The following is a 62,564-nucleotide window of genomic DNA, read 5'->3' on the forward strand; positions in this document are numbered from 1 at the left end:
TGCTTGGAGATTTGGAAAATCCTTACATATTATAAACATATGTAAACAAAAACTCTCACACATTATAAAAATGCAAATTCTCCCCAAATATTAGGCTAGTGCAAAAGTAACTGTGGTTTTTGCCATTAACAAATTTACATTTTTATAATATGTAAGTTTTTCTTTACATATTTTTATGATAGGCAAGGGTTTTCCAAATCTCCAAGCATGCTATAACCTTCCATTTATGTAAGCCTTCTTTAATTTTTCCCAAAAAAACTGCTTTATAGTTCTCTGTGTAGAGTCTTACACAGAGCTTGTTGAATTTATTTCCAGATATTTGATTTTTATGCTATTGTAAATGTCACACCATTTGAAACATTTTCTTTTCTAAGTTTTTATTACTGATGTGAATAAATACAATTGACTATTAAAGAGTAATCATACAGCCAGGATTCTTACTAAATGTAGTTTTTATTTTAATAATGTTTTCTGGCTTTATCTAGATTTTTATATATATATATACAATCATAGCACCTTATCATATAAATGAGTAGAGTTTTATTTCTTCCTAACTCACATGCATTTTATGTGTTTCTCTTGACTAACTGCATTTTCTAGGACCTCAATTTCAATGTAAAACAGGTGGTGATAGCGGGCTTTTATTTTATCATCCTTATCTCAAAGATAAATCTTTGAAGGTTGTAGGACTTGTGTGATATTTGTTCTGGGTATTTGCAGACATCCTCTATTAACTTAAGGAACTTCCCTATCATTTATAATATGCTAATATTGACATTTTTGCTATAATGCCATAAATAGGAAAGACTTTTTATTCTGCAAAAGAAAGCATGGACTAAAAACTAACAAAGCTGATGGAAAAATAGATTTGGGCAGCAGTTTTATTCCAAAACTGTGTAATTTTGGTACTGGAGTAAATGACAAGCATTAGCAAAGTTCAGTCCCCATCATGACATCGCCCCGGCACCTGTCAACTGCCCCCTCTCAGCCTTAAATCCTGGCTCAGGATTCTCATTCCAACAAAGAGGCCCTGAGAGGCACTCGCTTCAGATTTTGCCAAATTTAAACATGTGCTTCAGATTGCAGGCATTTTCATGATTTTTTTTTTCACCATGGGTGAAACGTATTTTTTTTTTTTTTTTTTTTTTTGAGACAGAGTCTCACTCTGTCACCCAGGCTGGAGTCAATGGCACGATCTCTGCAACCTCCACCTCCCAGGTTCAAGCAATTCTCCTGCCTCAACCTCCTGCATAGCTAGGATTACAAGTGCCCCCCACCACGCACGGTTAATTTTCGTATTTTTAGTAGAGATGGGGTTTCGCCATGTGGGCCAGGCTGGTCTTGAACTCCTGACTTCAGGTGATCCGCCCACCTCAGCCTCCCAAAGTGCTGGGACTACAGGTGTGAGCCACTGTGCCTGGCACTTCTCAGCTTTTTCAAGTGTGCCTCCAGCTTTTTCAGATGGCTCATCAGGGCAGGTGCCGCAGCAGTCCCTGCCGACACCAAGCCAGCCATGGCCCGCATTGAAAGAAGAGCCTGTCTTAACTGTGAAAATGCTTACCTCAGTCCTTTTACATCATTAATATGCTGGGGGAAAAGGTGTCTAAAAGAGAATAATTCTAGTGTCATACTGATATTGCTTTATTTGCCAATTGCTTTTGAGCTAGTTTGCATCTTACGCAATGCATTCTGGCAGAAACGGCCCCATTTTATTAAATTCCTATGAAATGTTACGGAACAACGTTTCTACATCATTTATGCTATTTTCTTCCTTGTATTCAGGAAGTTAATGCAGCAAATGACATTCTTGGACATTTTGTCTAATGTTAAAACAGGCTGCATGCCTGGACTGGGCCTAAAACGTTCATTGTGTATTTGTGCTTTGAAACGCTGCTATTTCTGTCGTGCCTTTTTGTTCCAGAAGCAAGTGTGTGCCGGACTCGCAGGCTTCCTTTTGCACCCTGCCCCCCTGGGGCTTGGGAGCCAATATTTGGCTGCTTGGCCTCGAGTTGCTTGATGGGGTTTTTGCCTCTGCATTTTATATTTGGTGCAGCAGCTGGTGAGGGCACGTGACCCTGGAGCTTTCTTTGTAGGAAGGTTTTCATTTAGTTTGAATTCCTTTAATAGTTATTGCTTTATTTGCTATCCTATTTATGTCCTTCTCTCTCCAATATCTTGCACTGAATGCTTAATGCATTCATTTTTTTTTAAATTACTCTGTTGTCCAGGCTGGAGTGCAGTGGCCATAATCTCAGCTCACTGTAACCTCCACCTCCCGAGCTCAAGGGATTCTTGTGCCTCAACCTCCTGAGTACCTGGGAAAAAAATACTTTTTTTGTTGTTTTACTCAATGTAGCAGTTTTTAGTCAGAGAATATTATATTCCACCGTCTGAATTATGCACCATATTCCAACGACCCTCAGTTGTTTTGATTGGTGCACAAACAGCAAACAAGAGGGCCAAAGAGGCAGCACTTTCTACAGCTCTTTTATCTAGTATGTACCTGTGTAAAAATGCTATGACAATGAGCTTCCATTTTCCCCTTCAGATGTTTTTATGTTTTCTAATTTTATTTTTAAGTGCAATTTGAGTGCAAGATAACTGTGGCAAGTTGGTGACAAATTGGTTGGTTGACAAACTGGTAAAGAAAATGCAGAATAAAAGAAGGGGTAGGCCGGGTTCAGTGGCTCACGTCTGAATCTCAACACTTTGGGAGGCAAAGGTGGGTGGATCACCTGATATCAGGAGTTCAAGACCAGCCTCACCAACAAAGTGAAACCCTATCTCTATTAAAAATACAAAATCAGCCAGGCGTGGTGGCGGGCGCCTATAATCCCAGCTACTCAGGAGACTGAGGCAGGAGAATCGCTTGAATCCTGGAGGCGGAGGTTGCAGTGAGCAAAGATGGCGCCATTGCACTCTAGCCTGGGAGACAAGAGTGAAACTCCATCTCAAAAAAGAACCCCAAAAAACAAAAATAACAAGAAGGGGTAAGATGAACCTTTGTTAAAACATTTTAATTAATCTATTTTTTAATTTTAATTTTTTTTTTTTTTTTTTTTTTTGAGACAGAGTCTCGCTCTGTCGCCCAGGCTGGAGTGCAGTGGCCGGATCTCAGCTCACTGCAAGCTCCGCCTCCCGGGTTTACACCATTCTCCTGCCTCAGCCTCCCGAGTAGCTGGGACTACAGGCGCCCGCCACCTCGCCCGGCTAGTTTTTTGTATTTTTTTAGTAGAGACGGGGTTTCACCGTATTAGCCAGGATGGTCTTGATCTCCTGACCTCGTGATCCGCCCGTCTCGGCCTCCCAGAGTGCTGGGATTACAGGCTTGAGCCACCGCGCCCGGCCAATTTTAATTTTTTTAGAGGCAGAGTCTCACTCTGTCATCCAGGCTGGAGTTCAGAGGTGTGATCGTGACTCACTGAAGCCTTGACTTCCTGGGCCGAAGCCATCCTCCCACCTCAGCCTCTGGAGTAGCTGGGACTATAGGTGTATACCACTACACCAGGTCAATTTTTATATATGTATATATGTGTGTGTGTGTATTTGTAGAGATGGAATCTTTCTATTTTGCCCAGGGTGGTCTCCTGGTCTCAAGTGGCATGAACGTGATCTCCGCTTACTGCAACCTCCGCCTCCTGGGTTCAAGCGATTCTCCTCCCTCAGCCTCCCGAGCAGCTGGTACTACAGGCTCCCGCCACCATGTCTGGCTAATTTTTGTATTTTTAGTAGAGACGGGGTTTCACCATGTTGGCCAGGCTGGTCTCGAACTCCTGACCTGAGGTGATCTGCCCGCCTTGGCCAACCAAAGTGCTGGGATTACAGGCGTGAGCCATAGTGCCCGGCCCAGAATGTTCTATTTAAATTGTATTCATGGAGTTGTAGCATAAATGCAGAGAATACTCACCATATGATTTCAATCTTTTAAAATGTTTCAATACTTACTTTATGGTCAATCTTTTGTGAATGTGTCACATGTCCTTGAGAAAAAATAGGTACTTTTCTGTGTTGGTGCTGGGTTCCTTAGAGGACTTGTAGGCCATGTATTCATGGTGACGTTCCGCTCTTCTGCATACAAATCGAGTTTGCCGTGGGGGAGAGTGGCTGTCCCAGGCCCCAGCAGTCGCAGTCTGCAATCCAGAACCGTATTTACCCCCAAGTCATGGGCCGCTTCCAGAGACTGGGGTGCTATGCAGGATGCTCCTGGGAGAACTGACGCTCCTCTGATGAAAGATGTTGGTGCAGGGATCCCCGGAGGCCTCGTCCAGTGTTTTTCTGATAGCATGGTGGTCTCCCACGCTGCTTCCCCTCGCCCTTCATTCACGGTCACGCTTGCAGCAGGGTCATGGCTCCCCAAGCCCTTAGGGCTGCTCCCCATTTCCTCCACGTAGACGTTTCCCTGCTGAAATCCCCTGCATTCGGTCCCGTCCTTTAGAAGGCCCCTGACGAATGCAGGTAGTGCTGAGAGTGGCCTGAGAAGGCGGGTGCTGGGATGAGCACTTGGGATGGGCCCACCTACTGCTCAGAGGCACAGGAGCCACCCCTCTGGTTGTTGGGTGGGGCATGGACGGCCCTTGACACGAGGTGGAGACTCCCTTGTTAAAATCTTGCTGGTGATGATTTGCAGGAAAGATCTAGGTGGAGGAGAGCCCTGTGGCAGTACGATGACGTAGGCATTTGGAAAACACAAGGGGACAGTGCCAAGAAGATCCACAGGGTTGGGTGGCACCGCCGAGTGGCACGGAGGCCCAGTCCAAGGATAATGAAACATGGCGGCTGCCAGTGAAGAGTCCAGGGCTAAGCATGGAGCTGGGGGCTTGGCGCTAGCTCACGAAGAAGCCCCTGCTTCCTCCGTGGAAGGCAGACCCAGCTGAGTGGCAGACTCAGGACCTGATTGTGATGGTCCCAGAGTCACTGAGAGGTTGGACTGCTCAGCCAAGGAAGGCCTGGGGCATGAAGTCAGAGCCCTGGAAACAGAGACAGAAACATGTGGATGTGTGCCTGCAAAGATGTTGACTCTGCAGCCCGCCTGGACTCTCAGAACTCAGCAGGTGGTCGACCCCGCCCAGGCAGAGCTAACACTACTGTCACGTTTGAGCAAGCTGCTGAAATCGTTCTCACACAGGGCAACAGGTGCCCCTTGAAAGCTGCCCCTCGTCTTTTCACCTGACTTCCAGGTGACTGAGGTTAAATACCAGCCTAACTGGGTCAGCAACAGATGGGACCTGGTGAGATGTGAGACATGACACAGTAAGTCTCCCAAGAGCCAGCTGGCAGGGACCAGGAGGGACCAGGGACATGTTTGGGATGGGACTTATTTCCCTTATTAAACAACAGTCCAGGCACGGTGGCTCAAGTCTGTAATCACAGCACTTTGGGAGGCCAAGGCGGGCCGATCATTTGAGGTCAGGAGTTCGAGACCAGCCTGGCCCAAGATGGTGAAACCCCGTCTCTACTAAAAACACAAAAAAAAATTAGCTGGGCGTGGTGGCAGGCACCTGTAAACCTGGCTACTAGGGAGACTGAGGCAGGAGAACTGCTTGAACCCAAGCAAGGTGGAGGTTGGAGTGAGCCGAGATTGCGCCACTGTGCTCCAGCCTGGGCGACAGAGCAAGACTCCATCTCAAAATGATGATAAGGTAACATTCACAGCTCTATGGGTTTTTAACAACCATGTAGTCGTGTCACCTCCACTCAAATCCCCGGTGCCATTTTGTGGTCAGACGTTCTTTCCCCACTCCCAGGCCCTGGCAACCAGTGATCTTTTTCTTGTTTCTGTAATATTCTGTAATATAGCTTTTTCCAGAATGCCAAACGTTCTGGGATCATACAACACGGAACCTTCCAAGCCTGAATTATTTCACGTAGGCTGATGCCCTGAGATATGTTCGTGTTGTGCCTCTATGGTTTGCCCCTTGCTTTGCCAGGTAGGACTCCCAATTACGGAGGTACCACAGTTTATCCACTGTCGAGGGGCAGTTTGGGCTTTCTCTGGCTTTCGGCAATTACAAACAAACATTCCTATGCAGGTTTTTGTGTGAACATAGATTTTAATTTCATTTGGATAAATGTCTTTGAGTAGGATTGCTGAGTCACGTGTTTAATTTTATAAGAAACTACCATGCCGATTTCCCCAGGGGCCATACCATTGTCACTCCCACAGTGGTGTACACAGTTCCATTTACTGCCACCTCTGCCAGCACTGGACATGGCCCGTTTTTTAAACCTGTTGCCGTTCTAAGGAGTATATAGTATTATTTCACGGCGGTTTTAACTTACATTTTCCTAATTACTAATTATGGAGAGCATATTTTCATGCACTTATTTGTCATATATATATATACACACACACACATATATATACACACACACATACATACACACACATATACACACACATATACACACATATATACACACACATATATACATACACATATATACACACACACATATATACACACATATACACACGTATATACACACACACTATATACACACACATATATACATACACATATATACACACACACATATATACACACATATATACACACACATATACACATGTATATACACACACTATATATACACACATATACACATATGTATACGCACATATACACACATATATACACATATATGTACACACATGTACACACATATATACACACATATACACACACATACACACACATATATATACACACACATATACACACACATATATACACACATATACAGACACATATGTACACACATACACACACGTATACACACACATATACACACATGCACACATATGTACACATGCACATATATACACACTATATATACACACATATGTACACATATATGTACACCCATATATGCACACATGTATAACACATATGTACACATGTATGTACACACATATACACACATGTATAACACACACATATATGCACACATATACACACACATATATACACACTTCACAAATGCTCAACTCAAGGAATACACTGAGCTTCGCCGGGGTCTCCTCCCTGCACCATGACCTGGAAACACTCTCAGGGCTGAAACCTGGGGCCACTGAAGGGCTCACGTCCCAGTCCTTTCTTGTCTACCTCTCGAGAATAATGTTTTTGTCTTGGTTTTGTTGTTGTTGTTTTACATTTACAAGTGTCTATTTATTCTCTGTGGCTCTATCTTGACCCAAAGCAGAAGTATCCTAATTCTTTTTCTATATATTAATCTTTTTATTTTGAGATTATCGTAGGTTTGCATGCAGTTGTAAGAAGCAATAGAATATCATGAACCCTTTATCCAGTTCCCTCAATGGTAACACCTCGCAAAACTATAGTACAATATCACAATCAGAATATTGGCATTGATATTTTCAAAACACAGAACAAACACATTAATCACTATAGGAACCCTGGGTGATAAACCCTAGGAGATACTAATTGGTTATCTATTTCTATAAAGTTTTCATTTCAAGGATGTTATATAACTGAAATAAAACAGCATGTAACCTTTTGAATTGGTTTTTTGTTTTTCATTCAGCATGATTCTCTGGAGATTATCAGATTGTTGTCTGTATCAATAGTTCATTCCTTTTTGTTGCTAAACGTATTCCATAGGGTGAATGAGTCCCAATTTATTTAACTGTTCACCCATTGAAGGATGCCTGGATTTTCAGTGTTGGGCTATCACGAATAGCCCAAAGCAATTGTGTGAAAGCTGTGAGATGAAAGCTGCAATGAATATTTGTGCACAGGTTTTTGTGTGAAAACAAATCTTCATTTCTCTGGTGAATTTTTCATTTCAGTTATTGGAATTTTCAACTCCAGAATTTCCATTTGGTTCCTTTTCACAATCTTTATTTCTCTACTGATGTTCTCTACTGATGTGTCATTGTCATCCTATCTTCCATTACTTCTTTAATTACAGTTTCCTTTAGTCCTTTAAACATATTTATAATGGCTACCTTCTGACTGGAGCCAATGGCTTGTACCTGTACTCTCAGCACTTTGGAAGGCCGAGGCAGGTGATCGCTTGAGTCCGAGAGTTCAACACCAGCCCGGACAACATGGTGAAACTCCGCCTCTATGAAAAATATGAAGAGACTTTGGCTACGTTCTATTCTGTGTTAAATCTAACATCTGGTCACTCTCACAGGCAGTTTCTGTTGCCTGCTGTTTTTTCTGGGGTGTACAAGTTGCACTTTCCTATTTACTTGCATGTCTTGTAATTTTTGTTGAAAACTGGACATTTTAGACATTAGACTGCAGCAACTGTAGATGCCAGGCCCACCCCCCTGCCAAGCTTATTATTATTATCAGTGTGTTTGCTTGTTTAGTGATTGACTGGAATATGACAGTAAAGTCTGTTTCCTCTGAGAAGTAGTGGGCAGGTCCACGTTGATATGATGGAGGTGTGGGAAGGCTCTCTTCATCTCTTCCCCTGACCAAACCCAGTTGCTAAACTCGTCATCGCAAGTTGTTGCTCGATTGTTTTTGACATCACCCTAGGGAATAAATCGCTTCACAGACTAATCCAATCAAATTCTGACTCCTTTGAAAGGAAAGGCCAGTGCTCGAGATTTCTTACTAACCCAGAAAGTCTCTTCCCAACTCTCTCTTTCTCCGTTTCTCTCCAGAAAACTAGCCATCTTAGAGTTATGCTCTGTCTCTCATGAATCTATCAGTCTTCTCCCAGTTGCCCTTCACCGCAACCTCCACTGACTCTGAGAGCACCCTTGGGTTTGAACTTCATACTCTGTTGCAAATGAAGTCAGTTCCTTTTGGGAGAGACTAGGAGAACCTCTGTTCTACATCCTGCCACTCTCCCTGGACAAAATCTCTCAGCCACAGCTCTGGAACTGATGGCAGCAACCTGTCTCACTGGTGTCATGCCTACTTTAGAAGCTGGACCCTTGAGTGATGGGCAGCAGCTCCAGGTGTCCTCAGCTGACCCTTGAGTGATGGGCAGCAGCTCCAGGTGTCCTCAGCTTGCCTCTCTCAGGATGACCCTCTCCCATAAGCTGGAGCAAAGGTGACCAGAGACCCAGGATTCTCAGCATGATGAACCCAGGGCAGCCTTTGCTGCATGAATGAGACCTGAGGCTGAGTAGAGGCAGGGACTCTCACCTCTCAGACATGCTCACTCAGAATTCAGCCTGAGACACAGGTAGCTGGGGGCAGGATGCTGGCACACTGACCCTCACAGGAAGACAGCCCCACCAACTGGAAGTGAAACTACCTTTTGACAGCGAGAGAGGTCTAGCGTGGCTGACTCCATCTTGCGTCTAGCTTCACAGGCTGGTTGTCCTTGCTGATTCCTGGGCACAGGCCAAGCTAACTGATGCAGGAATTTTTTTCTCAGCCTCTTTGCTGGACTTACAGCATAGGCTCCTTGTCTACTTGGCCTGGCATGCTCAGCCCCTTACGGGAAGGAGTGCATGAGCGAGCAAGTGTGGGATCCAGCCAGCCACTCTGAGTGCTCACATAGGAGCAAGCTCCATGTGGGGCCCACAGCCAGACCAGGTGTGTCACCTCGAGGAGAGCATGGCAGTGCCCAGACAATGGTGCCCGAAACCCCGAAGCCCCAGAAGGGGTGTTAGTGCTCTAATCAGCTCTTTTAGTGCCGCCATCCACATCCCAATGGATGGCAATGTGTTAGCAGCTCAGTCGGCCCCTGGCCCCATCGCATGGGGCAGCTGCCCTCTGCTGGCGAGGGCCAGTGTGACAGCCTCTCTAGGTACCTGCACTCAGTGGGGCCTGAGCTCTTGTCCAGAGTCCAAGAAGAATGAGGTCATGCTGATGACTGAAGGATGGTGAAAGTGGAGAATTTTACTGAGCAATGAAAACAGCTCTCAGCAGACAGGGGAACAGGAAAGGGGACAGGAAGGGCGGATCGTCTTCCCCAAAGTCAGGAGGTCTTTTCCTTGAAGTCAGGCCTTGTCTCTCTCTCTACCAACTGAGTCTGGAGTCTTTACAGGCCCAGGATGGGGGCGGGTCAGGCCATAGGTAGTATTGGATAAAGGCAACATTTGATTGGTTAAAAGGCATTATTCAAAATGAACCAATCTGGAGAGAGCAGGCAAACAGGAATAGAAGTTTTCACTCTGGGCTGCAGGTTTCAGGATGTTCTGGCTTGAAGGTGAGGTTTCGCTGGGGACCCACTCCCATCTGCCTAGGATTTGTCTGCCTCCTGCCTCTATTACATCCATGGGAGGAATTTAGTTTGTAGTTTAACTTGGAAGCAAGGATAATAACAGTCCCTCCCTAAAACGAATCCCCTCCTTTTCTGGGAGCTGAAACTGCCTTTATAAGACTAATGAAAGACCACAAGATTAGAATTACGGGAGGGCCTGAGTTCTGCTAAAACGTAGGCATAGTTTCTATAATCCCCGTCTGCTCAGGAGTCATTTGTCCAGAGATCACAAGATCTGTGGCTTTGCCAGTTGCTCCTATAGATAATATCAGTGTGGTAGAATGTAAGATTGGTCTTTTGAGATGGTTTTCCAACAGACCCCACTCAGACTCGTGACTCATGACTTGTTTAACCATTCACCCATTGAAGGATGTGTGGGTTGCTTTCAGTTTGGGGTTGTTATCCACCCAGAGGCAGATTCAGCACACAAGGACCGTTTTCCACACCCCTGTGATTACCTCCCCAACCAATGAGCAGCACCCATTCCCCAGCCCACCACCCACCAAACTGTCCTCGAAAAACCCTAACCTTCAAGCCTTCAGAGAGACTGGTTTGAATGATAATTCCAGTTCTTCCACCTGGCAGACCTTGCCTTAATTAAACCTTTCATTTACTGCAATACCATGTTCTCAGTGAACTGGTTTTGTCTGTGCAGCGGGCAGGAAGAACCTGTCGGGCAATTACAGAAGCTGGAGGAGACAGAGTCTTGCATTCCTGGCTGTACAGCCTGGAGTGGAGCTTCTGTCACACTGGGCTGGGAGAGGGCACACGCAGGGGCTCAGATACCACAGACTCACACAGTTCTCACTAAGCTTTAGTCGATTTTCTTGAATAAATGTTTCTGTATTTGAAATGGCTACAGGGCCATTTGCAGACGCTTTAAATGGTTGCTTGGGGGTGGGAGTCATTTGTTTTTGTTTTTAAAATCTTCACCAGTTTCATATGGAAGTGGATCTCTGGAGTTCCCCTCATTGTCCGCTGCAATGGGACTGCTCTGTGACTTTATTATTTCATAAACATTTGAACATAAGATAATCACAAGCTTTCAAAGGACTAAATGTTCGATGAAGAAAACGGTACAGAAAAAAAAAATGTCCCTTCCAAATAAGCACCCACTTGGTCCCCCGCCAGCAACCACTACCATGCCAAGTGCGTCTCTCTCCTGATGACATGACCTTTTATCTTTAAACAACACTAAATTTCACTCCCATTATTGTTTATTTCTTACACACGTGTGTTTTTATTATTCAAGGTCACTAAGAGTTTCTCCTGTTTTATTCCAAATGGTTTATTGTCTTGTATTCAACATTTAGGTCTGTGATGGGCCTAGAGTTAATTTTATATAAAGTATGAGGTTGAGGTTGAGGTTTCATTTTGGTTTTATCTACGGCGGTTCAATCGTTCCAGTGCCATGTTTTGGAAACGGCTCTCCTTTCTTTTTTCTTTTTTTTTTTTTTTTTGAGACGGAGTCTCGCTCTGTCGCCCACGCTGGAGTGCAGTGGCCGGATCTCAGCTCACTGCAAGCTCCGCCTCCCAGGTTCCCGCCATTCTCCTGCCTCAGCCTCCCGAGTAGCTGGGACCACAGGCGCCGCCACCTCGCCCGGCTAATTTTTTGTATTTTTAGTAGAGACGGGGTTTCACCGTGTTAGCCAGGATGGTCTCGATCTCCTGACCTCGTGATCCGCCTGCCTCGGCCTCTCAAAGTGCTGGGATTACAGGTGTGAGCCACCGCGCCCGGCCAATGGCTCTCCTTTCACGCGCTGGTATGAATGTGTTCCCCAAAATTCGTGCGTTGTAACTTAACCCCCATTAAGGTGTTACTAAGAGGTGGGATCTCTTGGGAAGTGATCAAGTCAGGGCTCTGCTCTCAGGAGCAGATTCGTGCCTCATTAACGGGCTGGAGGGGATGAGCATGGCCCCTTTTTGCCCTTTCACTTTTGCACCAGAAAGACACAGCAAAGAGCCCCCACCAGATGCAGAATACCGGCACCTTGAGCTGGGGATGCCCAGCCTCCAAAACTGTGAGAAATAAACTTCTGTTGTTTGCAAAAGACCCAGTCACAAGTATTCTGTGACCACAGCAGACCCTTCTGCATTTGGTTGTCTTTGCCCCTTTGTCATACATTAGCGCGGTCTTATTTGTGTGAGTGGATATCTCAGCTCAGTGCTTTTCCCTTGATCTGTGTGTCTCCCCTTCTGCCCATACCACACTGTCTACGTTGCTGTCGCTTTATAAAACGTCTCAAAGTCAGCTAATGTCATTCTTCCAACTGTATTTGCTTTTTCAAAATTGTTTTGGCTATTCTATTTTCTTTTGCCTTTCCTCATACATTTCATAAACAGCTTGTGAAGATCTACCAAAAAATCCAGCTAAGATTGTGTTTGAAATCCCATTAAATCTGCACATCCGTTTTGGGGAAGTTGACATCTGTATTATTCTGTGTCTTTGAATCCATGAATGCACTCTCTCTCCACTTATGTAGGTATTTTTTGATTCCTTTAATCAGTGTTTTGTATTTGTAACATACAAATGCTGTACATATTTTGTTAGATTTATAACTTTCATTTTTTTGGACCTATTTTAGAAAACAGACTATGTTTTAGGGCACAGCAAAATTGAGTTGAACGTATAGAAAATTACTATATTTCACCTGCTGCCACACCTACACAACGTCCCCTGCTGTTAGCATCCTACACCAGGGTGGTCCATTTGTCATCGTCAGTGAGCCAACATTGACACGTGGTGAACATCCAAAGTCCAGAGCTAACCTTCACCTCCACTCTTCATGTTGTACGTTTTACAACACAAATGACAAATGTAGAATGTCATTTATTCACCATCACAGTATCATATAGAACAGTTTTGGGCCGGGCACGCTCACTCCTGAAATCCCAGCACTTTGGGAGGCCAAGGCAGGTGGATCACCTGAGGTCAGGAGTTCGAGACCAGTCTGGCCAACATGGTGAAACCCCGTCTCTACTAAAAATTAGCTGGGTGTGGTGGTGGGCACCTGTAATTCCAGCTACTCAGGAGGCTGAGGCAGGAGAACCACTTGAAACCAGGAGGCAGAGGTTGCAGTGAGCCAAGATCTTGCCACTGGACTCCAGCCTTGACGACAAGAGCAAAACTCCATCAAAACAAACAAACAAAAAGAACAATTTTGCTGCCCTAAAAACCTGTGTGCTCTGCTTATTCATCCCTCCCTTCCCACTCAATCCCTGACAGCCTCTGATCTTCTTACTGTCTCCATAGATTTGCCTTTTCCAGAATGCCATATACACAGGTCCTCCCTTATCCACAGGGATATGGCCCAAGACCCCCAGTGGATACCTGAAGCCACATATAGTACCAAACCCGGGATGTACTGTTTTCTCCTATATACACCTACCTATGATAAAGCCTAATTTACAGATGAGGCACAGTGAGAGATTAACAACAATATCCAATAATAAAATAGAAGAGTGTAACACTATACTGTAACGGAATTGATGAGGATGTGGTCTCTCTCTCTCTTCTCTCTCTCTCTGTCTCTCTCTCTGTCTCCCTCTCTCTCGTACCTGGCTCCTCTGCACTCACATATTTTCAGACTGCAGTTGACCGGGGTCACTGAAAGTGCAGAAAGTTAATCTGTGGATAAGGGGGACTGCTGAGGCTGCAGTCACACCGTGAGAAGTTTCTCAGATGGCCTTCTTTCAAGGCTTAATAACTCTTCGTTTCCTGTTTTTTGTTTGTTTTGTTTTTGTTTTTGTTTTTTTGTCGCCCAGGCTGGAGTGCAGTGGTGTAATCTCGGCTCACTGCAACCTCCGCCTCTCAGGTTCAATCATTTCTTCTGCCTCAGCCTCCTGAGAAGCTGGGATTACAGGTGCCCGACACCACGCCCAGCTAATTTTTGTAATTTTAGTAGAGATGGGTTTTCACCATGTTGGCCAGGCTGGTCTCGAACTCTCGACCTCGAGTGATCCACTCTCTTTGGCCTCCCAAAGTGCTGGGGTTACAGGCGTGAGCCACCACACCCAGGCTCCTCCTGTTTATTTTTACTGTGGTAAAATATACATAAAATTTACTATCTTAACCCTTTTCAAGTATAACTCTCAGTGGAATTAAGTCCATTCATGTTGCTGTGTGACCATCATCACCATTCACCTCTAGAACTTTTATCGTCTTCCCAAACTGAGGCCCTGTCCCCATTAAAAGCCAACTCCCCATTCCCCTCCCCCAGACCCTGGCACCCCCCTGCCCCCCTCCCCACCCCATTCTACATTCAATCCTGATGAATTTGACTGCTCTAGGAACCTCATATTGTTATAGGATGCACAGGACTAGAGAGACTAGTACAGGTGAATACAGGAGGATATTTATTTTAAGGTATGTACCAGCTCAGTGGATTCACATCTAAAAAGCTGAGACTTGAACAAAGACAGAGTGGGGTTTTTATAAGCGGGCTTACAAAAGCAACACAAAGGAAGCTCATCACATAGTGTATAACTTGTGGCCTTACATAGCTGGTGGCCTTGCAGCCATGTCAAAAGACAAAAAAAAAAGAACTGGCTAAATACAGACATTTGTAAAACACAGTCATGCTTCAGGGGCTGGGGAAAGGAGTAACAATAAAGGAATTTGTCTTTCTCTCTTTTTTTTCCCCCTCAACCTTGCTCTGGAGGGGTGGAGGGTGTGTCTGGAGCCCATTCTTTTGGTCTTGGGTTTTTGGACAGTGTTATCTTATAACTGTCCTTGAAGTGAGCTGCTAAGCAGAGGAACACTTGTTTCTTTTTCTTTTTAACCCTTACTATGATACGAGTGGAATCACACAGGATCTGTCCTTTTGGGTCTGGCTTATTTGACGAGCATCATGTCCTCAAGGGTTATCCATGTGGTGGCTTGTAGCAGGATTTCCTTCCTTTTGAAGGCTGCATCATATTCTGTTCTACAGATGGATGACATTTAGCTCATCCATTCATCCTTCAATGGACGCTCAGATTTCTTCCACACTTTGGCTATTGTGAATAATGTTGGAAATAATATGGGCGTAAATGTATCTCCTCAAGACCTTGTTTTTAATTATTTTGAGTGTATACCTAGAAATAAAACGACTCAAGCGCATGGAAGTTCTATGTGTAACTATCCCTCGTTCCTTTTCAGTGATGAATTCTATTCCATCGTGTGGATGTACCACACTTTCTTTATCCATTCACCTGCTGAAGGGCATCTGGCTGCTTTCAAGTTTCGGCAGTTACGAATACAACTGCTCCCCATGTCCATGTGTCGGTCTATGTGTGTATGTAAGTTTTCCAGTCATTTGGGCAAATGCCAAAGAGTATTATATTGGGAGATCATATGGTAAGACCATGTTTGGTTTTGTAAGAAACCACCAAACTGTCTTCCAAAGCGGCCATACCCTTTTGCACTCCCACCAGCAATAATGAGAGGTCCTGTCACTCCACATCCTCTCCGGTACTTGGTGGTCAGGGTTTTGGATTTTGGACATTTAATAGCCGTGTGGCAGAATCTCACTGTTGTTTTAATCGCAATGCCCTAATGACATATGGTGTTGAGCATTTTTTAATATGCTTGTTTTAATTTTATTTTTTTGAGATGGACTCTCACTCTGTTACCCAGGCTGGACTGCAGTGCAGTGGTGCAATCTCAGCTCACTGCAACCTCCACCTCCCAGGTTTGAGCAATTCTCCTGCCTCAGCCTCCCGAGTAGCTGGGACTACAGACACCCGCTACAACGTCCGGCACATTTTTTGTATTTTTATAGAGATGGGGTTTCACCGTGTTCGCCAGGATGGTCTCAATCTCCTGACCTCGTGATCCGCCCGCCTTGGCCTCCCAAAGTGCTGGGATGACAGGCGTGAGCCGCCGCGCCCGGCCTCAAATAGTATTTTTTAAAAGTTTGGTTTCCATTCATTCACTGCTCCTATGCTGACTCTTATAAAATCAGTGTTACAGGAAAGGGGTCCCAATCCAGACCCCAAGAGTTTGCTCTTGGATCTCGGGCAAGAAAGAATTCAGGGCAAGTCCACGGAGTGAAGTGAAAGCAAGATTATCAGAAAAGTGGAGGAATGAAAGAATGGTACTCCATAGAAAGGGCAACCCTGAGGGCAGCTGGTTCCCCATTTTAATGTTGTTTTTTTAATTATATGCTAAACACGGGGTGGATTATTCATGCCTCCCCTTTCTAGACCATGTAGGGGAACTTCCTGACGTTGCCATGGCATTTGTAGACTGTCATGGCACTGGTGGGGGTGCAGCAGTGAGGACGACCAGAGGTCACTCTCATGGCCATCTTGGTTTTGGTGGGTTTTAGCCGGCTTCTTTACTGCAACCTGTTTTATCAGCAAGGTCTTTATGGCCCATGTCTTGTGCTGACCTCTTGTCTCATCCTGTGACTTAGAATGCCTTAACTGTCTCGGAATGCAGCCCAGTAGCTTGCAGCCTCATCTTACCTAGCTCCTACTTAAGATGGAATTGCTGTGGTTTAAATGCCTTTGACAGTAGGATTGATTTTCGTAAAGTTACTTTGTATCCTGCGACCTTGATAATTTCACTTATTAGTTTTAGGAGATTCTGTTAGATGCTTTGAATTTTCTATGTAGATAATCATATTAGCTATGAATCAGAATAGTTTTATTCTTCCTTTTCAATCTATATGCTTAACACCAGCCCCCACCTTATCAAACTGACTTCCAGTACCATGTTAATGGTGGTGAGAGTGGACATTCCTGTCCTCTTCCTGATTCTCAGGGGAAGGCATTCATTATTTCATCACTAAATATGATGTTACCATAGGGTTTTTGTGGATGCCTTTAATCAGGTAAAAGAAGTTTATTTCTATTTTAAACTTGTGAATGAGTGCTGGGTTTTGTTAAATACTTTTTATTCTTCTGCATCTATTGATATCATCATATAGTTTTTCATCCTTAGTCTCTTTGTCAGAGGCATGTGAACCAGAGCGACTCCAACTTGAATAAGAGCTGGGTAAAATGAGGCTGAGACCTACTGGGCTGCATTCCCAGATGGTCAGGCGTTCTAAGTCACTGGATGAGACAGGAGGTCAGCACAAGATACAGGTCATAAAAACCTTGCTGATAAAACAGGTTGCAGTAAAGAAGCCGGTTAAAATCTACCAAAACCAAGATGGTGACGAGAGTGACCTCTGGTCATCCCCACTGCTACACTCCCACCAGTGCCATGACAGTTTACCAATGCCATGGCAACGTCAGGAAGTTACCCTCTATGGCCTAAAAAGGGGAAGCATGAAAAAATCCACCCTTCGTTTAGCATATCATCAAGAAATAACCATAAAAATGGGCAACCAGCAGCCCTCTGGGCTTTTCTGCCTATGGAGAAAATTCTCCCTCTCCCTCTCCCTCTCCTTCTCCCTCTTCCTCTCCCTCCCTCTCCCCCTGCCCCTCCGCTTCTCCTTCTCCTTCTCCTTCTCCTTGATTAGGGACTACAAGACCCAAATCATCAGGTAAATGTGCCACGAGGTTGAACTTTGGATGACCATCTTCCAGGCAGATATCTTGCCAATTACTAGGAAGAGATGGGCCAAAAACTTCTTCAACATAAGGTTCCAAATGACTATGGGGATCTCCAGGCAGCGTGTATGTTCAGCTTTGTAAGGGTGGACACACTGGAATAGGTTCTTTTTGCACCTTTTCTACTGTCTCAGCAACCACAGGCTCTTTCTCTTTGCTGAGTCGAGACCAAAATTATCTCTGTGGTGCCCCTAAGACTGTCCACGTGAAGACTCTTCTGGTAATGGCACAGATTGCGCCTCCATCTTCGATGAGATCCATGGGCCTGAGGCCATCCCTTTACTTTATTAACAAACTTGCTTTCACTTCACTCTATGGACTCACCTCAAATTCTTTCTTGTGCGAGATCTAAGAACTCTCTCTCGGGGTCTGGATTGGGAGCCCTTTCCGGTAACATGTTCATGTAGTGGCTTGTCTAAATTTTCAAATGCTTAACCGACCTTGCATTCCTGAGAGAAGCCTCACTTGGCTGCACCATATTCCCCTCAATGTAGCGGCTCCGTTACGTGTTCTGATGCTTGGCTGAGGGTGTTTGTATCTATGCTTGTAATGAACATTGACCTGTAGTTTTCTTCTTGGAATGTTTTTGTCTGTTTTGGTATCAGAGAATGTCCCTTCCTCTTCCATTTTTGAGAAAAAAAGTGTGCAAAATTTGTACTATTTCTTCCTTAAAGGTTTTGTATAATTCACCCGAGAAGCCATCCAGACCTGGGCATTTTTTGTTTGTTTTCTATGTTTTTTAAGTACTTTTTTAAAACCATGATTTCCATATTTTAAAATAGATATAAGACTACTCAGATTATCTATTTATTCTTGAGAGAGTTTGGTGGTTCATGTCTTTTGAGGAATTGACCCATTTCATCCTAGTTGTCAGATTTACGTGTGAGCAGAGATGTTTGTGGAGTTCCCTTGCTATTCTAATGTCTGTGGGGTCTGAAGTGATATCCCTCTTCCAACCCTAACCTCAGTCATGTGTGTCTGCTCTTTTCTCTTGTCTGTTCTGCTAGAGGCTTATCCCCTTTATTGATCTTTTCAAGGAACCAGATTTTGGTTTAATTAATTTTCTTTCTTTCTATTTTTTTCTTTTCTTTTTTCTTTTTTCTTTTTTTTTTTTTGAGATGGAATTTCACTCTGTCACCCAGGTTGGAGTGTGGTGGCACAATCTCAGTTCCCTGCAACCTCTACCTCCCAGGTTCAAGCTATTCTGCCTCAGCCTCCCAAGTAGCTTAGATTACAATCATGGGCCACCACATTCAGCTAATTTTTGTATTTTTAGTAGAGATGGGGTTTTGCCATGTTGGCCAGGCTTGTCTCAAACTCCTGACCTCAAGTGATCCACCCACCTCGGCGTCCCAAAGTGCTGGGATTATAGGTGTGAGTCACCACACCTGACTGGTTGAATTAATTTTCTCCATTGTTTTGCTATTTTCTATTGCATTGATTTCTAATTTTATATGCATACATACACATGTATCCATAAATTTGTATATTTTTTTCCTGCTTGCTTTCAGATTATTTGTTCCTTGAAGGTTATGTAGAATTCACCAATGAAACCATCTGGACTTGAAGGGGTTTTTTGTGTGGGAAGGCTTTTAACTACAAATTCTGTTTCTTGATAGAGATATTCAGGCTCCTTCCTTCTTGAATTTGGTGGTTCAGGTCTTTCAAGCAATTGGTCCTTTTCCTCTTAGTTTCCAAATGTATGTGGTGTGCAGTCCTGTATTATCCTTTTAACGTCTGTGGGATCTGAAGTGATATTCCTTTTTTCATTCCTGATATTGGTAATTTGCATCTTCTCTCTTTTTCATCTTGCCAGTCTTGCTAAAATTTAAAAAATATGCTGATCTTTTCGAAGAACCAGCTTGACTATATTCTTTGTTTATATCTTTTTAGTGGTTGTTCTAGAGTACAAGTATATTGCTTACTCTTGCACTGTGTACTTAGAATCAATATTTCACTAATTTAGGTGGAATCCAGGAATCTTCCCACAAGATAGGCCACTTGTCTCATAAATGACAAATACTCCTATTGAAAACCCCATCAGAGAATGGTGTGATTTTTGTTTACAACATCAAACACATTTTGAAGAGACTAACCCATTAGATTTACCCGTATGTTTACCTAAAACTCTGAGGATAGGAAACTTTCTCTCTTAGAAGAGGCTCTGTGGTCCCAAGACAGTTGATGAGCCCGCTGTTTAAAATATTCAGCTGGTATTTTATCTCTTCATGTCCTCATTCATGGCCCTTGGTGTCTCCATGTGTCTCTGACTGTGGGTACTGGCTATTGCCTATGGTGGCTGCTTTCCTTGTGTGCTTGTGGTTTTCGGCTATGAGCTCATGTTTGCCTCGGCTGTAGGTGGGGAGCTCAGGGCCTTGGTTGAGGACACAGACTTTGTTTGAAGTTTTGCTGCACTTCCTTCAAACCAGGTTGCTCTGGGTCCTATCAATTCAGGACCACTTTAAGTGACTTGCTCAGCTTGTGGTTTTCTGGACCACAAAACTGATGCAAATGTGTGCCTCCCACCTGGGTAAGGGTGGGCCTGAAGTTGTCACTTCTCAAGGGAAATGTTTTTTCACCCATCTCAGACTCAGCAGAACATATTTCTCTGCTGTCTCCTTCTGGCAGTGGCTGGGTCGCCTTCTAGCCCCACCGTCAGAGGGCACAGTCCCTTCTGGGGTCTCTGCTTTGGGTAGCAGCTCTGAGCTCCAACCACCCACTGCGCAGAACAAAGACTTGTCTTCTGCATTGCACGCTCCCATGTAGCTCTTAAAACCAAGGCGTCTGGGTGTGTGTGCATGCTGTGCTGTACCCTCACAGGTAGGACTTAGCAAAAGCAGCGAACGGGTGACATTCCATGCAACACGGTGGACGAATCTCGCCAACACAGTCCGGGGCCAAAGGAGCTGGCCACGAGAGGACATGGCCTACGAGAGCATTTTATGAAGTCCAGTAACAGGCAAAACTGGTGTCTGATGGGAAAATTCAAGCTCGTGGTTACTCTTGGTGGAGAGTGGGTGACAATTCGAAATGGGTGCTTCTGGGGTGCTGGAATGTTCTATTTCTTGCTCTGAGGGCCAGTTCTAGGAGGGTGCTCAGCTTTTGTGGAAATATATTGAGTTCTACATGGATACCTTGTCCACTTTTCTATAGTTTTATTTTAATACAATGTGGCAACAGCAGCAAGGGACCCTCTTTCCTAGGGGACACCTCTATTCCGCAGCCGTCACCCCACCTGACCCTTCACTCTGAAACGTGACAGAGCATATTTCTGCTGTACACTGCGCTGCTCCCTCCTCCAGGCGATGAAGCCTATGTGTCCCCTCTTTCCCTTTTTGCTCTGACTGCTAGGGAGCTCATATTAAAGGCTGGGCTCTCTGGTTGTCCTTTTCTTGGATCTGGATGCCATGATATTGATGCCTCTTCTACCCTTTCTGTCCTTTTTTGGGTGGTTTCGCTCCTGGAGAACTTTCACTCTAACATAATCCACACTTTTTGGATGAGCCATCCGGCATCCAAGAAAATCAGGGTAGCATCAGACTTTGGGGACAAAGTGACATTGGTTGAGATTCTGGCTCTGTGGCTTTCACTTCTGTAACTGGGATAGAGGATGCAAAGCATCGAACTCAGAGCTGGCAACATGACACGGACTCCGTGAGTCCTTCTCTCTCCTTCTGACAGTGGCTGGGTCGCCTTCTAGTCCCCCTGTCAGAGGGCACAGTCCCTTCCAGGGTCTCTCCTTTGGGTAGCAGCTCTGAGCTCCAACCACCCACTGTGCAGAACAAAGACTTGTCTTCTGCGTTGCACCCTCCCACGTAGCTCTTAAAAGTGCAATGATTATTTTTGAATCATAATGCATCCATGGACACACTGGAAGCTCTGGATTAGACCTGAATGGAGTGGTCAGCAGGGAGAGCTCCTGGCCAAGGATGGCCAGGCAGAAAGATGAGAGGCTGGTCCCCAGGGCCACTGAGTCACCGACAGCCTGGGGCTCAGGGGCTGAGGGGAGAGACTGTCAGGAAGGACTGGCAAAGCAGCCATGCTGGGGCCTCAGGAAAAGGCACTACTGACTGGCCAAGGTCCTCCCTGGGGCCTGCCCTGCACTGCCTCCGCCCCCACATTTGCTGTCAGAGCCATGGTGAGACGGGGCCTGAGATAGGAGGTATCTTCCTGGCGATGTCCTGAGTGTGGCTCCTGAGAGGAGAGCGGTCTCTGGCCAAATGTTCCATTGTGGTTATGAGCAGCATTTGCAGTCAGACAGAGAGGTTAGAATCGCACCTGTGCCACCTGTGTCTGGGGCCACGCCCAGAAGTATGCCGACTCTGCACCTCAGTCACGGCTGCTATGGGAGGCAAGAAAAAGGACACACACCTTGTGGGTCCCTGGAGGACTGGATAGACTGGCTCCACCCAGGACCTGAGCTGCAGGTGAGGGTTCTGAGTCCCTGTCAGCTGCGAGCACCTGGGATGCAGGAGGAGCTCAGTAAACACACATTCAGTGACGGGCAGTGAACAGGCCGACTCTACAGGCAGATTTCCCTCAGACAAGAGCTGCAGGGAAAGAGACACAGTGGTAGGCGGTGCTTGTTACTTTGAGGTGTGTTCCTTCAGGACCTAGTTTATTCAGAGTTTTTGGCATGAAGGGATGTCGGCCAGGTGTGGTGGCTCACGCCTATAATCCCAGCACTTTGGGAGAGCAAGGCAGGCAGATCACTTGAGATCAGGAGTTGGAGACCAGCCTGGCCAACGTGGTGAAACCCTGTCTCTACTAAAAATACAAAAATTAGCCGGGCATGGTGGTGGAAACCTGTAATCCCAGCTACTCGGGAAGCTGAGGCAGGAGAATCATTCGAACCTGGGAGACAGACTTTGCAGTGAGCTGAGATCACACCACTGCACTCCAGCCTGGGCAACAGAGTGAGACTCCACCTCAAAAAAATAAAATATAAAATGAAGGGATGTTGAATTTTCTCAAAAGCCTTTTCTGCATGTATTGAGATGATCATGTGGCTTTTGTCTTTAGTTCTGTTTATGTAATGAATCACATTTATTGATTTGTGTAGGTTGAACCAACCTTGCATCCTAGGGGTAAGGCCTACTTGACTGTGTTGGATAAGCTTTTTGATGTGTTGCTGGATTCATAAATCATTTTATCATAAAGACACATGCACACATATGTTTATTACAGCCCAATTCACAGTAGCAAAAACAAGGAATCAACCAAAATGCCCATCAACTGTAGACTGGATAAAGAAAATGTGGTACATATACACCATGGAATACTAGGCAGCCATAACAAAGAGTGAGATCATGTCATTGGCAGGAACATGGATGGAACTGGAGGCTATTATCCTTAGCAAACTAACTCAGGAACAGAAAACCAAATACTGGACATACTTACAAGTGGGAGCAAAATGATGACAACACATGGTCACACAGAGGGGAGCAACACACAAGGGCCTATCAGAGGGTGGATGGTGGGAGGAGGGAGAGGAACAGGAAAAATAACTAATGGGTACTTGGTTTAGTGCCTGGGTGATGAAATAATCTGTACCACACACCCCCAGGACACGAGTTTACCTACGTAACAGACCTGCACATGCTCCTCTGAACCTAAAATAAAAGTTTCATTTTTTTTTTTTGAAAGCTGCAGTGAGAGCAAGCCTTGTGGGTGGGAAATGTGTTTATTTAAAGTGTCTCGGGTCCTGGAGAACCTTAACTGAGAGAGAAGCCACAAAAGTGGCCACCTCCTGGGGAGGAAGGTTTGGAGCCTTTTGGGGTTGGGGGCAGATCTCCACCGCCTCCCCGACCTGCCGCTGCTCTGGAGAAGGAGGACAGGAGGAGTCATGGACAGGGAGGGCCCTGTCCCAGCAGGACCTGGCAAGGGGCTTGTCAGAGGAGATTGCAGGGCTCTGGGAACTGGGAGGGTGCTGGGCATCAGGAGAGAGGAAGAGAGTTCTCATGAAGAACAACTGGAAAGGCAGTCAGCCACAAGAGCCACAGCAACCTTTGGAGTCATCACCTTCCACAAAATTCAGGGGACACAACTTCTAGAGCTGTGGGACAGACAGGACTGAAATGCAGCGCTTGGTCACTTCTTGGGTAGTGTGGACATGCTGCACTCACCTGAGATCCAAAGTCACACCCTCAGATCTTGCACTGGCAGCACACGGGGACACAGCAGCTGGACTGGGAACAGCAGGGTTTGCAGCAGGTGGAGCTGGCAGCCTCCAGGATGCAGCCACAGCAGCCTGATGGAGCAGCAGGGCTTGCAGAAGCTGGAGCTGGTAGAGCAGCAGGGTTTGCAGCAGCTGGAGCTGTGCAGCAGTGATGGAGCTCCCTGAGCCTGGGCCCTTTATATGCCTGCCCAGGGTCAGGAGTGATGCTGGACACACAGTCATTTCCTGGTTCCTGTTTATGCCATTTCCTTAGGGAAACTGTTTGCTTTATCTTAAAATACCTTAAAACAACCTCAGGTGTATATAGTTTTGCACTTTTTCTTTAGTTCATGATTTTCCTCACATGTCCTCTGAAAAATGACAAGACCCCTGTCCTTCTGTGCCAGTGAGGGCAACGGGAACAGGGACTTGGCTTTGATGCTGTGCTCATCCTTGCTACCAGTGTTCATTTCCTGGGGCTGCCATAACAAATGGCCCCCAACTGGACCCTTAACATGGACATTGATGCCTCGCAGTTCAGGCAGACGGAAGTTCAAGATCAAGTTCTCCGTGGGACACGCACTCTCTGAAGGCTCCAGGGGAGCATTCTTTCTGCATCTTCCAGCTTCTGATGGTGGCCCGACATTCCTCGCTTGTGGCTGCATCCTTCATCTCTGCCTCTATCCTCAAGTGGGCTTCTCTGCTGAGTGTCTGTGTCTCACCTCCTCCCCTCCTTTCTCTTACGGGGACACCAGACGTTGGATCAGGGCCCACCCTACTCCAGTATAACCTCATCTTAACTTGATTACATCTGCAAAGACCCAGTGTCCAAATAAGGTCACATTCAGAGTTTCCAGGTGGACAGGAATGAGGGGATCCTATTCAACCCATGCCTGTGCTGATGCTGATGCTGATGCTGACTGATGCTACCTTGACTCCAAAAGTCCCAGGGAAAGTTTACGGAGGGCACAGGGAGACCATGCATGGAGTCACCCTAGAGCAGGTGATCCCATCCTGGGCCATCACCCATGGGCAGAACAAGATGCAACCCAGGATCTCATAAGACCCAGGATGAGGAAAGGATTCAGGATCAGAATAGGACTCAGGCTCAGGGCAGGTTCGGGACAGGACTCAGAAACAGGGCAGGACCCAGGATCAAGACAGGACCTGGGATCAAAACAGGACTCAGGATCAGAACAGGACTCAGGATCAGAACAGGACTCAGGATCAGGGCAGGACACAGGATCAAGACAGGACCCAGGATCAAAACAGGACTCAGGATCAGAATAGGACTCAGGATCAGAACAGGACTCAGGATCAGAACAGGACTCAGCATCAGGGCAGGTCTCAGGATCAGATCAGGGTAGGATCCAGGATCAGGACAGGACTCAGGATCAGGGCAGGTCTCAGGATCAGGACAGGACTCAGGATCAGGGCAGGTCTCAGGATAGTACAGGACTCAGGATCAGGACAGGACTCAGGATCAGGGCAGGACCCAGGATCAGGCAGGACCCAGGATCAGGCAGGACCCAGGATCAGGGCACATCTCAGGATCAGGACAGGACTCAGGATCAGGACAGATCTCAGGATACCTGGGTTCCTGATGTCTTGGTTGGAAAGTGGGGGCCTGAGTGCATACCCAGGAATCATGACCTGGGACTGGATGACTCCAGGCTCAGTGGTTTGGGGTTTAGAGATGCTGTCGGTCAGCAGCCTGTGAGGCACCGAGGGCCTACTCCAATGGACCAGCAGAGTTAGAGAAACAAAGGAAACGCCATGTGGCAGCTCGGGAGCCCCCTCACCTTTGGGCTTCGTTGACAGAGGAGGACACAGGGATGGAAACTCTGAGAAAGTCACAGCTGTGGGAGGGTCCCAGTGCCCCACTCCACACACAGGACGATGGCCACCCACAGACCACAGGGCCTGTGGCTTATATGCCCAGTCAGGTGACAATGCCATTCAGAAACTAGACCTCACGAGGTGCCCGGCTGCTGAGTCTCAGGCCAGGTCTGCCGTGAGTGTGGTGCCCCAGGCCTGGAACACTCTGGTGCCATCAGGACCCAATGCTGGGTGCACCCAGGAGCTGTGGGTCTGAAACAGCGTTCAGCGGTCACCGACATGTGGAGGAGGCACCTGGAGGGTGGAAGACAGAATCGCCAGGTACCAGGCTTGGCAGGAAGCTTTGCAGGACTGAGCAGGTGGGGAGGGAAGGCAGTGAGCACGGCTGCCGGAGGAGAGACGTGTCCTTGGAGGTGGGTCTCCAGGGCAGGGCAGGGCAGAGCACCAGCCTGGAGGTGTTTTGTGCACATGCTGGATACCTGGCAGCCATGGCGGCGTGGGCTTAGGACCGGCTCCCGAATTTTCAGGGCCCAAAGCAATGTCACAACGCAGGCTCCTTGTCCAAGCGTGGCAAAGGAATTCAAGACCGTTGGAAACTCACACTGAGCAGGTTCCTTCTCACTTGTGTGGTTGCTGCATCTACAACCCCCACTGCCATCTCGTGAGCCCGGAGGTTCTCAGGAATCAGTGCATTCTTGTGAAACACGTGGTTTTATTTTGAGGAGCGTTTCCAATTCTGCAATGGGGGTGTGCACGGCCTTGCTCTACTGGTCACTGTCCTGCTTCAGCTCTGGGTCTGAACGTGGCTCCACGTGGCTCCAGGGTCACTCCATCCACACCCAGGGACACCCACCCGGGCCACTTCCAAGCTCTACCCCGCCGTGTGCCTGGAGGACAATCGCCTGCGGACAGACCCGCCCGCCGCCCCAGCAGTCGTGTGACCTCAGGCAGTGCACGGCCTCCCTGGTCCTCAGCATCTTCATCTATAAAATGAGGAGCACTGACCACTTTGCAGAGCGGCTTTGGAGGCCAGAGGTCATGAAATGAAGTTGCGGGCCGCTGACCCACGGTTGTCGTTTTAGCTCTCGGCTTCCTGACCCTGGGTTCTCGGTCTCCCCCTTTAGTCTCTCTTCCTCCCCGCAGCGCAGCGCGTCCTCCTCCGGGCCAGTGCGGCCCACGGCTGCGGGGAGCAGCGAGCGCGGCTGCAGGAGCGCAGCGGGCGGACCGAGCCGCGCAGATGAGCAGTCCTTGAGCGCCCCCTGGGGGCCGCGAGCTCCGAGCCTGTGGCCGAGGGCGGGGAGGCGCCTGCTGGGCTCTGCAGAGGTCAGAGGCAGGGACTTGGGGGTTCCCGGGGGCCCTGACACAGCCTGGCACGGAGGAGGCATCTCCCGGCCCCCCTCGGGGCTGTAGCTCAGAGCAGCCCTGGTGCCATGACCACCCTCCAACCCCTGGCCCAGGTGAGCAAGAGCCCTGGGCGTGGGGAGACCTTCCCTTCTGCCCCGTTCCCCTGCGTGTTGACCTCACAGAGCAGGAAGGGGGCCAGCAGGAACACGGGAGGGGGCGTGAACATGGGAAGGGGGCAAGGCCCTGGGGTCGGCTCACCTGCTGCTTGCCCTGTGCCAGCTGACCTGGGCCTCCCTCTGTCTCCGCCACATCCTCCCTGGCCTGTCTCGACCATGGCCTCCATCCCCAGGCACTGGCCCCTGGTCCCCAGGCTCTGGGTGGTGGCAGCCCCTCGCTCAGGGCCACGGAGGGCGAAGGGAGGGCAGCTCCTGCCTCTGCTGTCTCTGGGTGAACTCCCTTTCCCTGTCCCCACGGTGGCAGCTCTGGTTTTCTCTGCACCTGAGTCCCTGTCCCCATCCCCCAGAAGCTTCCTGCGTCCGGGGAAGGGTCCTTCGTCCCTTGCGACTTTCTCCAAGTTACTATATATGCACTCCGAGCTTCCTTTTCTCACCTGCAGAACTGCAATGGGAGTAACAGGCCCTGCGGCCTGGGCCTGGGCTGGCCGAGAAGCGCCACCTGGTGGCAGGATCCTCCCCAGAGCACTGCCCCAGCCCTGGGGTCTGCAGCTCTCCGGGGGCCATGTCCCCGGCTGGTTCGGCGCCCAGGGACAGAACCCCAGACTCAACGTGTGCATTCTTTCCAATCACAATGACTTTGATGCTTTTGAAAAAACAAAAATTAAATTAAAAATTAAAAATTAAACAGCACATCCTTTAAGTTTTGTTCTGTGGGCTTCTCTTTCTGGGCAGGTGCCTAGTCCGCCCGTGCACACCATCAGAGCAACGCAACCAGACCCCAGCCTCGGCTCAGCCAGGGCCTCTAGGGAAGATGCCTGAAACCAAGCCCTCATTTCTAGTTGATAAAGCACGGCTTCCATTTCATGGCAGGCACTGATGCTGGTTTAGAACGGCTCCCACCCTTCCCTCTCTTGGTAGCAGGTAGTGAGTAGCTGTGGCCCTCTGAGAACAGGACAGGGGCTCACACCTCTGAGCCATCTCCGTCCTGCTCCTCAGCCCTGGAGAATGGAAGGGAGTGCATGGGAAAGTTGAAGGCTGCATGCTTAGGGCTGGCATGGCCAGGGGCACCCAAGGGAGGAGGGACATTTGAGAGCTAGGCTCTCAGGACCTGGGTGTCTGTGGCTTCCTGGGGATGCAGGGATGGATGGAGTTGTGCCTGGCCAAAATCTCACCCTGCACTGTCACTCCAGCCCCTGCCCCTCCCCAGGGTGAGAGGCGGCCTTTGGCTTCCCACCTGCCCACAGGGCCTTGCCTGCCTGGGGCCCAGCAGGTGCTTCAGCTTAGCTCCATGAGCAATTTCCCTCCGCCTTCACCTGAACACACAGGTGCACCCTGACTCTGCTTCCACGCCCCCTCCTCCAGCAGCTTAGGGTCGAGGAACAGAATCAGTTTTCAATGCATTTGATGACCTCTGAGGAAGTCCCCTTAGAAGATTGTGGCAGCATCCTGGGATGGGAAGGGGATGTTCCAAATGAGGTGAACCTGGGGAGGTGGCCTGAGCCTCTCTGGGCCTCAGCCTCTCTTTTCTTGCCGGCAGCATGGAATGAGTATTTCATTTTCTCCTGGGCCACTGGGAGACTCTGCCACTGTGAAGGCAAAATGCCTGGCACCAAGTGGGGCTTCTGTGACCGTGGCTCTCGCCGTAGGCTCACAGCTGCGGCCGCTGCTTCCTGGGCCTCTGTCCCTCTGTGAAGGTCTCTGCTGCTCCCCCAGTCTTTCAGACAGCGTCTTCTGTCTGGGTCGGGGTCTGGCCACACTGTCCCTGAGCTCTTCTTCTAAGCACCCCAGCAGGGAGCAGAAGTGAACCCACAGAAACCCCCATCCACTCTGGACATTGAAGCTGCCCCTGGGAGCTGGCAGATCCAGAACTCTGTAAGGCCTGCCCTAGGCATGGAGCTGGCTGGTAGCTCGAGGGTATCAAGCCCTCCGGATCCCACCTACACAGGGGTTCCCTGGAAATGCCCATCCCTCCCACTCTGCACCCCAACCTGACCTCCTGAGGCAGTGGCTGCAGGGGCTCTGGGGGTTCGACCCCAGCAGTGAGATGGGCCATGGGGCTCAGGGGCCCTGGGTCGTGTGGGGCTCAGGCCTCAGGACAGACAGACACCCTGGCCCTGGCCTTGGCAACAGCGCCCCTCTTGTTCCCTGGGGCATTGCTCTGCTGCTCGTCTCCTGTTTGCAACCACCATTTATGTAGCACTGACTGTGTGCAGAGTCTGGGAAGGTGACACAGAGAAGAATAAGAAGAGGGAGCGGTCCTGCCCCAGGGGCGCAGAGCCGTCTGTGAGGGGCTGCAAAGCATGAGGAGGGGTCCGCGCCTGGTCCAGGTGCCTGTGCCTGTGCTCGGGGGATGTGCTGGACAGGGCACGTGGAACGGTGCCAGAGCTGACTTTTTTCTGGGAATGGGAAGAGTTTGTTATTTAGCTTGTTCCTTTCATCTATTTGCGTTGCAGAAGTAATCCTTAAATCCAACCCTTATCTAATCACTAGAAGAGTTACAGAGACAACCAAAGTGCTCTTTGATCCTTCCCCACATCCCAGTCATCTGGGAGCACCCAGGGAGTCACATGGGAAGGGCTGGGATCAGATCTGAGGGTCTAGCAGGGAGTGTCCAGGGCAGAGCCCTTGACAGGATGAGCAGTGTCGAGAGGAAGGGAAGAAGCTGACAGGGACAGGGCACAGCTGGGCCCTGAAGCCAGTTATTCCAGTGGGCTGTTTATGGGCTATTTCTGGGCCCCACCCTCCTTCAAGCCCCTCCCAGGCCCCCCCACCACTGTGGTGGGGCTCAAACCCATTTAAAGTGTTTCTCCCAGGATCCCCTCCACAGCCTGTTTCGGGCTCCGGATTCCTTCCCTTCCACCCTGTCCACCCCACATCCACTCCCCCCAGTCCCTGCCCCACTCCCTGTCCCCTGTCCTCCCACAGCCCCTGCCCCCACTCCTCCACGGCCCTGCCCCACTCCCCACGGCCCTGTCCCACTCCCCTGGCCATCTGTGTACATGGAGTGAGGCTGCTGTCTCCCCATAGAGATGTTGCTCCCAGGACTCACCCCTGTGGGAGCCAGGGCTCAGAGCTCTGGTTCAGAGACCAGGGCCCTTGTCACTTGCAGCGTGAACAGCAGGGTACTTTGCCCCTGAGTCCCACAGCAGGGGTGGGGACCTTGTCATGGTGGGCCCAGGTGACAACACAGGGCCAGCGATTCTTCACCCGGCAGCAAACACGGCGGCAGATGACAAACATTGCAGCCCTTGGCAAACAAAAAGCACGCAGCAAACAGTGTGGCCAGTACAGAGACCCTCCCCTCCCCGGGGACCAGGCAGGGCAAGGTCGTCCCCCGAGATGGCCTGCACCCACCGGGCCGCCTGTGTGACCAGCCACAGAACTCACTCAGCATTGGCACCCACAGCCGGGACAGGCAGGGTGCTGGGCCCGTGGTTTCCTGCATCTGCTGATACCACCCAAGGCTGCCAGGCCATAACATGAAGTCATCTGTGCCAGGAAATCCTGAGCCTCGCCCACACCTGGCCCTGGGCCGTCCCTGCATGCCAAGGGGTTGTGGGACCTCGCAGGCCTGCAGGCAGGGGGGTGGGCGCTGGGCTGGGGTCCGAGTGTGCCCCTGCTCTAGGGCATGGCTGGCAGGTGGGGACAGGGAAAAAGGAAGGAGCGGGATTCCTACCTGGCTGTGGCAGTCTTACCCCACGGAATCCAGGCTCCAACTGACCTCACCATTGTGCGGGTTAATTTTGATTCTCAAAACCTTCATCTAAAGACCTTTGCTTCCTGTAACACAGGCCTGGGTTTTCCCAAAAGTCGTGGGGACCTGGCCCGGCACGTGATGCTCAGTGCACGGACCTCACAGCCTGTTCTATGTGAGCCGGACAGGAAAGGCTCCACGGGCAAACTCACTCTCCGTGACAATCAGGAGGTTTCTTCTCCAGCCACGAGAAGGAGCTGGGGGAGCTCCTGAGGCCAGGAAGAGAACAGCCCTAATCCCATCCTTTCCCTCCTCAGCAGGGACCCCAGGGTCTGCTGTCCTGCCCCAACCCACACTTCAAAGAAGGAAGGACACCTGCCTGCCCCTGCTGCCTCACACCCCAAAGCATGGTGAGCCTGGGGGACCCTCAGCAGAATCCTTTTGTAATGAAGAAAAACAAACTATTGTAAAATAGCAGAAAACAAGCTAATGGCCAAACAAATCCAAGCCGGGGAAAACACCGGTGAAATACAATGACAGAATATGCTCTCCGCAAAACCCAGGAAACGTGAAAATTAAGAATACACCAAACCTCACAAAACAGGGGCAAAATACAATGATGACCGCATGTGTGAAAAACGGTCAATGGTAGAATTGAAAGAAATGCAAGGGAAACAAAAGATAAGGGGCCCTTTCCCAGCAAAGTGGCAACGCCACAGCAGCCTCGCAGTCAGCCTGGCGGGACAAGAATGCTGGGCAGTGCTGGTTTGCAGGGAGGGGTCGACTTTTCTGGAAGCAGCCCAGCAAAGTGCCCCAAGAGCCGTAAATTATTCCTGTGTTTGCAGCCGCAGCCCCGAATGCAGGTCTAGCCACAGAAGCGCTGGCGAGTGGAGGCTGAGAGTGGCGCTGGTTGAAGATTTCTCACAGGAAACACAAGGCACAGCCTCCACGTGGCTCGAGGCCGGGAGAACCCTCGACTCAAACCATTGCACGTGGTGAGGAGGACGTGGGTCAGCCGCCCTAGCTGCATGATGATGATGCTGTCAGGGAAAGCGTCGGTGCCTATGTGGGAAAATAGGGGAACGAGAAACAAACCCAAAGCGTGGTGGCTCTCGGCTCTGCTGCCCTGGAGGCCGTGGCTCATCTTTTCACCATGAGCATGGGTCGTTTTCATTTTTAAAAGTCTACTAATGTTTCTAAGGAGACCATACAGAACCAAAAATTCTGAATAACCCTGTCTTCCTGTCTTCCATAAGGCAGGCTTTTCATTTCTGTACCTTTCTGGAAGGGCTGGATACAGAGTCTGCGGGCCTGCGATGGAGGCGCCACCGTCTCACCAGGAGTCCACGGCCCTCAGTCTCTGTGCTCCCTGAACCTAAGGTGAGGAGCCCATGCCTTGTGGTTGACGAGGGCTGCTGGGGCACCTGCCCTCTCATCTGCATCCTGGAAGGCAGGAAGGAGCACAGAGGAAAACACAAGCCTGCTCTGGCCAGCTCAGTGTGCGCCTTCCAGAAACAGGTAAACATGAAATTACCCTGTGAAGCCGCCATTCTGTTCCTAGGTCTATCCCCAAAAGAAATCCAAGCAGAGACTCAAACACTTGCACAGCCGTTGCCACGGCCCGGATGTACTTAGTGCCTCTGTTCCCAGCAAAACTCTTGTTGAAACAGGACCCCTAGTGTGGCAGCGCAGGGAGATGGGGCCTGAGGGGAGGGAGACGTGCAGGTCGTGGGAGTGACTCCCTGGGGAGTGCCTGGTGCGGGGAGTGACTCTCCTCTTGTGATACGGGGTGAGTTCCCATGGGAATGGATTTGTTCCCATGAGCAGGGCTTGTTCTGAAGCCAACACATCCCTGGGCTTTATCTCTCTTCCCGTGTCTGCTTCCCCTTTGACCTCCGCCAGCAGAAGCAGAAGGGCCATGCCATTGAACTTCTCAGCTGACAGAACCGTGAGCTTTATGAATTACCCCATCTCAGAGATTGTTTTATGGCCACACAGAATGGACTCAGACCCCCATGCTCATAGCCGTGTAGTCACAATAGCCCAAAGGTGGAAACAGCCAGCAGGTGAGGGGATGTGGAACGGGGCAGACACACACATCGGGGTCTCACCGAGCCTGGAAAAGGAGTGTGCTCTGACACAAGCAGCAACACACCAACCTTCACAACCTCATGCCCAGTGAAGCCAGCCGGTCCCAATAGGACCAACGCGGTGACCCCACAGAGGGAAGGCCCCCAGAGGAGTCAGAGTCAAGAGAAGGACGACCGAATGGTGGTCAGCAGGGCCCGGGAAAGGGGCCGATGGGAGTGAGTGATTAGTCAGGACGGAGCTCCAGTTTCGCCCGATGAAAACGTGCTGGAGCTGCGTGGTGGTGACAGCGGCACAGCCGTGGGCATGTTCTCAATGCCACGGAATGTGCACTTCCCATGGCGACGATGGGAAACCTCATGTACCCGCATTTGACTACAGAGAGGAAGGAAGGAAGGGAAGGGGAAGGGAGGAAGGAGGTGGGGAGGAAGAAGGAAGGGAGAGAGAGAGGAGGGAGGGAGGAGAGAAGCAAGCAAGGAAGGAAGGAAGGAACAGAGGAGGGGAGGGAGGGAGCAGAGAGGGAGGGAGGGAAAAAGGAAGGAAGGAAGGAAGGAAGGAAGGAAGGAAGGAAGGAAGGAAGGAAGGAAAGAAGGACGGACCAGCCCGTCAGGCTGACTGACAGACAACCCCCAGTCCTCCAGTGCTGCCCACGGCAGGCATGAGGCGGTGGCTGACGGGGAGTGAGTCTGGAAGTGACCCTTGTCGGGGCAGCCTCCTTGGTCCTGTGACTCAGGACGGGGTGAAAGTCAGTGGTGGCCATTGGTGTCTCTGGCCGGGGTTCCTCGGAGGGGCCGGCGAGGGGACAGGGGATGGAGGGTGGAGGGCTCCTTCTCCGGACGGGAGCGATGGGCTAGGGAGCCATTCTGTGCCTGTCTTTGCTGCTGGCCTGAGGAGCTGGATGGCATGTTGGGAGCAGTGGGAGCTGCTGAGGAGTCTGGTCCCGGAGGGAAGAGGCTGAACGTGCATGTCTGGAGTCACCATGGAGGGCAGAGCTCGAGGGAGCAGCAGGGTGTCCCGGGGAGAAGACGCCAGGGCTGGAATTAGAGGAACATCAAGGCTGATACTTAGAGGCGTCCGATACTCGGGGCCTGCCTGATGCGCTGCTCTCAGGCGGGATTCGGGGGTGGGAGAGGGATCAGTGCCCAAAGGACCACCGGGCCTGTGGCCTGTATGCCCAGTCAGGTGACGACGCCATTCAGAAACTAGATCTCATGGGGCTGCCCGGCTGCTGAGTCTCAGGCCAGATCTGCAGTGAGTGCGGTGCCCCAGGCCTGGAACACTGGTGCTGCCATCGGGACCCAATGCTGGCGCACCCAGGGGCTCTGGGTCTGAAACAGAGGTCAGAGGTCACCGACATGTGGAGGAGGCCCCTGGAGTGTGGGAGACGGAAACTCCAGGTGTCAGGCTTGGCGGGAGGCTTTGCAGGACTGAGCAGGTGGGGAGGAAGGGCAGATCGTGGCTGCCGGAGGAGAGAGGGCACTGGGGGTGGCTCGGCCTGACGAGGCTGCTTGAAGGAGACACCCTTGGAAACTGACAGGGCTGTGGGCACTCCTGGGAGCAGGAGGAGGGTGGCCTGTCCTGGGCAGCCCAGGCTCTCTGGGCTGTGTGGCCCCAGCTCCCCGAGCCCAGAGGGAGGTGAGGGTAAGAAGGCCTGGACCAGGCAGGACGCAGCCCCCAGGGCCCCTGCTGGGAAGAGGTCAGAAGCTCCCATGGACTCAGAAGGCAACTGAGGACAGAGCTGCTCTCTGCATCTCCAGGGAGGACAAAGGAGGCCGTGGCAGCAAGGGGACAGGGCAGAGGGGAAGGCCGGCAGGTGGATGTTGGCAGCTGCAGATTCCCATCCAGTATCCTGGAGGAGGAAACCCAGGGTTGAGTCCTAGGAGACCCAGGCAGCCTGGCCAGCCTGGAGGCTGATGGTGGGCCCAGGAGATCTGGGAAGGACATCAGTGTCTCCACAAAGAACAGCAGGGTCTCAGACCCCAGCAGCCGCAGCCCCCATGGCGGGGGCCGCAGCCTTGAGAGCCACCACAGCAGCCCATTGGTCTGGGGGGTCAAAGGTGGAGGCTGTCAGAGGGGCAGTGCAGGGGCTGTTGGGGTGAAGTCCCCTGTAGCGGGACCACCGATCCTGCTGTGACTCTGCCCTCCTGGACCCCCTGCCCTCCTGGACCCCCTGCCCTCCTGGACCCCCTGCCTTCCTGGACCCCTGTCTGTGGCCCCTGCTCCTCTCCTTCCCTGACACACGACTGGGTCCCCGATCTGTAGCCGGGGTCTGAGCACCTGGGGCCCTGTGGGCCTCTCGGTGTCTGGGACAATCACAGGTTCCCGTGCCCACGCCCAGCCTCTGCTTCCAGAACACACTACAGGGTCCCAGCATCCTGATGACTCCACTGTCCCCGCGATGGTTTTCAGGGATGGAGAAGGCTCCCTGTCCTCCACAGGAACCCTGCAGCAGGGCTGACGGCCTGTGTACCCCACCACTCGCCCAGGGGCCCCAGACCCTCCCCCATCTCCACCGCTAACCCAGGCCCAGGCTGCCCACCCGGGGCCAGGCCGTGAGCTGCCGTCCCCAGATGGGGCCGCCCTTGGCTGGCCTAGCTCACTCCGTGTCACAGATATTCCCACAGAGACCCCAGCGAGACCTGCAGAACATTACAGCAAAATGAAGGAGAGCCAGAGGAAGAGGCAGATGTGCTGGCCTGTAAACAGTCTGATTTCCAATGTAAACCAGATTCAGGCCACGACATCAGGTAAACATCTGCATCACAGCCCCGGGGCCCCACCGCCCGGGAGGCCCCGGGGTCCACACGGCCGACTCTGGGACCCGTCACGGTGACCGCTGAGACGTTTCGCAATTAGGCAGAATTGATCCTTGCATTCCTTCCCTAAATCCCACATCTCTGCAATTTCACTTCTTCTCAAAAATGAAAACATTTGGCAATTAGCTGATCCAAGTGAAAAAGGTAGAGAATGTGCTCTCAACTGGAAAATGCCAATTAAGGAAGCAGCTCTGACTTCCCACCCGCCCTGGCTAAGCTGGGAGCTTATCTTCCCCGAGAGGAATCTGCTGGGATAAGGGGGCTTGGGAAACACCGAGGGCAGGGCTGCCTCCTCAGCTTCCTCTGAGAACGGATTAGCCATGGCCTTGCACCAGCGTGGCCTGGGTGCCGCACGGGGTGGCGGGGGGCGGCAGAGCTGGGCCTGGCTCTGGCGTTGGGATTTGGGGTGGTGGGACCCAGTGGGCCACCCTCTTGTGGGCAGCACTGAGGGCAGTGACATAGGCAGCGAGTGCTGGTGTCTGTCCCTCCAGCTGGCCGGGCTCCCCACTCAGCTTCTACAGTCCTGGACCTCAGGGCCCATTTGGGGTGCAAGGGGGCTCTTGGCCATTTTGCCTGCAGGGCCCTACCTTGGATCTTGGGAGCTTCTGTCCCTTGCCCTCCCTTGTCCAGGTCAGTGTCTCCCCCGTGGGAATCCTCTGTGGCCCCATCCTCTGGACAGTGTGGGTCGGGTCACTGGCTATTTCGTGATGGGTGTGTGGGCTCATCCCTCAGTGCTGAGAAGCCGAGAACACTATGGAACCGCTTTTCAGGCTCCGTGTCTGTCACCCCCTCTAGAGACTTGATTGCAGGGAACATGCTGGGCCGGCCTAGCTGCACCCCCTCTCTGCAGGTGGCTCGGGGGACCCAGACCTGCTGGCCCCTGTGGTGGTGCAACCCAGAGGCTGTGAATCAGTTTACACTGTTCAGTGGCTGAAGAAAAGTCATAGGACAAATTGTACTTGGTTGCGCAAAATACTGATATGAAATTCACATTTTGTACTGAAGGAAACGCCAGATGAATTGAACTCACGTTCAGTTTTTATTTCTCATTTCTTCCGCCTCAGTCTCTTCTCATGTGCACGACCTCACAGGGCTGTCACAAGGCCTGCTGGGCACATGCAGCTCATAGAAAAGTAATGGCTTCCTCCTCGCCCCCTCACCTCCCTCCTTCCCCTCTCCCCCTCACTTTGGAGCATGCAGGCTGATTGTGGAGACATCTCCCAGCCAGGATGTGTCAACAGGGAATGTGCTGGGGACAGCAGGAGTTCACAGCCACCCCCGCAGGCGCCTTCCTGGAGCACGTCCACAGGCCATATGCAGCTGCATCCCCCCACGACAGCAGGGACAAGTTCCTTCCAGAGGACCTGGGTGGCCCCCAGAGCTGCAGCATTTATGATCCAGTCCTTTGCAGAACCCAAGGGACAGACACATGAACCCTGACCCAGGTTCTTGTGCAGAAATGTTCTCTCTTCAGAATAGAAAGGTATGAGTCTCAGGGCTGGGTCTCTGCAAAGCAGCCATCGGCCTTTCAGGTGGAAACCATGGAGCCCTCAGAGGCTGCGTCTTCCAAGGAGCTGGGAGACGTGCATCTGCCTCTTTTTAAATGCAATGACTATTGCAGGGCATGGAATCAGAGACATGTATCTATGCGTACAAATGAGTCTGTAAACATGATCAAGGTGTGATTTTTGTATGACAATGCAGTTGGATCAGAAATAAGGGAGTGCTGGCCGGGCGCGGCGGCTCACGCCTGTAATCCCGGCACTTTGCGTGGTTGAGGCAGGCAGATCACTTGAGGTCAGGAGTTCGAGACCAGCCTGGGCAACATGATGAAACCCCATCTCTACTGAAAACACAAAAATTAGCTGGGCGTGGTGGTGGGTGCCTGTAGTTCCAGCTGCTTGGGAGGCTGACATGGGAGGATCACTTGAGCCCAGGAGGCAGAGGCTGCAGTGAGCAGAGATGGCACCACTGAACTCCAGCCTGGGCAACAGAGCGAGACTCCATCTCAAAAAAACAAATAAATAAAAAAGAAAGAAAAGAAGAAATAGTGGAGTTGCTGTGGTCACTCTGGGAAAAGAGGAGGGACCCCCCCCCCAAAGGTGGTTTCTCCATCAACCCTGATGATGCCCCACACACCAGGAAGAGATGAAAGGGTCTGGTGCTTACCTAGCTCGGCATCCACGGGGTGCAGGTGGCTTCAGGAAGGGAGCTGGCGTGGGGCTGTTATTATGCCTCGGGGATGGGGTGATGGCCTCACATGGGCAGGAGGCTGCAGGGCTTGAGCCTTTCACTGGCACCAAAGGCACCTGCCCTGCTGTGGAGCACACGGGAAGAGGGATGGGTGAGGCATCAAAGCAGTGAGCCGTCAAACATCATAAAAACAGAGTCAAGCTCTTTATTGCAGGAAGCAATTTATTTGTGGCTTTCTGTGCAGAGAGCAGGGGGGATTTGAGGTGGGCTTTGTAGAGTGAGGGATTCACCAGATTGACAGCGTGGGCTGGATCATCCCTGTGCAAAGCGCAGCCATTTCCACGTTGCCCCTGAGAGAATGTTTTCCTGGGATCTCCAGTGTTGAGATTTAAAAATTATCATGTTCATAGTTTGATGATAAAACAGTAATTTTTAGGAAGGCAGAGGACCTGCCTGCTTTTCCTGATAAGACCTCCTTCCATTGCCCTAGGTCAGGCATGGATTATTAATTCTCAGGGTTGTGGGGGACCGGCAGCCACAGATGTGGAGCCCTGGGGAACAGGCGACAGCCTCCTCTGCCTACGGCGCTTTGTCCTGCAGTGACTTGATACCCGCAAGAACGGACGCTAATTCTCAATGTCGGCATGAAATCCCGGCTGACACCTGCTGCCCAGGAGACGTCTCCACAATCAGCCCGCCTGCTGGAGAGGGGAAGGAGGGAAGTGAGGGTGCAAGGAGGGAAGTGAGGGTGCTCCCTTCTCTATGAGCTGCGTGTGCCCAGCACGCCTCATGACAACCCTGTGAGGTGAGAGGAGACTGAGGCGCGAGAAATGAGAAGCTTGCCCAAGTCACGCGGCTGAAGCACAGAGCCAGGGTCTGGCGCCCTGAGAGGTCCTGGGTGCATTGGATGCTGTGCACGTACATCAGCAGAGAGGCAGGATGTTGTCATCTCCCTTTGGAGCCAGTAACATTTTCTGCTGCCAGCAAGGAAAGAACATTGGATCACGCGCCTCCACGCAGGCAGGGGCCTTCGGTTGCGCTGATCCCGAGCCCAGCTCTCTCGTGGTCTGTGCTGACGCCAGGGCCTCTTGTTGGAAGGCCTCATGTTCCACGTTTCCCCTCCACAGGGAGGATGCTGAACTCTCTACCTGTAATTCTGGCCTCAGAGCAGCTGTTTTCTGCCTGGTTTCTCAACCCCAGCCATGCACAGTGGAGGTGTCAGCAAACCCCTGGAGAGAAAGTCCGGTGGACACAGGGTCCCTTTCTCTGAGGTTCCCTTTCCCTGGGATCACAGTAGCTGTGTCAGGGTCTCCAGGAGGTGCATAGAGTGAGAAGGAGATTTATTACAAGGTGAGGACTCATGGGGTAATGGAGGCAGTGAGTCCAGCATCTGCAGTGTGGGTAGTGTGGGCAGTGTGGGCAGTGTGGGTAGTGTGGGTAGTGTGGGCAGTGTGGGCAGTGTGGGTAGCGTGGGCAGCGTGGGTAGCGTGGGTAGCGTGGGCAGTGTGGGCAGTGTGGGCAGTGTGGGTAGCGTGGGCAGCGTGGGTAGCGTGGGCAGTGTGGGCAGTGTGGGCAGTGTGGGTTGGCCGGCTGCAGACCCAGGGGAGCCCGTGGAGCAGATGAAGCCCCAAGGCCGTCTGCTGGAGAGTCTCTCTTGCTTGGGAAGATTGGCTTTCCGTTGTATTCAAGACTTTAACTGCTCGGAGGAGGCCACCCACATTACAGAAGGCAACATGCTTCACCCTAAGTTCATCCATTTAAAAGTTAACCTCAGGGCCGGGCGCGGTGGCTCACGCCTATAATCCCAACACTTTGGGAGGTCGAGGCAGGCGGGTCACCTGAGGTCAGGAGTTTGAGACCAGCCTGGCCAACATGGGGAAACCCCGTCTCTACTAAAAATACAAAAAATTAGCCGGGTGCGGTGGCACATGCCTGTAACACCAGCTACTTGGGAGGCTGAGGCACAAGAATCACTTGAACCCAGGAGGTAGAGGTGGAGGCTGCAGGGAGCCGAGATCACACCACTGCACTCCAGCCTGGGCAACACAGCCAGACTCCATGTCAAAAAAAAAGAGTTAATCTCATCTAAAAACACTTTCCAAATTGACACATAAAATTAATCATCACAAGAAAGCTGACATTCATTTTTTGATATTCAAAATAGAATCTTGCAACAAGACAGTGAGCTGGAAAGCCAGGCTTGTCTAGAGAGGCAGACAGAGAGAAAGACAGAAGCAGAGAGAAAGAGAGAGAGAGGACTTGCTCAATGCCTTCATCCCATCCAGAAGCAAACCTGGGAGCCTTCGCCCATGGCTGCTGTGAGCATTCATGGACAAGTTTTTGTACGGCCAAAAGGTTTCATTTCTCTTGCTAAACACCTAGGCGTAGAATTGGTCATTTAAGAAACCACTAAACTGTTTTTCAAAGTGGTTGCATGGTTTAAAATCCCCCCCTCATATTGTGTATTTTGTTCTGCTGACCTGTTTTTCTCTTGACACCAATCCCCTTCTGTCCTCATGACTGTGGTTTTACGGCGAGTCTTGAAATCACACGTCTTTAGTCTTCCAACATTTTTCTCTTTTTCAAGATTCTTTTGGTTATTCTAGGTCCTCTGCATTTCCTTATATTTTTTATACTCAACATGGTAATTTCTGTTAAGAGAAAAAAGTACTGAGATTCTGATTGCAATTGTACTGAATTCATCAACCCATGTGGGAAGATGTGGCATCCCGTCAATCAAGAGTTTGGCCCTTGAATGTGGTGTGGCCTCCATTTATTTCATTCACCTTGACTTTCTCCCAGCCGTGCCCTTAGCATACCTTGTACATCTTTTGTGAGATTTATTCGTAAGGATTCATGTTTTCTCTGTAATTTTAAATGACATTTGAGTTCAATTTCTGCTGTAATACAGAAATGCAATTGATTTTTAGTGGCCTCATGGAGATAAAATTCACGTATCACACACTTCACCCTCTCAAAGTACGCAATTCGGTGGTTTTTAGTATATTCACAGAGTTGTCCAGCCATCACCATGTTCTAACCATCATCACAATGTAATTCTAGAACATTTTTATCACCCCAAAGAAGCCGTACCCATTGCAGTCACTCCCTACTCCTCCCGCTGAGCTCCTCCGCCGGCCTTAGCCACCACTGATCTCTCCTCGCTCTGCGGCTTTGCCTCTGCTGAATACAAATCGAGTTCTGCTGTGTTCATCCTTCTGTGTCTGGCCTCTTTCTCTCAGGGCAAGGTTTCAAGGTTCATGCATGTCATGGTGACCAGAACTTAATTTCTTTTTGTAGCTGAGAAATACCCCATTGTGTGGCTAGTCTGTATTTTGTGAATCCATTTATTCGTGCTGGGACACACGGGCTGCCCTACCATGTGGCTGTTAGAACAATACCATTGTGGACATTTGTGTACACGTTTTTGGGTGGACACGTTTTCATTTTTCTTGGGTGGAGTAGAATTGCTAAATCATAGGATAAATTTATGTTTAACATTTTGAGGAACTGCCAAACTATTCTCCAAGGCGATTAAATCATGTTGTGTTCCCGCCAACAACATAGGAGTGTTCGAACTCATCCACGTCCTCACTAACACGGATCATCGGCCTCACTGACGTTGTTCCAGAGACAGTATGGAACGATGCCTCACTGTGAGTTTGTTTCGTGCTTCCCTGATGAGTAGTGACATCCCACACCCTTTCCTGCGCTATTTGCCTTTTGTATCTCTTCTTTGGAGACACGTCTATCATTTTTAAAACGGGGTTAATTATCCCTTTATTACTGACTACTGATTTTGTATGCTGATCTTTCAGCCTACCATTTTGCTTAAGTCACTTATTAGTTCTAGTAGCTTTCTGGAAGATTCTGTTAGATTTTCTACAGGGATGGCCATGGCCCTGTGTTACTTCTTCCCCTGCAATCTATGTGTGTGTGTGTGTGTGTGTGTGTGTGTGTGTGTGTGTGTGTTTTCCTTTCCGTGCCTCACTGCACCAACCAAATAGAGACACTTTGAGTAGGCACTACTGCTGGTTCCTTCTCTTGGGGGAAAGCAGGCAATCTTCTGCCCCTTTATCAGACTGGGAACGTTCCCTTGTGCTCTCCTTTGGCTTGAGTTTTTATGATAAATGCATAATGGATATCAGATTTTTTTCTGTATCTATTGAGATGATCATATGGCTTTTCTTTTTAAGCTTGTGAATGTGGAGAAATGCACCGATTTTTCAAATATTCAGTTGATCTTGCGTTCCTGGGATAAACTCCACGTTGTCATAATATATTATCATTTTACACACTACTGTATCCAGTTTGCTGAATGTTTGCCTCTGTGTTCCTGGGGGGCATTGGCCTGTAGTTCTCTTGCCGTATCTTTGTTTGGTTTTGGTATCAGGATAAGCCTCCTAGAATGTGTTAGGAAATGTTCTGTGGTCTTTGGTTTCCTGGAAAAGATTGTACAGAGTCAGGATTCTCTATCTGTTGACTGCTGGTTGAAATTTACCAGTGAAACAATTTGACCTGTCATTTCCTTTGTCGGAAGTTTTTTAACTACAAGTTTAATTTTCTTAACAAATACAGGGCTATTTGGTTTATCTATTTTTTTAGTGACTTTAATAATTCGTGTCTTTCAAAAAATGTATCCATCACATCTAAGTTGTCAGATTTATTGACCTGAATGTTCTGAATAGTCCCCTTTATCCTTTTACATATCTATAGAATTTCTTTCATTCCTAATTTTGCTAATTTGTGCCGTGTCTTTCTTTAGTGATTAGACGGGGTAAAGATTAATCAATTTTATGGATTTTCTGAAATCATGTGTGCAGAGCAGCCACGGGACAGCACGGCCTCTGCACGCGGTGGGGTACTCAGCAGCTGGGCAGGCAGCTGCCACCTGGACAGGGTGAAACCCACCGCCTGAGTTCTGGAGTAATTGTCCCAAGGAGGGCCTTTCCACTTTTGGTTGTCCTGGAAAAAGGCTGCTCCTCGGCTAGGGAGTGAGGTCCCAGGCAAAGACCTCAGTGGGAGCGAGGAGACATGATCTTCCTAAATCTCAGCCCCGAGGCACCAGCCTGGATCCCTCAGTGTGCTGTCCAGAGCTCGTCAGGCACTGATGAGGACTGAGAGGAGGGCAGCGGAGGGCACCCACGTACGACACGACACACACACACACATGCACACATTCTCCTTCTGAGACATTTGCATTCAGGAAACTTGCAGGCACTTCTTTGTTTGTGCAACTAAAAGCTCCAGAGTCCCCCAAAGTGAAAACAACAGACAACTCCCGAAGTAAACTTCAACCACCACCTCTTCCGAGACAGAAAACGCTCAGGACTAGGAGGACAGGGTTCCCAGATTTGTCTTCCCCAAGTAGGTTCCAAAAACACCAAGGCACTGAGTTTCAGCCAGGGCACCCCTCGCACCTGGCCTGGTCCCCGGGGAGCAGGATGCACTGTCCCTCGGATCTGTCTTCCTGGTGGCCTCCGCGGCCTCTGCAATGGAGCTTGTCCTGGGACAACAAGGTCTTAATTTGGCAGCTCCTCAAAGGACCAGCCCTGGGAAGGGAACATGGTCATGAAAATAATAAGAAAGAAAAAGGACTACTGCAAAATAGGAAACCTAATTTAAGACCGCGGGACTTTGGAATCCTGATACAACAGGTTATCAGAAGAACAAATACATTAAATTTACCAATTAAAAGACACAAGAGTGTGGATGGAATCCAACAGTGTTACCTGCGAGAGACACAGAATAGTTGACAATAACAGGAAGGGAAAACACAAGCCAATTGTACGTGGATTTAAAGGCGGCTACAAATTGATTAACACATTAAGCCACAGTGCAGTTTTCCGATAGTCAAATGATCACCATACAGAAATATGTCTTCCAACCACAGGGCAAAAAAAAATTAGAAATTAAATCACAAAAGGGATAGTGCAAATATTGTGTGTTTGGAAACCAAAGAGCCTATTACCATAAATGTTGGGTTACAGACATAATCATAATTATTAAAAAGTAGTGTTAATAAAAACAGTGCACATTGAAGGACCAGGGCAGAGTAAAGCAGTTGTTACTGGGAGGTGTATAGCACTCAATACGTTTCTCACAAATTATGAAATTGGAGGTCTGTGCAGATGTTTTCCCTGTTTCCAACGGCGTGGTTTTTGTCATTAATTCTTGAGTTCCTTTTCCATGCTGGGGGCGATCTTTCATTAGTGATATGATTTGCAAATGCATCCTCCTGAGCTTCAGCTTATCTTCTGATTTCTTGTTAGTGTCTTTTAAAGCACACATTTGAAAAAAGAATTTGATGAAGTTCACCCTATCAATGTTTTATTGTATGATCTTCTTTTTGACGTCATGGCTAAGGAATCGCACCTGGCCCACAGTTTCCTTGACTTTCCCCCATGCTTTCTACAAGTGTTAGTTTCCGGTTTTCATTTAGCCCTCTTTGTGTTCATTCTTGTGGTGGATATGAGGTAGGGTTCCAAACGTATTCTTTCTCATGCAGCTATCCAGATGTCCCAGCACTATTTCCCAGCACTATTTGTGGGCAAGACTATCTGTCCCCCCATTGACTTCTGTTTCTGCCTTTATCAAAAATCAATTGACAATCTACATAAAAGGGGTTTTTTTTTTTCCCTGGACTTTTGATCCTGTTTCATTGATCTGTGTGTCTATAATGAAGCCAGCATGAGATGGTCTTGGTTACTAAATTTTGTTCTTTTAAAAAGTTGTTTTATCCATACCGGGATTTTTAAGTTATTTTTGTCTTAAGTTTTTAGTTCTTTTTTCTGTTCTGGATACAATCTTTTATCAGCTATATGATTTGTCAATATTTTCTCCTAATCTGTGGCTTATCTTTCATTTTCCTGTGTAAATATTAGGATCAATTTGTCAAAATTTGCACAGATGCCTGCTGGATTTTGACAGAGATTATACTGGATTTACAAATTGCTGTGTTAACATGATTGTACCTCTGGCCCGCAAACAGGGACATTCTCCCCAGTTGCTGATGTTTTCTTTACTTCCTCTCAGCAGGATTTGGGGGTTTTAGCATTTAACTCTTATACTTCTTTGGTTACATATATGCTTCTGTATTTTATTATATTATTAATTAAAATTTTCTTAATTTCATTTTCAGATTGTCTATTACTAATGTATAGAAATTCAATGGATTTTTGTGTGTCAATACTGTACTCTGCACCTTTGCTGGATTTTTTTATTAGTTCTAACAGGAGTGTTTGTGTTTATTCTGCTTACGGCTCTTCAAAATTCTCAAATCTGTGATTTTTTTTTTTTTTTTTTGTCTTTGACTAACTTTGGGAGACTCTCAGCCATCATCTCTCCAAACAGTTTTTCTTCCACGATCTCTCTTAGGATCATAAGTGGACATTCACAAGAGTGCGTTGAAGTGTTTTAAAGGTCTTGGATGCTTGATTTAGTTCTCACTCTTTCTCTTTTTTCTCTTTGTGTTCGTTGTGGATGATTTCTACTCACTTGTCTCCCAGTTTACGGATTCTTTCCTTAGTTCTGTCCAGTGTGTTAATTAGCCTGTCACAAGAATGTTGATATTGTTGGGGGGGGGATGGAGAGGCTATTTCCATTTGACTTTTGTTATTTTTGAGACAGGACCATGCTCTGTTGCCCAGGCTGGAGTGCAGTGTGGTTCTGTGAACTGTGGCACAGTTCACTGCAGCCTCTAACTCCTGGGCTCAAGAGATCCTCCTGCCTCAGCCTCCAAAGTAGCTGGGACTATAATTGCAGCACTTTGGGAGGCTGAAGTGAGTGGATTACCTGAGGTCAGGAGTTCAAGACCAGCCTGACCAACATGGTGAAACCCTGTCTCTACTAAAAATACAAAACGTAGCTGGGCATGGTGGCACACACCTGTAATCCCAGCTACCGGGGAGGCTGAGGCAGGAGAATCACTCAAACACGGGAGGCGGAGGTTGCAGTGAGCCAAGATCATACCATTGCACTCCAGCCTGGGTGACAATGCAGGATTCCATCTCAAAAATAAATAAATAAAAATAAAAATAGTTTTCTAGTTTTTTTTGGTTTTCATTTATCTGTTGAAATTCCTCACCTGTTAATGCATGTTGCCTAAACATACTCATTACAGTTATTTTTATTTATTTATCTATTTTTGAGACGGAGTCTAGCTCTGTCACCCAGGCTGGAGTACAGTGGTGTAATCTCAGCTCACTGCAAGCTCTGCTTCCTGGGTTCAAGTGATTCTCTTGCTTCAGCCTCCCAAGTAGCTGGGACCACAGGCATCTGCCACCATGCCCAGCAAATGTTTGTATTTTTAGTAGAGATGGGGTTTCACCATGTTGGCCAGGCTGGTCTCGAACTCCTGACCTCGTGGTCCGCCTACCTCGGCCTCCCAGAGTGCTGGGATTGCAGACATGAGCCCCCATGCCCAGCCTGTCAGTTATTTTAAAGTCCCTGTACAACAGTGTCAACATTGGAGTCATCTCTAAGTTGGATTCCATTAATTGTTTTATCACATGGCCATGGTTCATTTTACCTTCCTTTCTTGCTATCTCATAAATTTTAATTGGATTTCAGATACTGTGTCCAGAGAATAATAGAGACAGAGGCAGGTAGCTTTTATGCCCCAGATGGGTTTGGCTCACCTTCTTCCAGGTATCAGTGTGGGATCTGTGCCAGCCTGGACCATGGGTGGGCCGGATCAGGGTGAGGTATGGCCGCCATTACCTCAGGGCGTCAGAGAAGTGAGGCCTCCTGGGCAAGCTCACCTTACCTGGTGCTGCAGCCCGGGACTGGGGACCAGGGAAGGTTTTCTCTTCTCTCCTCTCCTCTCCTCTCCTCTCCTCTCCTCTCCTCTCTTCTCCTCTCCTCTCCTCTCATTTCCTTTCCTTTCCTTTTTGAGACAGAGTCTCGCTCTGTCACCCAGGCTGGAGTGCAGTGGCGTGATCTCAGCTCACTGCAAGCTCCGCCTCCCAGGTTCATGCCATCGTCCTCCCTCAGCCTCCCAAGTAGCTGGGACTACAGGCGCCCGCCAACACACCCAGCTAATTTTTTTGTATTTTATTAGAGACAGGGTTTCACCATGTTGGCCAGGATGGTCTCAAACTCCTGAGCTCGTGATGCCCCCGCCTCCGTCTCCCAAAGTGCTGGGATTACAGCTGTGAGCCTCCACGCCCGGCCCCAGGGAGGGTTTTCTCAGTGCCCCTACACCTCCGTTGCAGCAGGCCCTTCATGCCTGAACCACAGAGGTGGTTTTCTCCATGTTCTTGCCCCTTCATTCATTTTGCACAACCGATATTTATTGAGCAACTACTATGTGCCAGGCACTGAGTTCAAGTATGGTTTATTCCAGCAAGGCAGGAAGATAGCAGCTAGTCTATTTATGTAATTCTGGAATTTCACAAATGATGAAACCTATGACTACTCAAGTATTAGCTCCAAAAGCTGGTAAAATTCAACAAAGTTCAAAAACTTACAGTTCAGCATTCGTGCATGTTAGATAAAAAGAAATACTTGAAAAGCCATTAATATCTAACTTCTGAAGAATATCCCTCGGGAAGTGATAATAAATGTCACATAGAAGTGAAACATTAGGAGAAGCAGCTAGTACCTGTCTTATTAAACATTGTTTTGAATGATAGCATTGGGACAAACTAAAAAGTAAATACAGTTCAAAATATTTACAAGGAAGAAATGCAACAACTAGAACAAAAGCTGAGTAAAGATACAACATTATAAATCAACAGATTTTCTGGACACCATGTAGAGAAAATACCACGTGACAACATTTCCCATTTATAATTTTAAAAGTATAGAATTCTATGGGCAGCCAGGCACGGTGGCTCACGCCTATAACCCCAGCACTTCGGGAGGCCAAGGCGGCTGGATCACTTGAGGTCAGGAGTTGCCTGGACAACATGGCGAAACCCAGTCTCTACTAAAAATACAAAAACTTAGCTGGGCATGGTGGCTCATGCCTGTAATCCCAACACTTAGGAGTCTGAGGCAGGAGAATCACTTGAACCTGGGAGGTGGAGGTTGCAATGTGCTGAGATTATACCATTGCACTATAGCCTGGGCAACAAGAGCGAAACCCTATCTCAAAAAAGAAAAAGCCTCCTACCCATAAGTTGTAAACAAATGGAGAGCTATAACAGGTTTCTTGATTGAGAATACTTATAACTTCAGGTCTCTAAAAATCAACCTATGGATTTAATTATATTCCAATTAAAATAAATAATTACTTTTATCTTGCCAAGTTTTCTCTAAAATTCTCATCAAAAATGTATAGGCAAGTGTAGCCATTAAATTTTGGGAGGATGTCTTTACAATTTTTAAAAATTTTTATAGCCATTAAAAATTTAAAAGCAAAATATAAAGGAAGAAGAATGAGTGGTGATTTCCCAGACAGCTGTCAGAATAGACCATAAAGCTACAGTAATTAAAACAGCACTGCCTTGCTTCTGGACTACATACATAGAAGGAGGAAGTGGACCCGGGCCCTGGCAGCCTTCTCAGTGTAACTCGGCACCCTGTGGACGGGGTGTCTGAGCCAGCAGGAGACAGGGCCTGCTGCAGAGGACGTAACAACAGAATCAGGCACCTGCAGCAAGGCAGTCCCATCTCAGCTGAGACACAGAGCAAATCCAAGAGGAATCCAAATCCAAACAGAAAAATAAAAGCACAGAATTCCTGGAAGGACACGTGGGGAATGTAGTCCTGATACTGGGGGGCCTCGAAAGCATGGTGCGAAATGCAAGCGTCGTTAACGGAGTGTCCAGGAGATCTCACCGTTTCAAAAGGAAACACTTCTTTATTGAAAATCACAGTAAAAATGACAGTACAGATTCAGAGAAAATGTTTCTTACACATATAACAATAAAAATTAACATCTCTAATACCCAGATTGATTATATAAATCAATAGCAGCTCAGTAGAAAAATGGGCTAAAAGTATGAATATTAATTCTCGCACTTTTTATGGAATAATGTTTAGAAAAAGAAAAACTTTAAAATTCACAGAGGGACTAAGTTTTAGGGAATAGTTTTGGGTGTCATCTATATAGATTTTCTCAATAAATATACTAACGTAGTAAATGACGTTGATTGCTTTTATATTTTAATTTAGTTTTTCCTAAATTGATCTAGATAGATTTTTTATCAAAAATACCAGGAATACATATTAATCAAAATACCAAAATATCAAAAATATTTTTTATTAGATAAATTGATTCTAAAATGTATACAAAGGGGCAAAGGAACTAGAATAGCTAAATGATAAAAGAAGAAGAAAGGAGGAAGCTACTCAATGTTAAGAGTTACTCAAAAGCTACCGTAATCCAGAGTGTCACCGTGGAGGGGGGACACAGCAGCTCACGCGTGTAATCCTAGTACTTTGGGAGCCCGAGGAGGGAGGACCTCTTGAGGTTAGAGTTCTAGACCTGCCTGGGCAACATAGTGAGATCTCATTTCTAAAATTAAAAAAAAAAATTAAATTTAAAAATTAGAAAATGAAAAAAGAGAGTGTCACCCCAGGGAAGAGAGAGAGTGCGGGTACAGGGGCGTGCAGGCCCCCAGGATCACGGTCACTGGCCTCCCACAAGGGACCAAGAGCCATCAGAGCCAGAAGAGCTACTTTCCCAACAAGCCGTGCTAGAGCAGACTCATGGGTTCAAAACCGGCCCTAGACCTACATGTTCATATGAAAATTAACTCAAACTGGGGCTGGGCGCAGTGGCTCATGCCTGTAAACCCTGCACTTTGGGAGGCCGAGGCTGGCAGATCACTTGAGGTCAGGAGTTTGAAACCAGCCTGGCTGACATAGTGAAACCCCATCTTTACTAAAAATACAAAAATTGGACCAGGCGCGGTGGCTCATGCCTGTAATCCCAGCACTTTGGAAGGCCGAGGCAGGCAGATCACGAGGTCAGGAGTTCGAAACCAGCCTGGCCAACATGGTGAAACCCTGTCTTTACGAAAAATGCAAAAGTTAACCAGGCGTGGTGGCAGGCACCTGTAATCCCAGCTACTTGGGAGGCTGAGGCAGGAGAATCTCTTGAACCCAGGAGGCAGAGGTTGCAGTGAGCTGAGATCGTGCCACTGCACTCCAGCCTGGGCAACAGAGAAAGGCTTGTCTCAAAATAAATAAATACATAAATAAATAAATAAACAAAAATTAGCCAGGCATGGTGGCAGGCACCTGTAATCCCGGCTACTTGGGAGGCTGAGACATGAGAATTGCTTAACCTTGAGGGTTGGAGGTCGCAGTGAGCCAAGATCACACCACTGCACTCCAGCCTGGGAGACAGAGTAAGACTCTGTATCAAAAAAAAAAAAAAAAAAGAAAAGAAAAAGAAAATTAACTCAAACTGGATCAAAAACAGTAACACTTTTAGAATAGAAGAAAGTGTCCAGGGCCTGGGGCTTGGCAAGGACTTCCTAGATATAACATCAAAAGCATGATTCATATATTTTTAAAATCAATGAATTAGAGCTCATTGAAATTAAAATCTTTTATGCTGTGAAAGGTCCTGTTAGGATGGATGAAAAGATAAGCTGTGGGCTGGGAGAAAATATTTGCAAAACACATGTCTGACAAAGGACTTGTATCTGGAATATAAGAAGAACTCTCAAAACTCAACAAAACAGAGCCAAATAATCCAATGAAAGAAGGATCACGGAGAGGAGGTGGAGATGGCAGATGAAGGCACCAAACGGCCTTCAACACGCGTGGCCCCAGGGAAACGCACGTTAGGACCGCGGCCCAGTGTCCCTCCATACCTATTAGAACAGCTAACGCAAAATGTAAGGACAAGACCAAATGCTGGCAGAGATTCAGAGAAACTTTACCACGTTCACTACGTGTGGAATGTAACATGGTGCATCCACCGTGGAAAAGAGTTTGACAGTTTCTTAAAAAATGGAAACGGATTCTGACCATTTGACCCAGCAGTCACCCTCCTGGGCATTTGTCCCAGAGAAAGAAAGATTTATGGCCACACAAACACCTACACGCGATTGTTCACGGCAGCTCTATTTGTAATAGTCAAAGGCTTCAGAAGGTGCATGGTAAACACAGCGGTCCTTTCCGACCAAGGGAGGCTACTTATCAGTAAAAAGGAACAAACTATTGACACAGGAAACAGCTTGGATGGTCTCAAGGGCATGTTCCTGAGTGAAGAGCCCATCTGAAAGGGTCCCACGCATTCCATTTACATCGCACTTGCAACATGACGGATTTATGGCCGTAGGAAACAGGCCAGAGGGTGTGAGGAGGAAGGAACGGGAATGCGGGCAATGGCTCTCTGGGATGGGGCAGTCCTAGAGATGGCCATGGCAGTGGGACAGCTCTGTGTCCTGTTCCTGGCGGTGTGGACACAAATTCCCACACCCTACAACATGGCATAAAAAATCCAGACACATACACGGCAGCAAGGGCAGCTTCCTGGCTTAGACACACGCTCCAGTTAGGGGAGACGAAGCCATTGAGAAAACTGGGTGAAGGGTGTATGGGAATCTCTGTACTAGCTTTGAGACTTCCTGTAAGTCTATAATGATTTCAAAATAAAATCTTTAAAAGAAATCAGGAGCTTGATAAACAGAACATACATCATATGCCGCTTTTTGAATAAAAAACATTAAGACATGCAGATATTCCATTATTGTTGCAAACAGAAACCACGGGAAGAAGGAGACAGAATTCAATTCATGGACTCGGTGAGTGGAGAACAGAAAGTTTGAGCTTCTGGGGTTACTTAATTATTTCACATTTTAAAATTATTTAAATTAAGTAAAAAAGCGTACAGAACAAATAAATGGAACACAAGAAAACAAACAAATGGGCATTTTCAATGCATAAATATTTAGGACTGGGGCCGGCCAAGAGCCTGCGCCACAAATGGGCCCTGAGGTCCAGGACTGTAAACTGATGGGAGCCCGGCCAGCTGGAGGGACGAACACCAGCACTCGCTGCCCTGCTCACTGCCCTCAGTGCTGCCCACAAGAGGGTGGCCACTGGGTCCCACCACCCCAAATCCCAAGCCAGAGCCAGGCCCAGCTCTGCGCCCCCGCCACCCGTCGCAGCAGAGCCACTTGGCAGGTGCAAGGCCATGTGTCGTTCTCAGAGGAAGCTGAGGCAGCCCTGCCTCGGTGTTTCCCAAACCCCTTATCCCAGCAGATTCCTCTCGGGGAAGGTAGAAACAGCTTAGCCAGAGTGGTGGGAAGTCAAACTGCTTCCCTTAATTGGCATTACCAGTTGAAGGCACATTCTCTACCTTTTTCACTTGGATCAGCTAATTGCCAAAATGTTTTCATTTTTGAGAAGAGTGAAATTGCAGAGATGTGTAGGGATTTAGGGAAGGAATGCAAGTCGAATTCTGCCCTAGTGCCCGAAGCGTCTCAGCGGTCACCGTGACGGGTCCCAGGAAATTAGGCCGTGTGGACCCGGGGCCTCCCGAGGCGGTGGGGCCCGGGGCTGTGATGCGAGATGTTTACCTGATGTCGTGGCCTGAGAATCTGTGGTTTACATTGGAAATCAGACTGTTTACAGGCCAGCACATCTGCCTCTTCCTCTGGCTCTCCTTCATTTTGCTGTAATGTTCTGCAGGTCTGCGGCTGGGGTCTCTGTGGGAATATCTGTGACAGTGAGCTGAGCCGAGGCGGCCCCATCTAAAGGCAAGCCAGCTCACGGCCTGGCCCAGGTCAGGCAGCCTGGGCCTGGAGTTAGCAGTGGAGATGGGGGAGGTCCTGGGGCCCCTGGGGCCAGTGGTGGGAGTACACAGGCGTCAGCCTGCAGGAGTTCCTGGAGGACAGGGCCTTCCATCCCTGAGAACATCCAGGGGACAGTGGAGTCATCAGGATGCTGGGACCACAGGCTGGAAGCAGAGGCTAGAGCATGAGCCGCGGGAACCTGTGATTGTCTGAACACCGAGGCCCACAGGGCCCCAGGTGCTCAGACTGACTGCAGATGGGGAGACCCAGTGGGTGTGTCAGGAAGGGAGAGGGGCAGGGAGCCACAGGCAGCAGAAGTCCAGGAGGGCAGGGGGTCAGGAGGCAGGGGGTCCAGGAGGGCAGGGGGTCCCAGGAGGGCAGAGTCACAGCAGGATGGGTGGTCCCACTACAGGGGACTTCACCCCAACAGCCCTGCCTGCCCCTCCTGGCCAGCCTCGCTGACCCCCCAGACCAATGGGCTGCTGTAGCAAGCTCTCAAGGCAGGCCCCCAGCCATGAGGCTCGCGGCTGCTGGGGGTCACGAGACCTGCTGTTCTTTGCAATGGAGACACTGATGTCCTTCCCAGATCTCCTGGGCCCACCGTCCAGCCTCCAGGCTGACCAGGCCTGGGTCTCCTAGGACTCAACCCTGGGTTTCCTCCTCCAGGATACTGGATGAATCTGCAGCTGCCAACATCCACCTGCAGGCACTTCCCTCCTGCCCTGTCCTTGCTGCCCATGACCTCCTTTGTCCTCCCCTGGAGATGCAGAGAGCAGCTCAGTCCTCAGTGCCTTCTGATTCCATGGGAGCTTCAGGCCTCTTCCCAGCAGGGGCCCTGGGGCTGCGTCCTGCCTGGTCAGGCCTTCTTACTCCACCTCCCCCTCTGGGCTGGGGAGCTGGGGCCACACAGCCCAGAGCCTGGGCTGCTGACAGGCCACCCTCCTCCCTCTGCTCCCAGGAGGTGCCCACAGCCCTGGCCAGTTTCAGGTGTCTCCTTCAAGCAGCCTGCGTCAGGCCAGAGCCACCCCAGTGCCCTCTCTCTCCTCCGGCAGCCGATCTGCCTTCCTCCCCCACCTGCTCGGTCACCAAGAGGCTCGCCAAGCCTGACACCTGGGTTTCCGTCTCCCACACTCCAGGGGCCTCCTCCCACGTAATAGGTGACCTCTGACCTCTGTTTCAGACCCAGAGCCCCTAGATTAGCGCCAGCATTGGGTCGATGGCAGCACCAGTGTTCCAGACCTGGGGCACCCGCCTCACTTCAGATCTGGCCTGAGACTCAGCAGCGGGCAGCCCCATGAGATCTAGTTTCTGAATGGGCGATAGATCACCTGACTGGGTATACAGGCCACATGAGCCAGTGTGGTCCCTTTGGGCACTGATCCCTCTCCACCCGAATCCCGCCCTAGAGCAGCGCATCAGGCGGGCCCGTGTCGGACGCCTCTAAGTATCAGCCTTGATGTTCCTCTAATTCCAGCCACAAGCGTCTTCTCCCAGGACACCCTGCTGCTCCTCGGCTCTGCCCTCCCGACTCCAGACATGCGTTCAGCCTCTTCCCTCCGGGACCAGACTCCTCAGCAGCTCCTGCTCCCAGCATGCAGCCAACTCCTCAGGCCAGCAGCAAGACAGGCTGAGAATGGCTCCCTAGCCTCGCTCCCGTCGGGAGAAAGGAGCCCTCCACCCTCCATCCCCTGTCCCTGGCCGGCCCCTCCGAGGAACCCGGTAGAACACCAATGGCCACCACTGACTTTCACCCGTCCTGAGTCACAGGACCAGGGCTACTTGACAAGGGTCACTTCCAGACTCACTCCCGTCAGCCACGCCTCGCTGCCTGCCGTGGGCAGCACTGGAGGACTGGGGTTGTCCATAATCCTTCGTCCTTTCCTTCCTTCCTTCCTTCCTTCCTTCCTTCCTCCCTCCCTCCCTCATTTCCTTCCCTCCTTCCTTCTCTCCTCCCCTCCCTCCTCTCCTCTCCCTTCTTCCTCCCCACCTCCTTCCTCCTTCCCCCTTCCTTCGCTTCTCTGTAGTCAAATCTGCGGGTACGCGGGTTTCCCATCACGTCGCCATGGGAAGTGCATTCCGATGGCATTGAGAACATGCCGCGGCACATGCCGCTGTCACCACCCGCGCGCGGCTCCAGCGCGTTTTCATCCGAGGCTGGGCCTCCGTCCTGACAATGCTCACTCATGGCCCCTTTCCCGGGCCCTGCTGTCCACCGATGCGATTAGGTCTTCTCTTGACTCTGACTCCTCGGGGCCTTCCTCTGTGGGGTCACTGCGTTGATCCTATTGGGACCGGCTGGCCTCACAGGCATGAGGTTGTGAAAGGTTGGTGTGTGCTGGTGTGTCAAACACCTCCTTTTCCAGGCTGGTGAGACCCGATGTGTGTGTCTGCCCGTTCCACATCCCCTCACCTGCTGGCTGTTTCCACCTTTAGGCTATTGTGACTACGGCTGAGCATGGGGTCTGAGTCCATTCTGTGTGGCCATAAAACAACCTCTGAGATGGGGTAATTCATAAAGCTCACGGTTCTGTCAGCTGAGAGTTCAATGGCATGGCCCATGCTGCTTCTGCTGGCCCGGAGGTCAAGGGGAAGCAGACACGGGAAGAGATAAAGCCCAGGGATGTGTTGGCTAGAGCAAGCCCTGCTCATGGGAACAAATCCATTCCCTTGGGAACTCACCCCCATTATCACAAAGAGGGAGGAGTCACTCCCGCACCAGGCACTCCCCAAGGGAGTCACTCCCGACCTGCGTCTCCCTCCTCAGGCCCCATCTCCTAAGCTGCCACACTGGGGTCCTGTTTCAGCAGAAGAGTTTGCTGGGAACAGGGCACTAAGGTACATCCGGGCGTGGCAGCGGCTTCTGTGCAGTGTTTGAGTCTCTGCTTGGATTTCTTTTTGGGGATAGACCTAGGAACAGAATGGCTTCACAGGTAATTTCATGTTTACCTGTTTCTGGAAGAGCAGCACACTGAGCCAGCCAGAGCAGGCTTGTGTTTTCCTCTGTGCTCCTTCCTGCTGCCTTCCAGGATGCAGATGAAGGGCAGGTGCCCCAGCAGCCCTACGTCAACCACACAAGGCATGGGCTCACTCACCTTAGGTTCAGGGAGCAGCACAGAGACTGAGGCCGTGGACTCCTGGTGAGGCCGATTGAAGCCTCCATCCTTGAGCCCGCCAGACTCTGTATCCAGCCCTTCCAGAAAGGTACAGAAATGAAAGCCTGCCTTATGGAGAACAGGAAAGTGGGGTTATTCAAATTTTGGTTCTGTATGGTCTCCTTAGAAACGATAGTAGACTTTTAAAATAGAAAACGACCCATGCTCATAGCAGGTGAAAAGATGACACTGGCCTCCAGGGCAGCAGAGCCGAGAGTACCACCTTTGGGTTTTGTTTCGTTCCCCTATTGCACCATAGGCACCGGCCCGGCTTTCCCTGACAGCATCATCATCATGCAGCTACAAGGGGCGTGACCCGCGTCCTCCTCACCACCACGTGCAATGGACAGTCGAGGTTCTCCCGTATCGAGCCACGTGGAGGCTGTGCCTTGTGTTTCCTGTGAAATCTTCAACCAGCGCCACTCTCAGCCTCCACTCGCCAGCGCTTCTGTGGCTAGACCTGCATTCCGGGGCTGCGGCTGCAAGCCACAGGAATAATTTACGGCTCTTAGGGCACTTTGCTGGGCTGCTTCGAAAAGTCGACCCTCCTGCACAAACCAACTGCTGCCCAGCATTCTTGTCCCGCCAGGCTGACACCATGAGGCTGCTGTGGCGTTGCCACTTTGCTGAAGGGCCTATCTTTGTTTCCTTGCATTTCTTTCAATTCTGCACCATTGACCGTTTTCACACATGCGGTCATCATTGTATTGCCCTGTTTTGTGAGGTTGGTGTATTCTTAATTTTTCCGTTTCCTGGGTTTCGCGGAAGCATATTCTGTCATTGTATTTCACCGGTGTTTTCCCGGCTTGGATTTGTTTGGCCATTAGCTTGTTTTCTGCTATTTTACAATAGTTTGTTTTCTTCATTACAAAAGGATTCTGCTGAGGGTCCTGGGCTCACCATGCCCGGGGTGTGAGGCAGCAGGTGAGCAGGTGTCCTTCCTTCTTTGGAGGTGTGGGTTGGGGCAGGACAGCAGACCCTGGGGTCCCGCTGAGGGAGAAAGGATGATTGGGCTGTTCTCTTCCTGGCCTCCAGAACTCCCCAGCTCCTTCTCGTGGCTGGAGGAAACCTCCTGATTGTCACGGAGTGAGGTTGCCCGTGGAGCCTTTCCTGTCAGCTCACATAGAACAGGCTGTGAGGTCCGTGCACTGAGCATCACGTGCCGGGCCAGGTCCCCGACTTTGGGAAAACCCAGGCCTGTGTTACGGAAGCAAAGGTCTTTAGATGAAGGTTTTGAGAATCAAGATTAGCCCGCACAATGGTGAGGTCAGTTAGACCTAGTTCAGTGGGGTAAGACACCCACAGCCAGGTAGAATCCCGGCTCCTTCCTTTTTTCCCTGTCCCCTGCCAGCCATGCCCTAGAGCAGGGGCACTCAGTTAGCCAGCGCCCACCCCCTGCCTGCAGGCCTGCAGTCCCACAGCCCCCTTGGCATGCAGGGACGGCCAGGGCCAGGTGTGGGCGAGGCTCAGATTTCCTGGCACAGATGACTTCATGTTATGGCCTGGCAGCCTTGGGTGGTATCCTTGAATGGGGAAACCCTGGGCCCAGCACCCTGCCTGTCCCGGCTGTGGGTGCCAATGCTGAGTGAGTTCTGTGGCTGGTCACACAGGCAGCCCAGTGAGTGCGGCCATCTCGGGGGACATTGCCCTGCCTGGTCCCCGGGGAGGAGGGTCTGTACTAGCCACACTGTTTGCTGCGTGCTTTTGTTTGCCAGGGCTGCAATGTTGTCATCTGCCGCCGTGTTTGCTGCCGGGTGAAGATCGCTGGCCCTGTGTTGTCACCTGGGCCCACATGACCAGGTCCCCACCCTGCTGTATGTGGGACTCAGGGGCAAAGTACCCTGCTGTTCACGCTGCAAGTGACAGACCCTGGTCTCTGAACCAGGAGCCTCTGAGGCCCTGCCCCACAGGGGTGAGCCTGAGCTGGGGCAACGTTCATCGAGGAGAACAAACTCCTGCTCGTCCCGACTATAAAATCACAATCAAAACTATCGGCGAGACAAAATAAATCGGTTTTCGAGAACGCTATCGAAACAAAAGGCAAAGAAATCGAGACTCTGAACAATCGGTTTTCCGGCGACAAAATCCGGGAACAAAACATAAAAGAAGTCATTTCTAAGAACTATAGAAATCAGTTTCGAACTATAAAGAGTATATTTCAAAACTATAAAGGAAATGAACAAGACAAGAAGAATGGGTATAAGGCAATAAAGAAATCGAACAAAACTAATAAAGAAATCAGTTCGAGACAAAATCGGCGAACAAAACTAAAGGAAAATTCAAACATAAAAATGGAAATCAAAATGGGGTGGGACAGGACTCAGGGGAGTGGGACAGGACTATGGGGAGTGTGTTTATGGGTATCCATGGGGCATTCACAGGCTGACATTCAGTTTCCTGGCGGGTGGTCTCCTGACACATGTGGTGGTCATCCAAGCCCCGAGGCACTGTTCTGTCCTCATCGTCCCTCTAAGCCCATGGCGACCCACCTTTCACCCGTCCATCTTAAGCCCTCTCTCTCTCAGCTGCCCTACCCTCCCAGTTGTCCCCTGTGCAGACTTTGAAGCCTCTCCTCATCCATCAGCTCTGAGGCTCGTAGAGAGGCCTTCTCTCTTCTCCTTCTCCCTCCTCCCTCTTCCTCCTCTCCTCCTCCCCTCCTCTCCTTTCCTCCTCTCCTTCCACTCATCGATCTCCCTCTCTCCCTCTTTACACAACATCTGTGTACCAGAAATTTTAAATATGACCCATACCCAGTCCCTAGCTGTGCCTAAATGGCACAGTCTCATCATGGGCCGTGTCCTGCACACCTCCTGGCGTGTCACGGGCATCGATCTTAGCACGTCTGATGCAGCCTTGCTTCGACCCATGCAGCCTTTGCCTTCTGATAAAACGCCCCATTGTGAGAAGCCACAGGTACATCAGAGACTTGCTTTTCCTCCTTAGCATCTCCTGCCGTGACGGGCCCTGTTCCTTCCACCGGAGACGTACCTCGGATCCATCGGCCTCTCAGTCAGGGCTGACTTTACCCAGTGTTTGCTACCATGGTGCTGACCTGTTCTAGCTGTGTTTCTGCGTCAGCTTGGCGATGCGCCCTGGATTCTTTCTCCCAAGACAACCCTCATCGCACGGCAGGGCAGTGGTCGCGAACCGCGGTCGCCTCCCATCTCTCCCTTTCTTGGGCACCTCGGGGCCTCCTGCTGCGGCCTCCGGCTAAAGCCAGAACCCTGTCGAACCTGGGAATGCGGTTGGTAGAGATGGGTTCCCTGTGGGACCAGGAGGGGACAACCCCCTCGGCCTCACGGCTTCCCAGAGGAAGCGAAGTGTCCTTCCAGTCTCTCACATTTCACATCATTAAACAAAGTTAGTTAATTCCTTGCTTGTGGATCTGAACCTACTTTGTCCTAGTATACAGTTATTCCATCCTTCAACCACCGTGCCGAAGCGTTACATGGGACTGCCAGGTTTTGTAGGTGTTGTTTTGGTCCTGGCTGCCAGTCCACCCCGTGAACAGTGTCTTCATCCCCAGAGGAAGGGCTTAACTGCAGCCACACCACAGGCCCCCCGCCCGCAGACAACGCTTCCAGCACTGCAGCTGCACTCGACTGGAACGCATCAAACACAGACACCCTCTCGTTTGTGAAGTGTTCAGCTCTTCTTTCTTTTTCTATTTCTTTAACTTATGTTTTTGGTGTGTTGTTGGTGGTGGTGGTGGTGTTGTTTTGGAGACGGAGTCTCGCTCTGTCACCAGGCTGGAGTGCAGTGGCGATCTCGACTCACTGCAACCTCCGCCTCCCGGGTTCCTGCATCCTCCTGCCTCAGCCTCCCGAGTGCGCTGGGATTGTGGGTGCCCGCCACCACATACAGCCAATTTTATTGTATTTTTTTAGTAGAGGCGGGGGTTTCACTGTGTTAGCCAGGATGGTCTCAATCTCCCGACCTTGATCCGCCCACCTCGGCCTCCAAAGTGCTGGGATTACAGTGAGCCACCTTCCAGCCTAATTTATGTTTTATCTTTACCAACTTCTTTGCTTTAAAAAAGAAATATGGTTAGAAATTTTGGTTTCTTTTCTAGACATGATTTTTACCTAAAAGAAAGGCCACCATAGGCATGCATCCTTTTCAATGTTCTTTATTTTATCTTCTTCAATGGATTACTTCCTTTAATTATAAAGGAATACCCGACCATTCTTACTGGGTAAACAATGAGGGTACAAAATTAAAGCGAAAAACTTCCCCAACCCTTCTAGTCCCCACATCTTCCACTGTCAAGCGTGAACATATCTCGGTGTCTGTTTCACCCACTGTCCTGTGCTTGGGCTCATAGATATGCAGATTTCTTTCTTATTTCTTTTTTCTTTTTCTTTTTTGCAGGCGGAGTCCAGCTCCTGTCATGGGCTGGGTGCAGTGGTAGCGATCTTGGCTTTCGGTGAAACCTCTGCCTCCTGGGTTCAAGCTGATTCTCCTACCTCAGCCTCAGTAGCTGGGGTACAGAAATACATACAAGCAGCCCTGGCTAATTTTTATTGTTTTTTTAATAGAGATGGGTTTCACCATGTTGGCCAGGCTGGTCTCGGCGCTCAGCCACGTGATCTGCCGCCTCGGCCTCCCAAAGTCTTTCAGGGATGCAGTGCGACACCGTGCCTGTGTGAATTCTTTCTTATTTCTAACATGGGAGTTGTAACATCAATATATATAATAATACCTCATTTTTCCATCAAGCTGCAGTCATGTTGGATTGTCATGAACTGGGTGGTCACCTGTTGATGGAGATCTCCAGCATTCCGCGTCTTGGGTTTGACATCGTTCTGTTGCTTCCGTGACACTGAAGGCAGCACCAGCATCTGTTCATACACCTTGTGGTGACGGGACACAATTCCAGAGTAAGGTAAAAGCGAGGCGGAAGAGCCACAGGCGTTTGCATTCTGAACTTAAGATGAAGACAAAATCCTTGTGGGACTATGGACTGGGTGCCATGACTCATGCCTGGAATCCCAGCACTTCCAGGAGGCCCCTGGTGGTGGATCACGAGGTGAGGAGTTGAGACCAGCCTGGCCAACATGATGAGAAATCTGGTCTCTACTAAAATACAAAAAATTTAGCCAGAAGCGTGAGTGGCAGGCACCTATAATCAGCTACTTTGGAGAGTACAGAGACAGGAAATTGTTTGAACCCAAGAGATGGAGGCTGCAGAGAGCCGAGATGGCATCCTGACGCTCAGCCTGGAGCAGCAGTGAGACTCAGATCTCAAAAGAAAAATATGGGCAAATAATACGGTTATGCGAAATGCTGATGACGGCGTTAAATACAAAGAAAGTTAAGACACGTCAGCCAAATAAAGAAAACAAAATCAGGAAGTTCCTTCAAGAGATTTCTGGTGAAGACAGGGAAGGTGAGGACGGGAAGATTGAGAGACAGGGGAAGGTGAGGAACGGAAAGGTGAGGGCAGGGGTGAGGGGCAGGGAAGGTGAGGAGACGAGGGAAGGTGAGGACGGGGAAGGTGAGGACGGGGAAGGCGCCGATCCACAGCTGCTAGGGTGAACCCGCCACTCCTGGAACTGCTTTAAAATGATTTTAGCACTGAAGCCGGAACCTGAAATCATGCCTGGGCAGACAGACCAAAGGCTGGGGAACATTCAAACCTTTCTGTTTATTTTGGTTTTTGTTTTGTGAGATGAACACCGCTCTGTCACCCAGGCTGGAGTGCAGTGGTGCAATCGGCTCCCTGCAACCTCTGCCCCTCCCACAGATTGGCGATTCTCCTGCCTCCAGCCTCCCAGCTGGGAGTACAGGCATGTGCCACCATGCCCAGCTAATTTTTTTTTTTTTTTGTATCTTTAGTAGAAACGGGTGTTTCACTATATTGGCCAGGCTGGTCTTGAACTCCTGACCTCCAGTGATTTGCCTGCCTCAGCCTCTCAAAGTGCTGGGATTACAGTGTGAGCCCCTGTGCCCAGCCCTATTCAAACCTTTCTCAAGGCATTTGTCAGCAGCAAGCCCAGACCCCAGCAGCACACACCTCACTAGCAGGACACCCCACTCAGGCAGGCTGCAACTAACTTTCTTTCTTTCTCTCTTTCTCTCTTTCTTTCTTTCTTTCTTTCTTTCTTTCTTTCTTTCTTTCTTTCTTTCTTTCTTTCTCTTTCTTCCTTCCTTCTTTCCTTTTCTTCTTTCTTTCTTTCTTTCTCTCTCTCTCTCTCTCTCTCTCTCTTTCTTTTTGGAGTCTCACTCTGTCGCCCAGGCTGGAGCGCAGTGGTGCTATCTCATCTCACTGCACCCTCCTCCTCCCAGATTCAAGTGATTCTCCTGCCTCAGCCTCCCAAGTAGCTGGGATTACAGGCACCCGCCACCACAGCCAGATAATTTTCTATTTTTGGTAGAGATAGTGTTTCACCATGTTGGCCAGGCAGGTCTTGAACTCTTGACCTCAGGTGATCCACCCACTTCGTCCTCTCAAAGTGCTGAGATTCCAGACATGAGCCACCACGCCCGGCCAGGCTGCAATGTCCCCACGTGGCTTGTGTTATTCTGTGGTCCTCCAGCCGTGGCTAGAACCAGAATGAATGATGGGGGTGACGCGGACCCCGTTAGTTCTCATTTGAGTGACGGTGGTTTACGGGGGTGACGCGGACCCCGTTAGTTCTCATTTGAGTGACGGTGGTTT

General features: G+C 49.6%; 1 protein-coding gene, 1 long non-coding RNA gene and 1 pseudogene across 8 annotated transcripts; 2 read left to right on the forward strand and 1 right to left on the reverse strand.

The window, feature by feature from the left end:
* Positions 1 to 30,886: 30,886 nt before the first annotated feature.
* LOC108582114 lies at positions 30,887 to 33,470 on the forward strand. The gene is made up of 4 exons (XM_031653975.1): positions 30,887 to 31,127; positions 31,227 to 31,362; positions 31,798 to 31,947; positions 32,209 to 33,470. The coding sequence occupies exons 1-4, from the start codon at positions 30,887 to 30,889 to the stop codon at positions 32,585 to 32,587; spliced, it is 906 nt and encodes a 301-aa protein (XP_031509835.1). The 3' UTR covers positions 32,588 to 33,470.
* Positions 33,471 to 33,844: 374 nt separating this feature from the next.
* LOC116269791 lies at positions 33,845 to 37,668 on the forward strand (annotated as a pseudogene). The gene has a single exon (XR_004177608.1). The product of XR_004177608.1 is annotated as an uncharacterized LOC116269791 (transcript).
* A 563-nt stretch (positions 37,669 to 38,231) lies between these two features.
* Positions 38,232 to 46,953, reverse strand: LOC103877368. 6 transcript variants are annotated; one of them, XR_004177610.1, is made up of 4 exons: positions 46,689 to 46,953; positions 41,143 to 43,601; positions 40,530 to 40,700; positions 38,232 to 38,750 (listed from the first exon to the last, which is right to left on the reverse strand). It is a non-coding gene; the product is annotated as an uncharacterized LOC103877368 (long non-coding RNA). The 6 variants fall into 6 exon arrangements; XR_002516914.2 differs by having other exon boundaries at positions 40,869 to 43,601; XR_001894664.3 differs by having other exon boundaries at positions 40,530 to 43,601; positions 46,817 to 46,953.
* Between the last annotated feature and the right edge of the window lie 15,611 nt (positions 46,954 to 62,564).

This window comes from Papio anubis, chromosome 12, assembly GCF_008728515.1.
Source record: "Papio anubis isolate 15944 chromosome 12, Panubis1.0, whole genome shotgun sequence".
NCBI classification, from domain to species: domain Eukaryota; kingdom Metazoa; phylum Chordata; class Mammalia; order Primates; family Cercopithecidae; genus Papio; species Papio anubis.

Coding starts and splice junctions, on each gene's coding strand:
- LOC108582114 (XM_031653975.1), top strand. CDS start 30,887: ATGGCTGGCAGGTGGGGACAGGGAAAAAGGAAGGAGCGGGATTCCTAC. Junction 31,128..31,226: donor GACCTCACAGCCTGTTCTAT/GTGAGCCGGACA, acceptor GGAGCTCCTGAG/GCCAGGAAGAGAACAGCCCT. Junction 31,948..32,208: donor GACTCAAACCATTGCACGTG/GTGAGGAGGACG, acceptor GTCTTCCATAAG/GCAGGCTTTTCATTTCTGTA.